This window comes from Astyanax mexicanus, chromosome 14, assembly GCF_023375975.1.
Source record: "Astyanax mexicanus isolate ESR-SI-001 chromosome 14, AstMex3_surface, whole genome shotgun sequence".
NCBI classification, from domain to species: domain Eukaryota; kingdom Metazoa; phylum Chordata; class Actinopteri; order Characiformes; family Acestrorhamphidae; genus Astyanax; species Astyanax mexicanus.
The window spans coordinates 13,241,049-13,313,137 of NC_064421.1; the positions used below are offsets into that span (position 1 = coordinate 13,241,049).

Here is a 72,089-nt window from a genome sequence, read left to right on the forward strand (position 1 = left end):
GACAAACCCAATCTAAATAAACAAATAACACACAAACAGCTCTACTCTTTTTATCTTTAATTGAACACTACTGTATTAGTAAACATACAAAATGCAGGCTAGAAAAAGTAAGTGAACCCTTAAATTTAACAACCTATACAGCCCAATTTAGCAGCAACCACACGCACCCAACCTTTCCTGTGACTAGAAATACATTTTTCAAAACATTGCGGAGGAAGATCAATTTTGGGCCATACTTCAACAGTATTTTTGAGATGCCTTATGATCACATGTTACTTCAGGCCATGCCACATCATTTCAATAGGGTTAAGATACAAACACAAACACAAAAAAGAACACAAATCTTCTTATTTGTCAACAATTTTTAAGTTGATTTACTTCAGTTAAAAAAAAACATGCTTTACAGTTAACATTGTCTGTTTTTGGATAGTAGCCAAGGACAGTAGCTTATTTCATAGTGTGCCTTAATTAACACAAAATCTGTTTAGTGAACACAAGTGAGCACATAGACAAAGCTTTTTTAATTTGACAGAATCTTCTGTAGGTCAACTTCTGTGTATCAGGATTTAGATTTTGCCTTCTGACGCGTATGCAAATATTTTTGAATAAGAAGTCAATAAAAAAGCGGAGCACTGGGAAAAAGGAAGCTGGAACTCATATCTTCATTGAAACCTCCCATACTTTGGTCAATATACCACACCTTGTCATCACATACTTTACACTTACAAATACTTGTAGAATATTCATGCTTTTTGTGCCTTTATTTAATGTAAGCACCTGAGAAACCCATACATCAAATCTTATTTTATCTTAATTAATTTAATCTCTATATCTTTACTTAACTTTTATCTCATTTAAATTTAAACACCCTTTGACAAACAGTTCTTGAAGAAGTCATTAACTCAGAGGTTCACTTACTTTTTCTAGCCTGCTCTGTGGGGGTTTACTTAGTGTGATGTGTTTAATATAAAATATAAGCAATACAACTGTTTGTATGTTATGAGTTTGGTTTGATTATATTTGTTTGTAATTGCAAGCATATTTTGTTAGTAACTGATGCTGAAATCTTGTGATTTTACCCATTGTTGTCTTACAACTGTAAACAATCCATTGTGAAATAAAACCAATATATTAGTCAATTTACAACACACCTGTTTGTCCACTTTAACGCTCAATTTATCCACTCAAATCGATAGTCAGCATTATTATCTTAGGTTATGTGTGGACACAATCCGCTACCCATATCAGGATCAGATTAATGTTAAAACCTCAGTTTATCATGTGTTGTTATTTTTAACCAATGTTTTAGTTTTGCCAGCTTTAGTGTGACGCCATGGGAATTCTCAACAGCTGAGAGGTATGCATATATACAAGCTTAACTGAAACCCTATGATGCATTTAATTACTGATTGTGTGTAGTTACTGAGTGTTATACCAGAGTTAGTTCAGACCCTGTGATTGGCTGAGAGGCGTTTTATGAGTGACATTATCAGCTGGTAATGCACTGTAACTGAAGCTCTCCATGTGTTCCTCCACCACATACAGGTAACCTAGCAATGATTCAGCGCTTACCAGCCAAACAACGCAGCTACAAACAGAGCAGTAATGGAACTATTTTAACATGCGGAGTGTTTATAACCAAACAGATCATATTTTTTCCTCTACTTTAACTTAAAATCTTTCAATAAACAGCGATAATGGAACTGTTAATTACACGTTATAGCACTCCCTCTTGTGTATTATTGCTTAATTATTGTCTCAGATTTAGTGTATCCTTCTAAATACTTTTGTCTCTCTTTCCTTTTTTATAATTATGAGCTTGTAATTCTATGTTTTGATTTTCTCACACTCCTCCAGCTAAATTCGCTTGCTCTAATCTTGATAAGTGGACTCCGGCTGGGTGGCAGATCTAATCACACCCATGCAGTGATTTAATCAGTGGTCACTTCTAACTGAAGCCCAGTGCAACGGTGACTAACAGATGACACAGGGTCTAGTTTATAATTCTTCTTTGAGTAATTTTGGCTAATAGGCCACAGCAGTTGTAATAAAATGACCACTGAATTATATACACCAGGGTTTATTGTAATACTGTTCCTCTTTAGCAGAGTCTGATCACATCCTGCCATTGTTTACTTTCTGAACAGCTGCTTAGGAAATACAGTATATTGTTTTTGGTTGTGTAAGTGTAGAAACAATTGCTCTTATAAGCTACTGTAAATACACAAACCTTTACTAAATGCACAAACACAGCATATCCTTACAAGTACACTGCTGAAAAATAAAATACAAATAAAATATTAACACCAACCTATCTTGATGCCTTTTGACCTGAAAAAAGGAAAAGATATACTGTATACAAAAACTAGATATGAACGGAGTCCTGCAGCGTTTTCTATTTCAATCATTGGAAAAATTACCTCACAAAGAGGACAGCAGTAAATTGTTTTAATTCATAACTTACCATTACCTCACCCAGAGTTTTAAATTAAGGTTAACTAACATTGTGATAAAATATGTAAATCTATAGCTTGTTTCACTGCATTAAGTTGTGTTAAGACAATTGCACACATTTTTGTTGGTTCATTATGACTATATATTATCATACAATCACAGCATTGCTTTGTCCTTCTCCAGCACTTTATTAGTGTTGTCTGAACACAGTGGTCACTGCTCACTGGGTATTTTTGGTTGGTGGGCTATTCTCAAAACATGTGTGACACAGAGGTGTTTAAACCCCCCAAATGTCCAAATCACTGTACCTGATACACTCATACACCCAGTCCAACAAACACTTACCACAACGTAAATGTTACTGTTGTGGTTTTAAATATGTAAGTTAAGCCTGAAGCAAAATGTTTCCAAGCTAAGAAAATATGTAACAGCCAGGCAAGTATAAAACCATTTCTAAATACATTCTAGAAAATATGAATTCTGGGAATCAGAATTAGAATCAAGTCTCAAAGATAGGTGGAATTAAATGGACTAAGATGGTCATATTTCCTTGCACTGAAACAAGGAAAGCCCAACACATAAAGCAGCTTTATAGGGCCATCTGCTGGACAACTGACACAGAATTGATTGCATTTGGTTTATTTTATGAAATGTAACTTTTAAACTATGTAAATAACTTTTAAATTGGCAAATAATCTGTACAATAGGTAAAGTATATACAATATACAATAATGAAGTATATAAATTTTATTCATTTTAATTCTGTTAGAAATGTCTTTTTCTAGCTGTAACGACACTTTCATTGTAATTTGGTTTTTACTTTTCCTTCTTTTAAATGTATTGTTTAATCATGTTTGAATCATGTTTTATTCATGCTTTATTCTTATTTTATTTGTATTTAAATTTTCATTTTTATAACCATAAATGGTTCTTTAAAGATGTATGTATGGACAGATATGTTTCTTTTTGCTCTGCTTAAATGTCTTTATCATACAACCCAAAATCAGAACTTTTGACAGAAATTGTTATTTGATTGCATACAGTATCATCCCAATAAATTTCATTTTGTCTGCTTATTGTTAATATACATCTTTTCCTGCATTTCAGGCCTGCAACACATCCCAAAAAATGTTGGATAGAGCAGTTATGGGGTAAAGAATTATGATGATTTCAAACAGGTGATGATAAGAGGTGATTATAATCATGATTTGGTACAAAAGCACTACCTGCAAGCCTTTGATTCGCAAAAATGTGCAGGGCATTACCAGCTTATAACAAATTTGTGAGAAAATAATTGTTTTACAATGACTTGCCCATTTATCTATCTGCAATGTATCCTATTTTTAAATCATTCAAAGAATTGGGAGGGTGCATAATGATTTCAGTGATTTTAGTATGTAAGGGCAAGGGCGCAAGCCTAAGCTTAACATCTGTGAATCTCGATCCCTCAGGCGGCACTGCATCTAAAAATCATTCAACATTAGCTGATTAAACCATACAGACAGGAGATTACTATAGGGAAATCTTTGCCAAACACTACAATCGAGAATTATATTTACAAATACTGCTTAAAACTCGTTAACCATGTTAACCATGTCCAGAAGCAGTGTCGAGTTTTCTGGGTTTAAAGGCATCTGGCATAGACCATTACCCAGTGAAAACTTGTACTGTGGTAAGATGATTGCTTTGAAAGAATTGGACGGCCTTGATTTTTGGACTAAACATTAAAAAAGGACAATACAGACTGTTATCAGTAACAAGTCCAAAAGCATCGATCTGTCATGGTATGGGGGTATATAAGTACACTTCTTTGATGCAGCAGAATACATTAAGATCTTAGAGCAATATATGCTGCCTTCAAGACCACATGGTTCATGCATTTTACTGTCTGCAATGAAATAAAAGTCAAGGTAAATGTAATTGATATTCTCATTAAGTCTGGGAATATTAAAAAGCTCAGCACACTGTTGTTGAGAGAGGCTAGTCATGAGGAACATCAAGACACGACTGTCCTCTTCACTGGACCCCCTGCAGTTTGCGTATCGTCCCAATCGCTCCACGGACGATGCCATCACCACTACTCTTCATCTCTCCCTCACCCACCTGGAGAAGAAGGACACTTACGTCAGAATGCTGTTTATAGACTTCAGTTCAGCATTCAACACCATCATCCCACAGAACCTCATCAGGAAGCTAAGCTCGCTCGGCCTCAACACCCCCCTCTGCAACTGGATCCTGGACTTTCTGATGGGGAGACCCCAGTCAGTCCGGTTCGGGGGCAGCACCTCCAGCACCATCACACTGAACACTGGGGCCCCCCAGGGCAGTGTCCTGAGTCCTCTGCTGTTCACCCTGCTGACTCATGACTGTGCTGCAAAACACAGTTCTAACAGCTTTATCAAGTTCGCCGATGATACAACCGTGCTGGGTCTCATCACCAAAGGCGACGAGTCAGCATACAGAGAGGAGGTGCAGCGGCTGAGAAGACTGGTGTACAGTCAACAACCTTCACCTCAATGTGGACAAGACAAAGGAAATGGTTGTTGACTTCAGGAGAGCACAACACACCCACTCTCCACTCAACATCGACGGGTCCTCTGTGGAGATTGTTAAGAGCACCAAGTTCCTTGGTGTCCACTTAGCAGATAACCTCACCTGGACCCTGAACACCAGCTCTACAGCCAAGAAAGCCCAGCAGCGTCTCTACTTCCTCCGGAAGCTGAGAAAGGCCCGTCTCCCTCCACCCATCCTCACACTCTTCTATAGAGGGACCATTGAGAGCATCCTGAGCAGCTGCATCACTGCCTGGTTTGGGACCTGCACCATCTCTGACCGCAAGACCCTCCAGCGTATTGTGAGGACAGCTGAGAGGATCATCGGCGTCTCTCTCCCCTCCATCACGGACATTTACACCACCTGCAGCATCCGCAAAGCAACCAGCATTGTGAATGACCCCACCCATCCCTCACACGAACTGTTCTCCCTCCTGCCTTCGGGAAGAAGGTACCGCAGCATCCGGTCCAGCACGACCAGATTCTGCAACAGCTTCTACCCCCAAGCCATCAGACTCCTCAACTGCAGAGACTGAACTGATGGTTTTTCTGTACATGCACACACACTCTTACCCCACTTACCCCAGAAAATGGAAAGCACTAAAAACCCTACTACCTCACTGGACTCTATTGCACACTGTGTAATAGAGGTAATTACTACCTCACTGGTCTTTTTTGCACACTTTTTGCACACTGCATAATTTGCACACTGTCTTGTTATTTATTATTCTTTGTCTGTATTGTGTTGTATTGTCTATCTGCACTTTTGTACTGTTGCACTATTGTTCTGTCTACACTGTGTTTATGTGCACCATGGTCCCTGGAGGAACGTTGTTTCTCTGTGTACTCTGTATATAGCTGAAATGACAATAAAAAACACTTTGACTTTGACTTTGACTTGACTTTGATCTGTAGCAACATGACTGTTGTTGTTCTAAACCTCCACAATGATTGAACTTTAACTTTAAACCACCAGAAGAACATAGTTGAGAAAGTTAAATGAGTTGCTAGACACGAAAGATCCCAGTTTCTCATGTCCTGAGCAGAATACTAAAATGAGGATTACATAGCCGACAAGCCTGTAATTATTAACTGTTAGCATCCTATCCTGAATTTAATCTGCATCATTAAAAAGCACCTCAACTGGAGATAAGCATCCAGTGCCATAGATGCAGCCATGGACAGCACACCTAAGAAGCTGCAGCTGAAGTCGCATGTGGGACTGATGGGAGGAGTGTCCCTCGTTGTTGGGATCATGATCGGATCAGGGATTTTCATATCCCCACAGACTGTTTTACTGAAAATCGGCAGTCCAGGTGCCGGCCTGGTGATCTGGGCCTGCTGCGGTCTTCTGACTGTGCTTGCGTCTCTCAGCTATGCAGAGCTGGGAACGGTCATCCGAGAGTCAGGAGGAACGTACATGTACATACTGCGGGCTTCAGGCAACCTGATGGCCTTCATGTTTGCCTTCACGTATGTTCTGGTTCTGAGGCCAGGTGGATCAGCTGCACAGGCTCTCATCTTCGCTAAGAACACTGTGGCACCATTCTATCAGGACTGTCCTCCTCCAGTGGTGGTGGTGAAGACGGTCGCTGCAGGTGGAATACTGCTAGTGGCAATAGTGAACTGCCTCAGTGTGCGCTGTGCCATGGGTGTCACAATGTGCTTATCCATATCTAAAGTTCTCACACTGGTGGTGATTGTGATTGGTGGTGTGTGGGTCCTTTCTCAAGGCTACACTGCCAGCCTCCAGAACACTTTTGAAGGGACGAATCTCAGCATTAGCATCATGGGAATGGCGTTCTATCAGTGTCTATGGTCTTACAGTGGCTGGAGCAACCTGAACTTTGTGACTGAAGAGCTCAAACGCCCGGAGGTAATAATTGCTAAGTCGACACACATACATTTTTTAAAGTATATTGTTTCTCCAAAATGCTTAGTTCACAAGAGAAGGAAATAAACCTTCTTTTATAACACTTTACAATATGGGTTTCAAACAACAGTACTTATGACAGTAATAAACATTGCTAAATGGTTACAAAATATCTCAACTAATTATTAATTGAAATTAGTTAAGACATTATTAAACATTACTTTATTGGAAAGCTTAATTTTTAATAAAAAATCATTAATTAAAACATTAGTTAAAAATGATGTGATGATTAATAATGTCTTAACTGTCAAATAATAAATAGTTGAGAATTCTGTCATAAGTACTGTTAACTAATGTACCCTTACTGTAAAGCACTTCTATTTGTCCATTCATCATGAAAGTCTGAAACAATAATTGTCACATTATTTCAAAAAGGCGAAATATGACAAATATAAAGATTTAAGCTTTTGTGGGGTAGCACAAAGTATACAATCATGGCCGAAAGTGTTGGAACCCCTGAAATTTTTTAATATATTGAAGCATTTCTCCCAGAAAATGACAGCAATTACACATATTTTGTTATATACGTACTTATTTCCTTTATGCATATTGGAACAACACAAAAAAACAGAGAAAAAAAATAAACAAAAGCCAAAAATAATAGAATTTAATGCAAAACTAAATTATTGGCACCCTCAACTTAATATTTGGTTGCAAATATTAACTGAAATCAGTTGCTTTCTATGACCATCAACAATCTTCTTCCACCTTTCAACTGGAATTTTTGCAAACTGCTCCAGGTCTCTCATATTTGAAGGGTATCTTCTCTCAACAGCCATTTTAGATCTCTCCACAGATGTTCAAAGGAATTTAGATCTGGACTCATTGTTGCACACTTTAGATCTCTTCAGTGCTTTGTTTCCATACATCTCTTGCTGCTTTTTGAAGTATGTTTGGGGTCATTGTCCTGCTGGAGGAACCATGACCTAGGACACAAACTCAGCTTTCTGGGTGACCCAAAATTCCTTGGTAATCTTAAGATTTTATGATGCCTTGTGCAAAGTCAAGGCACCTAGTGCCAAAGGCAGCAAACATTTTTGAAACTCCATCATATTTGACTGAGGGTAGTGTGTTATTTCCTTTGTAGGCCTCATTGCATTTTTCAGTAAACAGAGAAGGATGTGCTTTACCAAAAAGTTCTTTCTTGATCTTATCTGTCTACAAGACATTTTCCCAGAAGGATTTTGTCTTACTAATGTACATTTTGGCAAACTGTAGTCTAGCTTTTCTATGTCTCTGTGTCAGCAGTAAGCTCCTTCTTGGTCTCCTGGAATATTTAATTGAAATGTTGACGGATAGTTTGCGCTGACACTGATGCACCCTGAGCCTGCAGGACAGCTTATTTTTTGGGAAATTGATTGGCACTGCATATCCACCATCCAGACTATCCTGAATTGCAACTATTAATTGTGGTTCTCAAGTTCAGTTCTCTTCTTCTTTTTGCTTCTCTGTTCTCTACGCTTAGTGTGGCACACAGACACACAATGCAAAGACTGATTGAACTTCTTTCATTTTTATCTGGTTTAAGAAGTGATTTTTCTATTACCTGTTACTTGCTTTAGGTGTGTTTAATGAGCATCACAGTTTCTTTCCAAAATTTCCCAAAGTTAAAAATGTTGCTTACATATATTAAGGACAGTTGTTTTTTAGTCTTTTGAAGTCAAGTCTACCCTTGCAGACAGTGGAGAGAAAACCATCAAGTTACTGTTCAACCTAAAACTAAACTGTGCCACTGTGAGAGAATGTATTAATTTTTTAAGGACTCTCTATGAAAACAGGACATGCACACATCAATCAAAAACTGAACACATACATACCTATTAATGACTGACAGCTCTCTATAGCCAATAAAAGAAAACAAGGTTTTAAAAGTTTATGAATTATGTTCAATTACAGAACATTTATTAACATAACATTCAATAACATGGCATAACATTTCCCATCCCATAAGGTGCTACAAGTAATTAGCATTATTGTATTACACATTATGAACAAACAATACCTGTCAAATCAACATACCGTATATGTAATAGGTTTTCAGAATTATCATTTGCGTTTTTGTTCCCAGCGAGGGATCCAACAATACATCATCCCACTCAGTGGGCTGTGACATTGTCATTGCAAGTCTTGAAAAATCATGAACTGAAAAGTGGCCTGAGTAACACAGAAACTCTCTTTAAACCTGTCATTTATTATATGAACTGTGCAGAAATGTGAAATGTGCAGATTTAACTCAAACACATTTTAATCTTTTTCTCATCTATATCTTTTTTATCTAGTTAATTTTAGCTTACTGGTATGAAGATCTAATCACCATTGCAGACATCCCAAGTTACTGACTCATGAAATGGGTGTGAATTGGTGCCAGTATGGATTGACCATATTTCCTTGTTTTGAATACGCTACTGACAAATTAGATCACACGTGTCAAAAGCTCATAGAGTGTCCATGCATCTGATTACATAAAGCAGTTTTATGAGGACATCTGCTGGACTGGCAGGTTATTACAAGATACCAGCATGTAGTAGATTTTCTTCATGTTGATCTACAGCAGTTTACTGTACAATTACACCCAATGAACAGATGTGGAGCAAAGTATTAGGAAAGTCCTTTTAATCATTTAATTCTTATTGCTTTATCTGTATAACAGTGGGCACCTAGCGATGCAGTCTGCTGATACAACCGTTAGTGAAAGAATTGGTGATTGTAAAGAGCTCACGCCAACACTCCAGCATTGCATTGGAATAGGATGCACCGCTGATATCAGCCAGCTGGGGAAATTTCTTTCACCCTTAGCTGTGAGTGGTATTATTAAAAAGTGATTTAGGAACCATAGTGCCTATGGATTTGCTGTAGAATAGTATGTTATATAATCTCCTGTATTATGTACTGTGTAGATCTCCTGTTACCTTTGTCCATATAGTGAATGTAGATCTAAACATTTATTGTTGTGATATTTCTAAATATTAGTTTAGAAATATCACACTATTAATTTATGTCCATTAGAGGTGGGCGATATGGCTCTAAAATAATAACACAATATTTCATGGTATTTTCACGATAACGATACTTTTGGCAATATGACAAAACACTAAATTAGAATTATTTAAAATGTTATTAATGCATGCAATATGATATGGCTAACTGAGATATTTAAAAAAACTATTTTGTCAGATTTGTAACAGAATCTAGTATTATTAATACCCAGGATTAAAGTAAAATAAATGATACTGGGCACATAGAGTCTCTCTCTAGTAGATATTTAATGGGTAATTAGAGCAGTGTGAATTTTTCTTTTGCTAAAAACGGCAAAAAAGTAGTACCCTGATTTGATAATTAGGTAATTAGGAGTGAGTGATATGGCACGATATTCCAGGGTATAATATCGTTCACGATATTCAATATTTTCTGCGATATTATCACGTACGATACGATATGGCACACTCCTAATGTCATTCATGTTAAATGACACTATGTTGCCAAAAGTATGTGATTGCCTGCATTATGTTTGGTAATGGAAGGCTTGGATGGAGCTGCTCCATGAATCACTCTATGCTCTACACTTTTTAAGCTAGTCTAAAGGCCACATAAAGTTTGGATGTCTGTAGAGATTGCATTATGCTGCTCATCATCTGCTGACCCCACTCGTTATTTTACACTGCTTTCATTTCCATTTGCTTCCACTGTGTTATAATATCATTGACAGTTGGCTGTGGAATATTTGTTAGTGAGGAAATTTCATTAATGGCTGAGAGCTCCTAAGAGTGATGCATTCTTTCACTAATGTTTGTAGAAGCAGTCTGCAGCATGTCTAGGTGCTTGGTTTTGTACTCCTGTGACCATGGAACTGATTGGAACCTGAGTTTAATTATTTAGATAGAAGGATGCATGAATATAGTGTTGGTAATATAGTGCATGTTTAAAAAGACATGTCATGGAGTATCCTGATACGTGTATAATGAAATAATTGTGTGCCAAAAAAGCACTAAATGTGTTACCACTAACATGTTGTGTTTTTTTGTTCTATAAACACCATGTTTTATCCCATTTTACAAGGAATATTGATGTGGTCTACTGTTGTAAACCTCTATAATTTCATAACACTTTAACTAAAAGTCTCAACCACACAGATGAAGTGGAGCAGAAGAAGTTAAATGAGTTGCTAGACACAGAAATTCAGCTTTTCAAAAGCTGAACAGTAAGCCTTCACAGGCCCACAACGGTGAACAACAGGGCTTACGCACAGCCTACAAACCTGTAATTATTAACTGACATAAGTGAAGGAGTGACACAGCCTACTGTAGCATCCTATCCTGCATGTGAATTCAGTCATAGAAGATATTTACTCAAAAGAAGAAGCGTTTTCTGAAATGGGAACAGACATGGACAGCACACCTCAGAAGCTACATCTGAAATCTGAGGTCGGGCTGGTTGGCGGAGTGTCCCTCATCGCTGGGGTCATGATTGGATCAGGAATTTTCATATCACCTCAGACTGTGTTGGTGTATGTTGGTAGTCCAGGAGCTGGCTTACTGATCTGGGCTTTTTGTGGTGTGCTGTCCATGCTGGCGTCTCTCTGCTATGCTGAGCTGGGAACAGTCATCCGAGAGTCTGGAGGGGAGTACATCTACATACTGCGGACTTCAGGCAACCTTTTGGCCTTTGTTTTTGCGTTCACGACTATTGTGGTTACAAGGCCAGCTGGCATTACAGGACAGGCACTCGTTTTTGCCCAGAACGCTGTGGCAGCCTTCTATCAAGACTGTCCACCTCCGGCGGTGGTGGTAAAGGCTGTTGCTGCTATTGGAATTCTGTTTTTAGTGACTGTAAACAGCCTGAATGTCCGCTATGCCATGGCAGTCACAGTGTACCTAATGGCCACTAAATTGTTCGCACTGGTGGTGATTGTGATTGGTGGGATGCTGGTTCTTATTCAAGGCAACACTGCCAACTTCCAGAATACTTTTGAAGGAAACACTCCCAGTATCAGTGCCATTGGGATGGCTTTCTATCACTGCCTATATGCGTATGATGGCTGGAACAACCTGAACTCTGTTACTGAAGAGCTTAAACGTCCTGAGGTAATATAATATAATATAATTAATGCATTTTTAAATTATAAACTATGTTGGAACTGTTGTCTGTAATGAGTTTTTTGGTGTCAGTTTCTGACAATAGAACCTGACAACCAATATTCTTCATTGCAGGTTTACCCTAATTATTTTTTTATTTATTAGTGCCACCATGTGGAGTAATGAAGCAGTACTTTTTTCGTAAGTAAAATTTGAGGGGGCGAGTCTCAGGGAGTTTAGAGTGCCTATGTTTCAATAAAAAAAATATCCATATGTACATTTGCTATATATTGAAATTATACTTTATATTATGATATGGATATAGTGTCCCACCCCTATTGGCTAAGCTTTTTTATCATGAGTGAATATGTACTGTTTCTAACATTTCTTTTTTGGTTTTCTGCTTTATACTTGTCTACTTTACCGCCAATGGCATTTTTGTTGTTAATGTGCATAAACAAATACAGCAACCTAAGAAACAGCTGAGTAGTCAACTGTTTAAGTTTGGTCCCCAAACTGTTTAATGAGAGTACTATTATTATGGTGGCATACAGAGCAAAAACATCTACAGTAAATGTATCTATACTACTGCCCATTTATTGTGTACTGCATAATATCCATGTGTTACAGTGAACAGTGCCATCATTAGTGACACTGTCCTCCAGACTATCCCCCGTTCAGTCTATTCTAAGAGCCTGTTTTTCCATGTTTTCAGCAAACTCCCACCTGGAGGAGTCTTTGAGGTCGTTCTTAAGGCTGAGCAGTGGTTTGAATTTTGTGGCAAACCCACTGAGGTCATTCCTACTGGTGTGTATAATTTCTGACACACCTATGCTTACATCTTGGTCAGTTGTTCTCTGTGATGGATTGCCTGCTATTGCTGAATTAAGCTGGCCTTATTCCTTAACAATATACAAAACCTTTGATGTGATTCTGACAGTGTCTCACTGTATGTCTCTGGTTCATTTAGTCTTATTTTTCAGCCTCATGCAGACCAGTATTAGTGGCATTGACAATTCTTTGTTCTTCACTGGCAGCAACTGCTGATGTGTACCTCAGCTAAATGCTAAATCTAGACTCAGTAGCTTTTTTTAGTTTTTGCTTCTGCACAGAAACCAAGAAACAAGAAAACTGGACAAGAAAATAGTGTGTAGCCTGCTGAACCAATATTCAGGATCCCTTCATGATTATTTATGATGCCTATAATGAGATTAAATGTGTACAGGTTCTTATGCTTTCTTGATCACCATGTGGACAAAAGTATTGGGAGGGACACCTTCTCATTTGTTAGTTAAGGAGCTTTAGGTCAGCAATTCTCAAACATTTTCAGTTGGTGCCCCCATTTGTGGATAGTAGGTGCCACTGTGGCCCTAATCCCCCACCCTACTTGAGATAAAAACTCTGTGTTTTTTATATTTTTTATTAGGCACAAATAAAAATGACCAAATCCAATAATGATAAATAGACATAATATATAGAACATTATATATAGAAGAGATTCAACCTGTAATATTTTTCCCTCCCTCCCCCTAGCATCCCATTGCGGCCTTCCAGACCCGCTGCTTTAAACCTGTCTAGCCCATGCAAGGCCTTAGGCATGGTGCCAATAGATTAATGCTTATCTCTGTGTGCATTTGCATATCTGTCTCAGCAAAAGGTGCAACTTAAAGTAGTCACATTTATTTGATTTATTATTAGTGTCCACAAACATTTGGTTGTATAATGTCATATACTTCCAGCACTTTAACCTCATTATCAGTGTTTCAGTTTAAAATGGTGTTGTAACACACGGTGAAAAGCTTATTGTATCTGGAGCGCTTTGCGAACACCAAGGGAAGATTGGGAAGCCATAGAGCACAACAGAGCTTATTTTTACTAGTGTTGTAGTCAAGACCAAGACTTTTTTGTAGCCGAGTCCAAGTCAAGACTGAAACTGGGAAAAACCCAAGACCGAGATCAAGTTCAAAACCCAGACCAGATTAAGTTTTAAAAATTCAAATTCAAATTCATTCTAAAATGTAAAAAAAAAAAACAATCATAATTTGCCCTTAGGTATTAAGCTATTAATTGTAAACCAGAGGCTGTAATGGACTGTTGGTGACAGTTTGGCTTTTTGATGTAGGTTATCATATATTGTGGTATTCCACAGGGTTTTACTGTAGGACCAATGATAAATGACATGATTTTAAGAACCACTGGTGTAAAACATCTGGATTTCTCTACCTTTACTGCTTAAACCCTGCCTTCTTACTTTTTTGCTTACTTACTTATTTATTATTGTATTTGTGAGAAATAAATTAAAGTTGGGAATACTTGAAGCCTTTTGTACTGTTGAATTTATAAAACATGTTAAGGAATTGTGCTTTGTCGCTTCCATGTTCTCAAACTCATTAATTACTAACTATGAAGAAAAATATATAGATTATTTTATATATCATGTTGATCCATAGATGTTAAAAGGGAAAGGTGGACTCTATTTGTGTTTGGCCACACAAAAAATTGCATGAATCCTTTTTCTTTTTGTGTATCTGTCAATATTCCATTTCTTTATCATTTTATTACCAACACTGTAATTAGTAGTGTTGATTGAGTTAGATTGAGTTGAAGTTAAGTGTGAAGTTTAACCATAAGCACAAGTGTGTGCAGTGCTGCAGCAAATCCTGAAGGCTTTTGTACCACCCCTTTTATGGCCACCCACAGATTAGAGAACGGCTGAACGCACAAGATTAACCTTAAATAAGAAGCAACAAAGGGTTTCGGGCTGGGACTAAACGTGCTGAGGAAACCAGGAGCAGACCATTTTTCTTACGGAATGCCAGACATTTTTTAACTGATGCTAAACTTTTATGGAGGAATAAACCGGTTGCTGTGTGGCTTTTTGTGCTCTGGATGTCCCGTCTTCTGTGGGTCCAATTGAACTTGCTGCTGCTGTTGAAAACGTGGTATCTTTGTATTTTTGTCACGGTCTGTGCAGGAATACTTTGTAGCTTGTTGTAAATCAATATTAGTTGTCATGAGACATTTGTCTGTTAGTGCAGATTAAAATCATGCTGTTACTTATAAGTACTTTGTGAGACATTTATATCAAAGCAAATGAATGCCTTTAAGAGAGTTTAGATTAGTTTTTTTTTTTTTTCAGAAAAGAAATAAATATTGTGCTGTAAACTGAGCGTTCATAAAAAGTAGTTATTAAATAACGAGAGCTTGTCATAAAAAGCTTTTCAAAGTGTGAGTGTATTTGAACCTCTGCCCTTTTACAACATATTAACTTCATGTTTTAAAATAATGTGTGGAGAAAGTTAAATGAACAGCTGGAGAGCTAGAAACTGAGCTTCTCTTGTCCTCAGCAGAAAACTGAAGTGGAGTATTGAGTGGAAGTTCGGCCTACAAGCCTTTAAGCCTGCAAGTCTGTAATTACTGACTGTCCATTGCAGGAGGAGCTCAGTGTCCCCAGTAGCATCTTTTTGACACTGAAATCCAGTAGAGTCTGTAGAAAAAAGGCTAGATTTTTTGGAACTCGGAGACTAAGAGTTTTCTACAATGGGAGAAGACATGGACGGCAAACCTACAAAACTACACCTGAAATCCGAAGTAGGACTGGTTGGAGGAATATCCCTGATTGCTGGGGTCATGATCGGATCTGGGATTTTCATGTCTCCTCAGACCGTCCTGCTGAACATTGGGAGTCCTGGTGCTGGCTTGGTGATCTGGGCCTGCTGTGGCCTGTTGGCTATGCTAGCTTCTCTCAGCTATGCTGAGCTGGGTACAGTCATCCGAGAGTCTGGAGGGGAGTATATCTACATACTGCGGACCTCAGGCAACCTGATGGCCTTTGTCATGGCTTTCACATCTATAGTTGTTGTAAGGCCAACCAGCTTGACTGGAGTGGCTCTCAGCTTTGCCCAGAACGCTGTGGCACCCTTCTACTTGGAGTGCCAACCTCCAGTGGTGGTGGTGAAGTGGGTCGCTGCTATTGGGATCCTGTTTTTGACCATAGTGAACTGCCTAAATGTACGTTCCTCCGTGGCTCTCACAGTGTTCTTCATGGTGGTGAAATTCATTGCACTCGTGGTTATTGTGATTGGCGGTGTCGTGTTACTCGCTCAAGGTAACACTGCCAACTTCCAGAATTCTTTCGAAGGAACCAATCTCAACCTTAGTGCCATAGGAATGGCGTTCTATCAGTGTCTGTGGTCCTACGATGGCTGGAACAACCTGAACTATGTAACAGAAGAGCTCAAACGGCCTGAGGTAATCAATTTAAAACTTGTAATATAGAATATACTCTATATGTATTTATAAGTAACTGTGTATAAAAATTCTAAACTTTGGGTTTCCTAAATGGTTCAGCACTCTCTCCATATTAAGAGGTTTCCTAATGTTTAGATGCTCATGGGAAACTGGGCCCAGATGAATAGATGAATCAAATTCCATTTGAACAAAACACTATAATGTACAAATATCACCTTTCATTTGAAGCAAACTTCCTTATAGCACTCTAATCTATATTATTGAGACTATGGGTCAGTTTTCTGAAAAGGGATTAAGCCTTGTTGTAAACTATATTGCCCTGTCAATGGTAAATCTCCATTCAAAATGCTGTCCAAACCTAGGCTTAATTCCTGTCTGAGAAACTGCCCCTGTAAGTAACTGTATGATTTAGGGTCAGTGTTTCACAAATTTAATGCATGCACAAAAATATGGATGTAAAATATTGATGATTCAAATTTAAAAGGTTTTAAACTCTAATTGTTCGCAACATCAGGTTTGTTTGTGTTTAGTGTTTAACCTGGTAGAGCCTGTATTAAATATTACACTTAATTTCTTTACAGTTTTATAGGCCCCATAATTGAACCCTGTGGAACTCCATGATTCACAATAGCTTTTATATTAGTAATAAAAGGATTCTAGGGGTGCCATGTAGACTCTACTTACTCTACTCAGTACATTGTTTCATACTCCTGTTATTTCCTTCAGTTGCAACTTGTGTCAGTATGTATACTGCATTTACAAGAAACAATAATCAATAATTTGCAGATTGCAAAGTGGATAAGGCCCACATAGTAGCCCCCCCCCCAGTAGGTGGTACCTGAAAGTTTTGGTTTGATCATTGCTGGTACATTGCTTTAAAAATTTGAAAAACACGTATGTATGCTATCATTAGTATTTAGTTGCAATGACAAATGAACAGAACTACACTGAAATATATATTTCACCATGTATTTTACATATGATAATTGTACCTACAGTATTCCAAAACTGTGAAACATCTTCTCTGAATCACCATCCATTTATAATTTTTCATATTATCATATTATAATCCTTTAATTACAGGCTTACTTGTGTACTTAATAGGCTCTAGTACTTTTTTTAAATGAAGATTTTCTATGTTAATTCTACAGTGTCAGAAACATTGCTTACATAATTGCGTCCTCCTGAATGCTCTAGGTCATTATATGTGAGATTATTGATGTGGTGGAGACTGTTGCCATAGTGAGGTGCCTTTCTCTTACCCCAGTTACTATGCTTTCCACGTGGGCTTTGCTTTCAGCGTGTTTTTTAGAGCAAGGTATTTAAATGAAACTTGGTGGTGGTGGGTGGTGGGTTTCTTTTTCCAGCCAGGACACACTGGATCCACAAACGGGTCTGTAACCATTTAAGTGGAGAACAAAATGAATGGTCCTGGCAAAAACAAAGAGAGAAAATGTGCTGATTTATTTTCCACAAATGCATTACTCATTTACAAATGTAGGTGTTCCGAAGAGTTCGTTGACTGATGCAATGGAAGAAACATGTTTGGTTCCATGAAGAACGCTAATCCTTTATTAGTCCCATATTGAGGAGTTTACATTGTTACAGCAGCATAGGTATATTTAATGTTTACATTAAAATTTACAAGAAAAATCTGAATTGCAAATGCAGGTATATTTAAATATTAGATTCTGTATTTTGTAGGTGTGTGTTGGTTGTAGGTGTATAATGTAGGTGTGTGTATGGTCCACTGGGATCAGTGCTGGTAGTACTAGGAGCCAAGCTGTTTATACAGTCTGACAGCAGCAGGAATGATGGACCTGTGGTTTGTGTTCCATTACAGACTTTGAATAAAGCAGTAATAGAAATGTCTGAGTGTACCCTGCACAAGGCACATCACAATGCTCATTGCTATCTTAGACACAGACAACAGTCTATTTTCATGTTTCCTTGCACCTGTATTGTTTAATTAGCAACCGAGCTTGTAAATGGATCTACGATGATAGATGTGGTGGTCTTGAAATAAGGTGTGTTTATTTTTGGCGTGTTTGGCTAGGGCTTAAAGGGAATGGCAAGTGACATGCTGATTTATTTTACGTTTATTTATTTCAAGTTACGCCCAAAACACACCTATGATTAAGAAAATTAGTTTTTCACCCCTTCCTTCCAAAAAGAGATTCAGACAATTAAAAAAAAGGACCGATTGAAACATAGCTTTTTTCCTCAGGCTGTGAAAGCTATTAAACCTTCCCCATTCTGAAGAATATCCAGAGGAGCTAAAGACAATTGTCCATTTTGATGGACATTCTCAGGGAACTCCCCCTTCCCCCACCCCTTTGCACTCGCCACTTTAAACAATATTATTTATTATTTTCCTCAGTATTAATATATTGTCCTGAATTATTTTATTGATATGGTAATAATATATATATGTATATATATATATATATATATATATATATATATATATATATATATATATATATATATATATATATATAAATATGTAAATCATATTTTTATGATTTTTTATTAAGTTTGTTATTGTAAACGCTGCCTTAGAGAGAGGGCGCTAAAACTGCATTTCACTGTTTTAACATTGTTTTTTCAGCGACAATAAACTATTCTATTCTATTCTATATGTCTTTTTCATGTTTGAAGCCGCAAAAGGTGTACTTTTCCCATTGTTATGATAGATAAGAGACACCAACATGCCCTAAATCAAGCTGCAGTTAAAAAAAAAAGTGTTGGCTAACTTTTTGTGTTGAAGGAGGCATGTGCTAATAGTTACCTTCCCTGTGTTGTGGCATCACCATTAAATTATGAAAGAAACACCTCATAAATTATTAAATATGGGTGTCCCACATTGTTGGGGTTCCACATACCCCAACAATAAATGTTTTAGCAGGAATAGCAGTTTATATACTGCTATTCCATAACTTTTTGCATGTCAGTGTCCTTTAACAGCTATGTTCTCGTAGGTGTAAAATCATTTTTTTCACCTTTGGAACTTATCATCGCATGATTCTGCAGTGTGCTGTACATGTACAGCACTGAGGTGTTTTGTTGGCACCCTACTGTTCAGTTATTTTCCACAATAAAAAGCCATGTATTATAATGCCACAACTGATGCCTCATGCATTCATACAGTTTGCAGGTTTATCTTTTGAGCAGAGATAAAGAGGCATGACAAGTAATAAAGACCAACTGCGATAATGAACACCGACAGGCTGTAAAAGTTACTAATAAACAGAAAAGCTCTGTACTTAGCGTCCCAGCGTGCTCAGTTTGTATCATTTCTGTTGCTGGGGGGCTTGTAAAGTGTTTTAGCTTGTACATTTTTAGCTTGTAGCTCGGCACCATGAAAAAGCAAGAGTATGAAAAGTTAAACCTGAAGAGGGAGGTGGGCCTGATCGGCGCGGTTTCTCTGGTCGCTGGCACTATGATAGGGTCGGGGATTTTTATGTCCCCACAGTTTGTGCAGGCTAACATCGGGAGCCCGGGAGCGAGCTTGATCATCTGGTCTGTGTGCGGCCTGATAGCCTTGGGTGCTGCCTTATCCTATGCTGAGCTGGGCACCATCTACAAAGAATCTGGTGGTGACTTCATCTACATTCTGAGAATCTACGGACCCTTCCCAGCGTTCCTTGTGGCGTACACCTTCATGATCGTGGTGAGGCCATCAGGAATATCGGCCATCGCCCTGAGCTTTGCTGAGTATGCTGTGGCTCCTTTCTACCCGGGATGCACCCCACCTACGCTGGTAGTGAAGTGTATCGCTGTGGCTTGCATTTTGGTGGTGGCTATAGCCAACATCATGAACGTCCGCTTTACCATGGCCGTTCAGGTCGTGTTCCTGGTGGCTAAAGTTGTGGCTCTTATAGTGATTGTGATTGGAGGGATCGTGAAAATGGCTCAAGGTTCAATGGAAAGCCTAAGCAGTACAGATATTGCCTTTGAGGGCACAAATTTGGGGGTCAGTACAATTGGAATGGCGCTGTATCAGGGCCTGTGGTCTTATGCAGGGTGGTACAACTTAAACTTTGTGACAGAGGAGGTGAAAAAGCCAGAGGTGAGATATGGGTACCATTGTTTTGCACTCGTGATTTGAATATGATTTTGTTTTATCATCTGCTTAGTAGCACCAAATGATGGAAATTTCTACAAAATTTCTCCCGGGGTTCATGGGTGGTGGTGGGGATATATCTTGAAAAATATCTTATTTGAGTGATTTTTATAATCTAACCTGTAGTTCAGGAAATATTTGCACTTATCTTTTAATTCCATCTCTTCCTGAAAGGTAAACCTACCCAGGGCTTTGATGATTGCCATCCCAATGGTAACTGTCCTCTACCTGCTGGTCAATGTAAGTTATCTAGCTGTCATGACTCCCAGAGAGCTGGCAGTTTCCAGTGCTGTGGCTGTTACATGGGGGTAAGTGTCCATGCTTCTAAAAGGATTAATATCTAATACTCATCTGAGACAACACTGTAATACTATAGTTTATTTAAGTTCTGCACAATAATGCAATTTAAAAGTACATTTTATATTATGATTTTTACAATCTTTACATTTTTTTACAATCATGCAACATGAATACAACTATGCATGGGCACATTGCGATAAAAAGTCTAAAACAATATATTTTGCACACCTATCACTTTCCTTTATATTGTTGGTGAGCACCTCTGGTCCAGGAAGTCCAGATTCCTTTGTATTTTTTTTTACAAACACACCTAATTTAACTTACCTGCCAATTGTTAGGTTTAATAGCAGGTGCTATTTTCAATTGTTCGTAACAAAAGTAAAAAGCCCATATTCAGTAGTAAAAATAATAAACAAACATTAGCTGCTTTGATGGTGTCTAACCTGTTTCTGGTGTTTTTTTTATAACAGGAATAAGGTGCTGGGAGGCTGGGGCTGGGTGATGTCCGTTGCAGCAGCTCTGTCATCCTTTGGGTCTCTGAATGGATCGTTCTTCAGTGGAGGACGAGTCTGCTTCGTAGCTGCCAGAGAGGGACATATGGTAGGATACAAAACTATTTAAATAAAACAAATAGTTCAACAATTGTTGTATTTGGTTATTCAGTTATTTTAGGTGCCAGGCAAATATGAATACATAACGAATAGATAGCTAAATACCGTACAATTAACATAGATGGAATATATATATATATATATATATATATATATATATATATATATATATATATATATATATATATATATATATATATATATAGCTCTGAAAAATAAGTGACCACTTAAAAATGATGAGTTTATTTGATTTTCCCAAATTGAAATCCTCTGGAATACAAGAGGAAGATGGATGATCACAAGCCATCAAACCAAACTGAACTGCGTTCAACTGAGTTTTTACATCAGGAGTAAAGCAGCATAAAGTTATCCAAAAGCAGTGTGTAAGACTGGTGGAGGAGAACATGTCAACATGCATGAAAACTGTGCTTAAAAACCAGGGTTATTCCACCAAATAATATACTTTATGGATATGAACTTGTTTTTTCTTTGCATTATTTGAGGTCTGAAAGCTCTGCATCTTTTTTGTTATTTCAGCCATTTTTTTCATTTTCTGCAAATAAATGCTATAAATGACAATATTTTTTTGGAATTTGAGATAAATGTTTTCTGTAGTTTTTGGAATAAAACAGCAATGTTCATTTTACTTAAACATATACCTATAAATAGCAAAATCAGAGAAACTGATTCAGAAACTGAAGTGGTCTCTTATTTGTTTCCAGAGCTGTATATGTGGCACATGAAACCTTAACCTTATCTGGGATTAATCAGTGTAATGAACATTTAAATGAAAAGATTAATGTGTTCATAAAATGAATATATGTATGTTTATATTGTATAAATATTATCCTGAACAATTTCCTCCAGTAGTGACAATAAAATAGTATTACATGTATATAAATTAAGCTAAATAAATAGATATTTTGTTTATAAAGAAAAAAAATCTACTTTTGGAATGATTTTGTCATTTTGACTGGGTCTGACCACAAGGGTTAAGGATGTTAATAACAGGGTTGTGAATTTGATAGTGCAGTCCAACATGATGCTACTGTTGAGACCTTGAGCAGAACCCTTAAGGCAGGGGCCACATTTCATCCATGTGTCCAACACAACTCTTGTTCAGCAATTTTTTTCTTTTCTGCATTTTCAGCCTGATATCTTGGCCATGGCTCATGTTCGACGCCTCACTCCATCTCCAGCTCTCATCTTCACCACTGTTATCTCCCTCATTGTGCTCATCCCTGGAGACTTCGAGGGAATAGTGAACTTCTTCAGGTAAACACAAAACACACAGCATGTGCTTCCTCCTAAAATGCAGGGTCAATACATTCTTTATACATTTAGATTTGCTTAGGGGCTACACTGATGTGCCAAAAGTCATGGGAGAAACATGTAAATTGATCATGAAATATTAATGGAAAGGGACAGGTTGCGAAGTTGTGAGGTGTTATCTTGTTGGATGAAGGTCTTCTAGTGAGTGCCATATCGATGGGATATTTAATTTCTTAAGTTGTGTGGGCATTTAACATTCCTCTATTCACAGAGTCAGTTGTTTGAACAGGAAATGTTATAGCATTGTTGTAGGTTTATCGTTTCAGTCCTTTTTTAGACAGAACAGGGCTCAAGTTGAACTTCATCACCAACAATGCAGCTGTTTTAATGATGTGATCTTTTCTCCAACCAATGAAATCATCCCGCATCACGTAAATCACTTTATGGAGTAATTTAGCTTCATAAAACTTAATGGCTGTTGTGTAAATGAAAGAGGAGACTGAAAGTATGGGAGAATGCATGCCAAAATCGATGATAGGGGTTGTTATTATAAAGGATCAATGGTGCAATAAAAACCAGCCAATCATTAGGCTGAACTTTAAATTTTATTGACAGACCAGCAGTGTAAATGCATTACACATTATATGGACAAAAGTCTTGGGAAACCTCTTTATTCATTGTTTCTTCTTAAATCAAGGGTATTAAAATGGTTTATTCTGCTTTTGTTGGAGTAACTCTCTCTACTGTCCAGGAAAGATATTCCAATAGATTGTGGAGCACTGCTGTGAAGATTTGATTGCATTCAGTCACAAAAACATTAGTATGGTCAGGATGTTGAATGATCACATCCCCATCTCTTTCCCAACTTCCCAACTTATTCCAAAAGTATTGGATGGTGCTCCATCATTTCAAAGAACACAGTTGCTTCACAGCTCAATGTTAGATGTTTTTATAGCCCTTAAACCCTTGCCTAATATTTTGTATGGTGACAACATGTTCATGTTTATCTGCTACATATAGAGTTCTATTCTATTGGCATGTTTGTGTTTTAGCAACAGCTGCAACCTAAAGGAGCTGAATGCGTTCATTAGAACAGCATTTTGGATGTATAATGTATTTTTAATAGACTTTTCTGTGGTACAAATCATGTTGAATGTTTAATCCTACATATTACTACTGACTACTGATTCAATAATAAACAACAGGGTTAAATTCTCAGTTTAGTATGATGTTATAATCCTGTATGTCCTTTAAAATAGTTGGAACTTGCTGTTCTAAACCCACTTTATCTTTCCGCCAGTTTCACAGCCTGGTTCTTCTATGGCGTCACATTATCAGGACTTCTTTACCTAAAAATCAAGAAACGTGATCTTCCTCGTTCATACACGGTAAGAGATATCATTTTAAATATAGCAAAAAGCCTGTTTAGACCGGGTCACTTCATGTGAATAGTATCTGGACTGTTTTTTAAAGATTTTTAACCACACTTTTTTGCACTTAGCAGTCAGGTGCATTTCCATGCATTTTAAACTGTGATTTTATGTACACTATGTAACTACACAAATGTTAGTTTACAAATTATAATAGTGAAAATACAAGTACAGATTTTATTTTATAAGTTCTCAAATTAAACACAAAAGTACAGATTTTATTTAATAACATCTTGCATTACAAGATATAAGTACAGATTTTATTTTATTTTTAATGTAAGTTTTTACATTAAAAAACACAATATCTTTAAGTTATCAGATCAGGTCTTACAAGTTTGCCAGTTTTCCAACATAATTATCCAGCATAATATATAAATACATCTTGGGTGAATTTACACTTGTATTTTACACTTGTATACTCAAAAAAGTGAGAAGATATAAATGGATTTAAAGATATGGTCTCAAAGATGTAATAAAAGTTGTTTCGCTCTATAATTACATTACATATTATAACAAATAACAGATAATAGAGAAGCAATAGCCAACTGCCTCTTTTTACAACTATCTCAGGTCCCCATTATTATCCCCTTCCTGGTCCTGCTGGCAGCAGTGTTCCTCGTTCTTGCTCCCATCATCGACAACCCTCAGATCGAGTACCTGTACGTGACCCTCTTCATCCTCAGCGGAGTTCTGATTTATGTTCCATTCATTCACTACAAACTGTGTCCCGGATTCCTGAACAAACTCACAGTCTTCCTCCAGCTCTTCCTGGAGGTGGCGCCAGCTGATAAAAACCTGTGAGGTTCCAGGACCTTCTGGTTTGGGAGACATTTCTTGTCCCAACTTTGTAGTAACACTGAACACTGTAGCAGTTAAAAAAAGCTCCATTTTTGCTGTTTTTAATTTTGTTTACATAATATGAATCTGAACGTAGTTCTTTATGTTGTATTAAAATTGTATAATGAATGCAATCCAATTGAAATGCTCCAAAATTTGGAATAACTTGGAATAAAATCTTTTTCCATTGACTTTTATTTCAAGAAGGTTTTGTCCTTTAACTACCATTTAGTTGCCATTTAGGAAATATAGTGTTTTTGCAAGAAGGTGGAGATATATTGAAGTTGAGTTCATAGCAATGAACCTTGATCTAGAAACATTTTGGGGTCATTTAGTTGAGTAGCACTGTTGACCGACTGTAGCAGTAGAAACATTGTGGCACTAGTGAAACTACACATGTCAGATTACACAATGTTTTCTGTTTTCTATTGATAAAATTTGAACTGTTTTTTGATGTCTGCATTTGTGTGTCTCCTTAAATAATCACATTTTAAATAATCACATTTTCACTTAAACATATTAAAAATAACAATGGTGCTCATTATCCAGCACTTAAAATCAAGAATGGCTGGGATGTAAACATATTAAACATCTAAATACTAAAAAACTGGTGCTTGCCATCAGCAGCCGGAGTCCGAGACAAAGAGCACAACTGGCCCTGCTTTTTCTGGGTGGGGAGATGGTGCTCTGTCCCCATATCATTGTCCAGCGGGGTGCTGGCTAGCACAGGTGTCTGATGTAGCTGACGTATCGGAGCTGGGTTGCTTCAATTTCCATGTCCTGGTGTTTGGGACTCACTGGTAATGGGGCAGCACTAGTGATGAGACTGGCTAATTGGCCTTCCAAAAATGGAAAACAATTGGATATAATTTGAAAAATTTAATCATAAAAAATAACTTGTTGCTCAGAAGCAAGAAACACAGATTTACAAATATAAAAGGTGTCTGTTCCATATCTTTGACCTTCTACATTGTTCTATTGTGTGTCCTTCATATACATTTAAATCTACAGTAACTAGTATTGAGCAATGTTTCTCAGCCCTGGTTGTGGAGGCACCCATGCTGTACACGTGCCTGCATCTCTGAAATGACTTGTTAATAAACTTGTCATTTTTATTCTGGTGTGTTGGGAGAAGAGGAAGATTGCATTATTGCATTATCACACATTTGGCCCTCAATTTTTTTTGTTATGTAATGTTATCTAAGAGTTTATGACTATCAGAGATAATAATGATTATGAGCAGCATTTTGCAGTGTCATTTAAAGACAGTGCTGTACTTAAAATCATGTCATCTGCTCTTGAGACTAAGTAGTGGTCTGATTCTTATCTGAGTCTCATTAAATATGCAACACACAATGAATAATAGATTCATTTATTGATTATTTGATTTACATGACATTCTAAGGGGCCATTTGGAATTAGAAGTGTGGATGGAGGCAGACACTTAATGCTCATGCTCTTAATGATTTTAATGTAAGTAAATATGGGATTAGCAGTGGGTGAACATATGGTCAAAACTCTTATTAGTGTGCTTACAGGCATTTATTTAAAAGGCAGAGGTAAATCATTACAAACATTACACTCCAACATATAGGTTTAACTTTTTTATTCCGTATTCTTGGGCAAGACGTATATGATAAAATAATATATCATGATATGGCTTGTTATTATCTCATTAAAACCCTCTTTATCTCTTTAAAACATTAAGATCTAGTCAATGGTGTCTTTGAAGGCAATATATATTTTGGTTAGATCATAAACTTGCCTATAAAAGCATGGCAATACAATACAATTCAGGGTAAATATCTGTGATTTAGGATAACAAAAATAATGGTGTGGTCTTACAGCTAATACTTTTATAGTAGAGGAAAAGCTGACCTGTTGTGGTGTTTGTTTTTTAGCTTTTTAAGAAGACAACTGGGCAATGTCTTTGTAACTAATTTAGTGTAACCTTAATGAGTTAATAACAAAACAAAACTAAAGTGTAAAATAAGGTCATTAGCATAGGTTTTACAGACACAGGTTATATGTATACTCTGCAAATTTAACTTACCAGTATAGGGAATGTTTTCACCTGGATGAACAGCTTTTTGACCATCCTCTAACCATTTGAAACCAGTTTACAGTGGGTTTTTCAACAGGGTTGACTGTAAAAGCAGAAAAATACAGGATAATATCAGAGAAAATACATGTTGTTCCAGATTCCAAAATAAAGGACAATATCTTTTGTATGGCTTTGATTCATTCGGAAGGGAAATGGGCAATGCCCTTATGGCTACGCTAAAGTAACCCTACTATGACAAGAACAGTGTAAAATTAGTCTAAAATAATCAAATTAAAATACATTTTACAGAAGCCAGTAATATTTGTAGTGTTCTAGTATATAACAGCTAGTCTGGTAAACATAGTGTGATAACAGGAAAAAGTATGGGATGAAACATCTCTATTTTACATATAAAACATTTTAGTCTTATTATTTTATTAAATATAGATACTTTGTGGTTTAAAACGACTAGACTACAAAAAACATTTAATCTTAATACATACACTACACATCCCAGCATTCCCACGAACACAGCTGGCGCCTTCCATATCCGTCCACATCCGCATTTATGTGACCCCTGTAGCCAATCGTAACGCAGGAGGGCGGGGTCTGTCGGAAAACGCGTGGAAAACAGTCTATGATAATAAAAGGTGGCTATATTATGTGTAATATTGTGTAGCTGGCTGCTTATTATGTTTAACGAATATGTTATGTATAATAAAGTATTTATGTTTATTTACACTGATCTAAAAGGGCATTATAATATGTATAAAAATAAAATGTGATAGAAGTAAACTTCCAATCCCAGTTTAACTATTATGTTATTTGTACTTGTGTATATCATTTATACACAATATTTCACAGATTTATTTTAGTAAGTAAATCTGGAGCTACATATTTATTTAAATTAGTGTATTATAATTCTGGGTAAAAATTATATTCAGAAAGGTAAATTGAAAAATGCAGTTTTTTTTTGTTTATTTGTGATGTTACTAAATTCCTTCAAAGTATATCTTATATGTAGGAACCCTAACAAATATACTCATATATAAATATTTTCTTTATAATCAGAATTTAATTTTAAATTAATTTGAAGTGGCCATCTAAATCAGCACAGCATAGACTTATTGTTAAATACCAATAATAGTTTACTTTATTAGGAGTATTTTTTTACTTTTGATTATACTTGTTTTTTCCCATTTGTTATACTGCGATTTGTGTCAATATAAATTAAAATTAGGGAAAAATCAAAGTATTTTCATTTATTTAAAAAAAAAAAAAACGTTTCCCAGGTCCTCGTGGTGAGCGAGAACAGTCACACCCCTGATCACGAGGGTGCCAATCAGAGCCGGAGAGAAAAACCATGAGGTAATCCCTCGGCCTGCCATTGGAGGGCTATATTAAGAAAGCGGCGAGGCGCTTTATAAGGAACTCTGTGCTCTGAAATCCTGAGAACTGAACAGTGAGAGGCTGAGGTGGTGAGCTGCTGTGTCTGAAGTGAGAGGAGCTACTTTATAAGCTGGAGATCCTGAATAAGCTACACAGTCTCAGCTGGAGATACTGAAGAAGCAACACAGCCTCAGCCTGGACACTTTTCTAACTGTGTATTTCATTTGATCCTGTTTTAATAAGGATTTTCAGAGTTTTAATCCGTGCGTAAAAGCAGCGAGGACACACCGAGCACATGGCTGCTATCCGTAAGAAGCTGGTGGTGGTGGGGGACGGGGCGTGCGGTAAGACGTGTCTGCTCATCGTCTTCAGCAAGGATGAGTTCCCTGAGGTCTACGTGCCCACCGTCTTCGAGAACTACGTGGCTGACATCGAGGTGGACAGCAAGCAGGTGGAGCTGGCGCTGTGGGACACGGCCGGCCAGGAGGACTACGACCGCCTGCGCCCCCTTTCCTATCCGGACACGGACGTGATCCTCATGTGCTTCTCCGTGGACAGCCCGGACTCTCTGGAGAACATCCCGGAGAAGTGGGTGCCTGAGGTCAAGCACTTCTGTCCCAACGTGCCCATCATCTTGGTGGCCAACAAGAAGGATCTGCGCAACGACGAGAGCGTGCGCGGCGAGCTGGCGCGCATGAAGCAGGAGCCGGTGCGCGCTGAGGACGGCCGCGCCATGGCCGTGCGCATCGGTGCCTACGACTACCTGGAGTGCTCGGCTAAGACCAAGGACGGCGTACGGGAGGTGTTTGAGACTGCCACGCGTGCTGCGCTCCAGAAGAGGTCCAGGCCGGCTGGTGGCTGCGCGAACTGCTGCAAGCTCTTGTGAACTCATGTAAACTTCTGTGAAATCATGTGAGCTCCTGTACGAACTCCTACGAGAAGAGGACATGGTTCCCCAGACAAGAAACGAAACATGCTAATGTGGGGCTCACTTAGGTGGAACATGGTCTAGGTGGGTTCCAATTGAGTTCCAGTTGGGTTCCAGGTCGGTTCTAAATGGGCATGGGCTCTGAGTGGGTTTGTACTTGTGTTCTAACGACTAGTTGGGCTTCCCATCTAGGGGTTCCATCTAGGCCCTATATTTGTGTGTGTGTGCAAGGTACAAACCAGGTGGGGCCTATGTTGACTCCCATGTTTAAACTCCTCCTGGTCCCATCAGTGACACTGACTGACTCCATGCCTTGTGGAGCCAACATGGACAAACCCATGGACAGAACTTTCTAAAAGGACCCAGTTGACTTGTTGACCCAGCCTGGAGTCTAGTTCTTTACTCATGGACAAGTTGGGTGGGGGGGGTGTTTGGAGAGATGAGGGGGGAGGGGTTTGAAGTGTCCCTTGATGCCCTCCCTGCACCAACACTAAAAAGTAGAGAAAGAAGGAAAAGAATGGACACAGAACAGTGAGAGAGAGAGAGAGAGAGAGAGGGGATGGTAGGGGGCTTGTGAACCCTCAACTTTGTATCTCTCTCTGTGTTTGTGTGTCTCTCTATCTTGCTCTCTTTTTTTCTCTCTTTTGCTTTGTTGTTTTGGTGCTGTGTGGCAGCCGAAAAAGACACAGGCACTATACTATTCACACTGCAAGTACTACTACCACCACCACCAACAACAACAACAGCATGCTCTGGATAATGCATGCATGGGTGGGTCTGGGTGGTTGGGTAGCTTGGGCACAATATCTGCTGCTGCTGCTGCCACACAGAACAAAGTACAGAACAATGTAACTTATAGGCTTAACACTGTATACAGCCTTGCCTTGTTTATATGACACATGCATAGGGCTCTGTATTTTGTTTTTTGGGGATTTTTTTAAATGAGAGAAATGAGAAGAAAAAGAATATGCCTTGCCACTGCATTGAGGTGGTCTTTGGGATGTACACTGGGATGACCCTCAAAAAAAAAGAACAGGAGGAGACTTGTACAAAATGCTAGCTTTCTAGTCAGCTGCCAGCTGTGGTGAGACTGCAGTGCGAGCAGGGCAGCTGTGCTTTTGTTGCACAGTGAGAGACTTGATGCAGCACTAAGAAGGGGGATGGAGGGGTGGGGGATGGGTGCAAGTGGTCAGTCAGTGTGTTCCGGGACTGTGTATTGTGCTGTTGCAAAAGTCACCTCGATTCATTGTATGCACACACATTTACAACACACATACATACGTACATACATGCCCACACCATGAAATGTTAAAGTGTGGGCCCATGCTGGTGAATCTGCATGCTTAAATAGCCCAGCATTGTCTGAATCTCCGTTTGTTGTTTCCATTCTTGTTGCACTGGGTGCCCGTGCAGTCTGCTACCCCACCCTAGCGCTCGGTAAACTCGTACGCAGCCCCTCTGCTCGAGCACCAACAATGAAGTTTGTCACGATTGCACTGATGGGATTATGGGAGCTGCTTTTGTTGATTTGGGGTGTATAGGGCTCGGCTGGGATTGGCTGGGTTGGGGTGTGGGCCCTTTTCTGCTTTGGCTCAGCTCTGGGTTAGCGTGACACACTACGCACACCCTCTGTTACAGAGGCGGCCTATGAAGTTCAGCTCTGAAGCTCTGTACATTTTCTGTTTTGTTGTTTTTAGGACTTTTATATGTCTTTAAGCCTGTGGTACCACTGCATTAACTTCAGACTGACCTGGGTCAGCTCTGAGGCGTTGGCTGTCATGTTTACAGTAACCCAGCAATGAACAGAAAAAATAAAATAAATATTCAATTGCAATACAAGTATGTGTCTTGTGTTTATGTACAAGTGTCAAATATGTGCCTTTAAGCAATATTGCACTGGTTCTGGTACTGGTTTAGCTGTGGTTTCATGTGTATTACACTAGTAGATAATGAAAGGGATTGAAAAGGGCAGTACGGGTGGGGTCTGCTCACACTCAGCTCCGCTGCCTCATGGTCCTACTGCCTCCAGCACAACAGCAGGCTTTGTTCATCTCCACTAGTATCTTTTCTACTCTTTAAAGTAAATTTATTTTGTTGTGTTGTATATATTATGAAAAAGATTACTTGGCTTTTGACGATATACATAATAATTTAAATATGGTTTGTAAGGAACAATACACAATATGTTTTATTTATATGTATTTTAAGAATAATTTAGGTAAACCAGGTAAAATATACTAATATACTAATACTAATTTAATTGTTACTTTGAGTGTCCACAAAATCATTATCTCTACCAAAGAACCCATTGAAGAATAAATATAGGAGTATAAATATATATAGACTGTCCAGCAAACACTTCATATCTCCAAATAGCAACTTTACAGGTGAAGAAAAATCCTTAACTTTAAGTAGAGGTCAATGTAAAGCTTTTTTATTTATTTATTTGTTTATTTATTTTTTTTACATATTTTGGAAAGATTGGGAGATATATATGGGAGGTATAAAATGTACCCCAATTCTTGAAAGACCAATATAATAATACCAATACCATTTTAAAGGACAAAGAATCATGGATCTTTGCTCTTTAAATAATATATAACAGACACTAGTATTAAATAAAAATAATATCTGAGTAAAAGAGCTATGTAAACTCTAAAAACTGTTATTTATATTGCAGAATAATGGCTATTTGACTTAAAACAATAGAGTAATGTTTGTGGTGGCATATTTATTTATTTTCAATCAATTTTGTTTGTTTGTTTCAAAGTTTTTTTTATAATCTCAAACCCCAAATCATAGTTTATTATTGTGGTCAAGGCAAAATATAGTGTTTCTGATGTGAGACCAGTAATTTTAGCAAAAACATCCTGATGAAGTTCTTTAGACAGCACACATTTGTTAGGTCTATGGTGAGGATAATCCTTCTGCATAATGCATATAGAGGTCGATCTCCAGACAGGGACTAAGACTAGTCCTGACCTAAACAGCATTTTGAATGGAGAATTCTCTTTGTAAGTAAAATATAGTCTACGACTAGGCTTAATCCCTGTCCAGGAAACTGACCCTTATTAGAATTTTCACAGCTGAAGGTGATACATTTCCATTGTTATTTTAGTGAGTGGAATCTCTCTGTACCCTCATTATCACATCAAAGTTCAGTGGTCTGCCATGGGCTAACATGTCCAGACAAGTTTGAGTCAGGTTTGGGGGCAAATCTTCAAATATGTGGGGAAGCAAAAAGAGTTTATTAAGATAGCTGTCCCAAAGATATGTTGCTTATGCTTAGGTAGACATGAAATGATTACTTCATTACTTTTAAATAATGCATTGGAGATTATTATTATATTAGAATATGACAAAGCCATGATCTATATGAGTTTATGATCACCGAAGAACCTCCAAGTACCTAATTGTTCTTCAATGCTCTGTAAAAAGAGTTCCTGAAAAATCTTTTTTTTTTCTGGTTCCTTGAAGAGCTTTTACGTATTTTTAAATTTGAAACCATGGAAGAACCAATTAAGTTGCTTTGAGCAACATTAAGCAATTTAAGTGGATTCCTACACATTTTCAAACTGAAGAAACCTTAAAAGGTACTTGAAAAACTAAAAGAAAAATACTCATTTAACCCTTTCAGACCTGGATTATATTTTACTGATGGAACAATATGCTGTTTTCTGCCTGTAATGCTCACAAAGGAAAAAAATATAATACTCTAATTTAAAGTCCAGCTAAATCCATTTTTTTATGTCCATTTTATTGGAAGCCTGTGTGAACATTTTTATCTTATATTTGATATTGACCTTTTATGTCACAAACCATTCCTACAAAGTAAAACAGTAAAATCTAAATAATAATAAAATGAGCAAAAATTAGCTCTTATTGCTTTGCCTCGTTGGCTTTAGGGTTCTGCCTTACTCTAATGCTCTATAGCTGCCATTTTTTTTCCAGTGAAGTAAGCGGGGCTAAGCTACTGTTTCATTGGCTGGCTCTAGCTCTATTCTGATGGACACAAGTTAGTCTTAATTAGTGTTATGTGCAACAAAGCATTAAAAAAGAAAATAAGTGATGTCCATTGTAATGGATACAGGGTTTGAAGGGGTTAAATTATAATTCCTAAAGGATCTTTAGGCCACTATATAATGACATGCCACATGTCATGTGACAGACTTTTGCCATTTCCCATGGAAGCTAAAGAATGCTGCAATGACCTGCAGTATATGCATGTCGGGCTGCCAGCATTGAAAATGGATGATTTAGTCATTTTTGCCAGAATCACTTGCCTGTTTATGTGGACAATTCTTGACAGACGCCACCGGTCACAATAATTTTTAATGACTGCACCCACTGTCCCCACTGTTTGGATGGTAATGAATTCTTTAATGTATTCCTGATGCACATGTGACACTGTGGATAGAGGAATGATAGATTACCGCATTTTAAACTTCAGAAATGGAATGTCCCATCTATCTGGTACCCACTATCAGACCTTGCTCAAACTTAGATCAGAGGTGTCCAAACCTATTTTGTTTGGGACCAGAAGGAGAAATATATTTGAAGTCACGGGCCACAGACTCTGTAATAAAACAAATAATGAAATATATCACTTTAAATAATATTTTTTCCTGATTATTTTGTTTACACAACATTTTACTTGACTTACTATCTTTATCTTTGACAGTGTTGTGTAAACTAAGATTATTTAAATTGATTTTTAATTTTATGATGTCTCTTAACTCCTTTATCACTGCAACTTTTAGACTCTTTGGCCCGTTTTTCTGCGCTAGAAATGCGCACTCTCTCCGCTTTTAGACTCTTTGCCCCGTTTTTCTGCGCTAGAAATGCGCACCCTCTCCGCTTTTAGACTCTTTTTCACGTTTTTCTGCGCTAGAAATGCGCACCCTCTCTGCTTTTAGACTCTTTGGCCCATTTTTCTGCGCTAGAAATGCGCACCCACTCTGCTTTTAGACTCTTTGGCCTGTTTTTCTGCGCTAGAAATGCGCACCCTCTCTGCTTTTAGACTCTTTGGCCCGTTTTTCTGCGCTAGAAATGCACACTCTCTCCGCTTTTAGACTCTTTGGCCCGTTCTTCTGCTCTAGAAATGCGCACTCTCTCTGCTTTTAGACTCTTTGGCCTGTTTTTCTGCGCTAGAAATGCGCACCCTCTCTGCTTTTAGACTCTTTGGCCCGTTTTTCTGCGCTAGAAATGCACACTCTCTCCGCTTTTAGACTCTTTGGCCCGTTTTTCTGCTCTAGAAATGCGCACTCTCTCCGCTTTTAGACTCTTTGCCCTGTTTTTCTGAGCAAGAAATGCGCACTCTCGCCGCTTTTAGACTCTTTGCCCCGTTTTTCTGCTCTAGAAATACACACTCTCTCCGCTTTTAGACTCTTTGGCCCCGATTTTCTGCACTAGGAATGCGCACTCTCTCCGCTTTTAGACTCTTTTGGCCCGTTTTTCTGCGCTAGAAATGCGCACCCTCTCTGCTTTTAGACTCTTTGGCCCGTTTCTGACACCTAAGGTTCAAACTTTGAATCTCACATTATAAAAACCTGCTTAACAGCGGGCCAAATTTCATTCTATTTCTAAAATACCTCGCGGGCTGCTCCAAAAAAGGAAACGGGCCACAAATGGCCCGCGGGCCGTAGTTTGGACACCCCTGAATTAGATAATTCACATTGCCATGCCATGAACATGCAAGCTACTCACAGGATAACACCTCACAACTTACAAACAATACTAATATGGGCATTCATGAGCCATTCTCTGAGGTAACATGCCATAATCAACTTATATACTGATATTCCATGACTTTTGGCATGTCAGTGTATTTTGATCTAAATATGAGAAATTTCTTACGGTTATCTCATGATATATCAACTTTATCTAACTGAAAAGGTTTGCTTTTGGGAGGAACATTTTCTTAAAGGATCCTTAAAACACCTTAAGCAGTTACGCCACAGTTCCCAATGACAGTGTGTTTTTGAACCTATTGTCCCATGATCATATGAGTGTTGCTACTTTTTCCAACAGCAATTACTGAAACTTAAACAATGGGACAAGCATAACAGGAGACCAGCTGTATGAAAAGGCCTGACCTTGAGCTTATGTAACCACACAATTATACAATAAACTTAATAACTGGACACACATTAGATATTTTCCATAGCAAATGATGTATGTTGAATACAGTCAGTTGAAGAACGTCAATACATTTAAAACAATAGGCTGCATTCACCAGTACAGTATCTTCTCAGAAATCGTCTTAAATGTGTTCTTGAAAAAAGTCTATGTCAGATTTATGATGTGTTTTTAAAGCACAAAATCGTTTGTACTGATGGATCCCTCTGTCTTCTCAAATAAAAGAATACCAAATAAGAAGACAGAGTAAGTGGGTTTTACAAAGATATTTCTTTTAAAGAACAGTTAGTAAATAATACTGTTCCATTTGCTTTTTGGAACTTTATCTGGAATGCCTCCACCACCTGGAAAGCCAAAAGAGCATAACCAACTCTAAGTTCAGAATCCAAGATGGCTGCAAAACACATCAATTTGTGTCTCATAATATCAGTTGTACACTCAGTACTGTCCAACTTCTATCTGTGGATGTGCTTTTATGATGTTTGTATGCACAAAATGCTGAGCAACCGTTAAGAACTAAAATCTAAGAAAATGCTAACCTGGGACACGGCTAACAATGACAACCTGGGACATAAACAGTGGAACATATTTTGTATGGATTTCAAGCTACAAAATTGTGGTAAGTCTTTAGCTAACTTTTTCTGTAAATGTTATGGGATGAGTGTAAAATTATCTGAATGTTTAACTGGAACACCACCCCAGTCATGTTTCTGACTCAGAAAAATGGGAAAGTCTCACTAAGCCTGACTTCAGAATCCAAGATGGCTGCACCATACATAGTGTTATTAAACAGTTTATTAGCACTTCTATCTATGTTTGTGTCATTAGAACTGTCATAAACATATTTTGGGTTCCATTTACCTCTGATTTTAGATGTTGGAGTTTCTGTATAATGCTACTGCTTTTACTACTGTTGAGGTGAGGGGCAGCCATCTTGGATTCTGAACTCATGGTTTTCCAGACCCCCCTCTTTTCTTATTAGGAAATTCAATGTGTCTATGGTGTTTAAATCTGCAAAATACTGTACAATGCATTGTTTACAATGCTAATTGGGGCAATGCTAGCAATGCTAACCTGGGGCATAAAAAGCGGGACACATTTTGGTTTGATTTTTCATGAAACCTCAGGGAAGGATTGTTAAAACGGTGTACAATTATCAGAATGCATACACTGTATGTTGTCAGCTCAGGTGTAGCAGTCAATCTGAAATACAACTTCTGAGGTAAACAGAGCGAAACATAAGACCCACTGCTATTTATTTTGCTTGTTGCTGTAGAAAGAAAAATATGTATCTTAATTTTTGTTCATTTTTAGTGTTCAATATTTGTATTTCAATATTAGTGTTGAAATATTTTTTCAAAATGTGCAATGAACAGATCAATAGAAATGCGCAAAAGTACTTGGAATAAACATTTTACGTTGACTTCTATAAATAGTTAGGAAGGTAAGTTACTTTTTTGGGGATACATGGTTTTCTTTTTAAATCAATGAAATACTCTTTATTAATCCTAGTCAGGTAGGCACTCTTGATTTGGTTACCTAAACTTTAGGTGACATTTAACAGTAAATCATGAACTCTATAATAAAGAATAATAACCCGCTAAAAGATTGACTATATTAAAAAAACAAGGACATTGATACATCATTAAATCATGCTCAGATTCACTGGTTTAATCACAAGTCAATACAAAACAGCCTCAATGATTTGTTACAAGGCTAAAAGCTATTAAAGCCTGCAAGAAACATTTCCTACATCGAGCTATTCCTTCTCATACACAGCAGTTGGACAGCAAATTTCATACACAAATTCACTGACACTCTTCAGTCTGTATCATGGTGTAAAACGGCTTGTTGCTGGGCAAAATCTTCGGGGTTGAAGGAAAAAAAAAGAAATAATAATAGTTGACCTACTTAACGTTGCAGAGTGCCAGTTGACTGATCTATTATGCATCCTCCTATCTATATTCTGCTAAGGCTTTTAGAAACACAGAACTGCATGCTTTCTATCTTCAGCTTGATGATAGGGGCATTCACCTGAACAGGAAAGAGGGTGGTGTTTTCCTGTCTATACCTCTCCTTTTCCTGAATGAACGGGACATGAAATTTAGGCCATTGAAGAGCACTCAGCTGCTGAATGATGGGCTGGCTCAAGGGAGACATGCATGGAGAAATATGTAGGTTGTCCAGTAAAGTCAAGGGGTAGCAAAAAAAAAAATTATTTTGCTTAACTTTATTTGTGTGTATATATATGTATATATATATATATATATATATATATATATATATATATATATATATTTGCAAATAACAAGCCTTCTCATTTACCATATTAGGGTAATACATTGATAAGCTTTGTCAGATGCAGTTACAGAGTTTTACATGGTACAGATTTGCTTGATGTTTTCCTTCTTAATGCACAATAAAATAGGCCTTGATTTTCTGTCAGGCTATTTTGCCATTACTTAGGAAAATTAGTTCAGAACAGCGTTACTACACAGGAGTTCTCAGAGTTCTCATAAAGTCAAACAGAGTTTTGGAGCAATTCAGCTACTATGTGTGTTTTTTTTTTGGGAAGCTAGAAGAAATCCTTTACACAGAGGAACACCAAACACCAATGACTGAAGCCATGAGTGAACTTGCAGTGACCACCTTAAAAAATGTTGAGTTTCTTTAATTTTACCAAATTGAAAACCTCTGGAATATAATCAAGAGGAGGATGGATGATCACAAACCATCAAACCAAGCTGAACTGCTTGAATTTTTACACCAGGAGTGGCATAAAGTTATCCAAAAGCAGTGTGTAAGACTGGTGGAGGAGAACATGCCAAGATGCATAAAAAACTGTAAAAAAGACCAGGGTTATTCCACTAAATATTGATTTCTGAACTCTTAAAACTTTATGAATAAGAATTTTTCTTTGCATTATTTAAGGTCTGAAAGCTCTGCATCTTGGAATTTGGGAGAAATGTTGTCCGTAGTTTATAAAATAAAACAACAATGTTCACTTTACTCAAACATAAACCTATAAATAGCAAAATCAGAGATACTGATTTAGAAACTGAAGCGGTCTCGTCATTTTTTCCAGAGCTGTATGTGTACAACTGGACGTATGGTGTAATGTCACACCAAAAAAGTATCATTGCATCAGATAACCTACCAAAACCTTGGGGAACTCCTTTCATATGTACTTTTCCTGGGCTGCACCATTGCAGTCAGCAGTATAAATGGAGAGGCTGTATGTTTTTTCCAAAGGGGAAAATGCCGACTTCACACAAAGCCAGGATGTGAGCAATTCACAAACAGCAGCTTCACCCACAAAGCCCAGCTTCAGTCATCGCCTAATACCGGACAGGAAATCTGCAGCACAAAAAATGGAACCTCCCAAAAAAAATCTGCCAAATGTATATTGTTATTCATCAGCTGGACTATACAGGAAGTATGACCGCTTGATACATATCACAGATGTGGTGATTTGTTTTTTTCCAAAGTGTGGATATAATTTTTACTATCATAAATATTCACACAAATATGAAGGACAATGTCAGATTTATATAGCATGTATGTATTTCAGGCATTCATTTATCCACAGCAGAAAATATCCAGTTTGGCAACAAATGTGTTTCTTAAAGAAAGATTGAAAGACATTTCTTAATTTCTCCACTTCCTACAGTGCAGAATTTCAGTGCTTATAGGGCAAGGGCACAAGCCTAAGCTGAACATCTGTGATCTCCACTCCCCCAGACATCACTGTATCAAGAACCATCATTCAACAATAGCTAGAACCACACAGCAAGCATAAGTACTTTAGGCAAACCTTAGTCAAACACTATGTAACAGTTACAGCTATGCTGCCCCTTTAAGAGATGGTTGCTCTTTTTATGTGTGTATGTATACAGGGTTTTTTTCCCATGAGAGGGGAGGAGGGTGATCTCGGAAAGCAACTTTAGGCTGCCTCTCCATTTTGATAAGACTCTCTACTACTCCAAGTGACGCTAATAAAAGGCTTCATGCTGTTTTTTTTCTTTTGTGTACAAATAGATTGAGTAGCAGCCATGTGACCTGGCTTCATATGGCCTGTAGTGCTAATAAATTAGCCCGTGTGTAGCCCACTCTTGTGTATGTGTATTGTATGCTAACAGCTAACTAGTTACCCACCACACAGTCTCCAGGCCCGGAGCTTCTAATTCCTGCACAGAAGATAAGGTTAGTGGGAATCCAGTATTACAACTATAATACATTCACAAATATCCCTTAAAATATTACAATGCAAAACAAAAGCCTTTTGTTAACCCTTTCCAAAAGCTGTGTTGACTTGTGTATTTCAAAGTATTCTTTCTTAGAGAAAATGCACACCATGTGCTTTGGACGAAGGTAAAAAGGACCATCCAGACTATTATCAGCGAAAAGTTAAGGTCTTGTTAAGGTCTGTTATGGTATAGTAGTGTGTCTGTACATTTCTGTAACAGCAGTATTAATGCATAAAAATACTTTGAGATCTCAGAGCAACATTTGCTGCTCTCAGAAGAATATCTTTTTATCATGGGTTTCCACAAAAACATTCATACATTTCAAACTTGTCTTCCAGTGTTCCAGAGTGGCACAATAGTCTGAGCATCTGTTCATTTATCTGAGTTCAGGTTCTGGTAATGCTAGACCTGTTAATTCCACAGAGACTCTGTTGTTTTGTTGTCTTTTCAGTGGCAACATTTGGAGGTACTTTCAGTTTCCTTTTTTAAACATAATAAAGTGCAGATGTTCGTGATTTCAACACTGATTCTTTGGCTAAACATTCACTGGACACATACTTGAACTAAAACATTCACATTTACTGGATGAGAGAGTTAAGTGTTAGAGTAACTCGCTGACGCTGTATGAAACTAAACTTTCTAGATTTATTGTCATATATTGAACTGAAACAATTATTCCATTTTATACACCGACATGCCAGAGGTAATTGAATAGAAACTAGTTTTACCTCCTGTGTTTTTTTTGCAGTGTCCATTGCAAGCTAAACAATGTTGCACCTCCAGGATATGCATGTTGGGCCTCCTGCATAAAATGTGGATTCTTATTTGTCTGTTCACATAGACAGTTCTAACCAGATACCAATGGTCACGCTTATTACCAGCCATTGTGCTGTCCACTGTGGGAGGTAATATTAGCCTTCTATGATGTATTCCTGGTAAATCTGATATCGTGGATTGAGGAATGTTAAAACACAACTTGAGCATCCCATTTATTTGAGATCCACTACTAGGCCTTGCTCCAAGTCTGATCATTTGCATTGCCTTGCCATGAGCATGCTGACCAGTGTTCAAACCCATTCACAAGAAAACAAAACCTCACAGTCTGCCATAAGTAACTTATGTAAGTTATCTAGGTTAATATTATAATATTAATTAAAAATAGGAATCCATCATTGAGGTCAAGTGATGACTCAACACAGAGGAAGCAATTATTATTGAATAATGATTTCTCCAGCCTCCTCTGGCATGTTCATTAAAAAAGGAGGCTGTTAATGAGGTGGATCAGCTTTTTGTGCTGAAACTGTGTGAGTTTGGCGGTTTGTTGATTAGGACAAACACACTCCCAGAACTCCCAGAGTTCCAGAGAGAGAACAGAGATAAACTGCACCATCCTACGCAGCTTATCAAACTCTACAAAACAGTAAACCTTTAAACCAGTGTCAGTCCAAGCCAGATCCAACTGGAATATCCCATTAGTCACGGGTGTACACATCATTTAGCACTGATAACACTGAGACACATTAAGCACATCGAGATTCAGAGGCGATTGCAACATGGTTTAGACAGAGCTGAGTGTGAGCTGGAAATTCTGAAGGGTCTCTTCAGCTCAGGCCCCTCCTCCATGCTGTGGTGGTTGGTAGTTCAGGGCAGTGGTCTTCTCGGCTCGGCTCTGCTCTGCTCTGCTCTGTCAGCCTGCGGTGGATAAACACTTCCCCCAGCCAAGTCCTCACACTGAGGTCATCAGTCTAATGAGTGACTCACAAGGGAAGAGCTTCAGGCCTGTTTGTTTTCAGACCAGTAAGAACAGAGCAATGCCACCACTGTGTACTCTTCTGTCTACTAGTCCAGTGTGTGTGTGTGTGTGTGTGTGTGTACTGTATATCTCTTAAGAAAGAGGATGAAAGAAACAACAGAGTACACCAAATCCTTGCTACATTCTTTAGTGAAGTGTTTATAGCACTTAAAATAGAACAGTTCCATTTCAGCCCGGCCAGAGTGACATCCTACATTCCTTACAAAAAAGCTTCTTCAGGGGTGCTTTAGTAAAGGTAATGGCTTTATGCTGAACAATAATAACTACCAGAACCTTTTGAAGGCTTAAACATTCTGGGTCAGCTTCCCAGACAGGGATTAAGCCTAGTCGTAGACAATATGTATATATATATATTTTTTTCTTTTTTCGCCGAAAAAAAAAAAAAAAAACTATGCTGATTAGTTCCAGACTAGGACTACTTAATCCCTGTCTGGATAACTTCCACTCTTTGTACAGTTAAAGGTGCAAAAAAAAGACATTTATTCAGCTTTTAAAGTCTATTTGATGTATAAATAGTAAGTATGTGACTTTGTTTGGTGTAAAATATGCTCAGATGTGGCTTATTTACCACCCTGTTATTTTTCTTATAATGCACAATGCAGCATGCTCATTTTGAATGTACAGGGCTCAAGAGAAAAATACTATTATCTCAGCTATTATTAGCTGTGTTACAGCACCAGAGACAGGCTCACAGACACATATAACAACACTACAATAAAACATAGTCAAGCCTCAAGCTGGTTAAATATCTTGGTTATGTTGGTGGACCTGCTGTAAAAAGGGTTGTCCTTATGGTAGTGCAGGTGAGTATAAGGTAGTGGAAAGCAGGATTCATCACAGGAAGGGGAGTCAAAATACCTCCAGGTTAATTCAAACACCAAAGTGATTTTATTCAATAATCAAAAATGACAAAAAAATAGAAAAAGAAAAACTGTACAAAAAGAAATAAAAAGGGTCAAATCTGCCAAAAACACAGGACTCTAAACTAGCAAATACTAGCCCTTTAAATCCCTTTAATAGAACACTTTGAAATGCCAGCAACATGACTGACTCAAAATGGCTTTTTTTTTTTTTTTTTTTTAAACCACCCACACAGGTTTCTCTACCTGCCCTTTAATACCTGTAGCTCCGCCTTTTTCTCAATTGGGCCATACCGTTGCTACAGGGTAGGGGTACCTTAAAGGTACACACATACACTTATATATACAAACACACACAAATGCATACATTATTGCCGACATTATTTACACCACATATACATACAGATTTTTGGACACATTTTTGTTCTAACTTTTCTCGTCCCCAGGTGTTTCAGTAAGGAGTCCCCCGCAGCTTGTAGCACATCCGGCGCCCCAAGGATACTACAAAAAGGGGAGTTAACATGGCTGGCATTCCCCAGGAAGCCCCCCACGGACAACAACCAGGTAAGTATATTTAGTCTTATTTAGTCATATAGTTTATATATCTAAAATGTTTAATAAATGTCCCCAGCAGTACTGGTGATGTGCTGCAAGACACATGTATTGTGGATTTCAATACCACATTCTGAAGTGAGCAAAATCTCAATTAAAATTTTGCAGTTGACACTGCCACACAAACGATTTGGGCTACTTTCATCTGCTGTTTAAATGTAGCTCAAATCAAAATAACAGGAAAAAGGTTAAAAGAGGAATCATGCTCAGGACTTGTCAACAGCTTGTCAACAAAAACATGTGTACACTAGTTAAACTAAAAACTATATGCAACATCTCATGTATAAGGGATCGTTATTAACACTCTGTGAAATGCTTCAGAGCAAATCACTTACATAGTGCAGTATAATCAGTAAAGAATGTACAGTGTTTATTGTCAGTGAAAGAGCATGACTTGTACTCTAAACATTGTCTTACTATGTTGCTTTTAAAGCCAGTTTATGACCCAACCCCCAATCTCTGTACATCTCTCGCTCTTTGTCAGTACCTTTAATAGCTAACGTATGTCTATTTCACAAAGTATTAATCAAAGAGTATTAATTGTATCCTCAGGGAAAAGCCTTGGGAAACTCTTGGGTGTGGATGTAACCACAGAGCTGAGGACAACCAACCAGTAAAGACAGGTTTATGGGATTGACTTATAGAGAGCTCAACATTCCACTGATCTATACATGGCAACTCAACAGTGGAGAAATCAAACCTCCCTGCCTCAGACTGAGTGCCCAGGCACAGCACTGCTGATACAGACTTACATAACCCTGCAATCGCATGACTAGACCCCATGTTTCCATGGCTAAAAACCTTCTTGTTCTTTAATAGCCTCTGTCTGAGTGAAGGTGACATAAGCTTTATCTGATCCTGGGAAAAGACCCAGATTGCTCTCGCTCTAGGACTGAAAGAGAGGCTATTGTGGATTAGATGCTGAAAATTAATAAATCTCCTGCAAATTTTGTCTTTTTTTTTTTTAAACAAGTCACATGAAATTCTAGGAATGAATGAGAGCATTACTTGTGCGGAGAGAGTTTAGTAATTACATTTCCTTTTTTAATGTAAACTCGAGCACAAATCCAAGCCATTGTGTTGTTCATGCAGCCGCTGACTTTTGTGAAGCATCACTTATGAGAATAGGGTTTAAAAAGAATGCTGAGCATCTAGCAGGAATGCTAGAAGTGTTTCTGCTTAGTCTTATTGTGTGGAATCATTTAACTTGGAACAGCTTTAGGCATTGTTATATTCACTGAAAAAAAAAATGTGTATGCATTTTTACCAGTCTGTTCATTTCTACCAACAGGACAAGCCTAGCTTTCTATCCCAAAGATTTGTCTACAAAAACAGCAAATATATGTAATTTATACATGCAATGATGTAGAAGATTAAATAATAAGGCTAAAAATAATAATTAAAGGTCTCATTTAATTGTTTTTTTTTTTATTAATGTTGCGGTGTTTTCTGGCATGAATAAATGCCCTCTGATATGTTTTTTGTGAAAAAGAGTGGCCCGGGAAGAAGGACAGGATTTTAGCTCTTACTCATAAATGTTCATGACATGCAAATGTATCTTCTCTGATTGGCTAACAGTACTGTGATGCACATGAATCCTAATTTACGGGTTCATGTCAGTCCGGGGGCTTTTCCTGGTTCACTAGTTTTTCTGTCGCTTTCTATTTATTGGCTAATGCAGGCAATGGAGGTAGAAGAATAGCTTCACATGCAGCATGCATGCACAACTCAGCGTGACCTACTGTTTTTTAGAAAGAGCAAGTATTAAATGCTTTCTAGAGAAATTACACCTTTAATGTATTGATAATTCTTGAAATTTTGTGGGTGATTTTTTTTGTGTTTTGTTTGCAGGCATTCTGAAAATGGAATAGTTGGATGTAGGCTGTAGCTGCAATGTTTGAAGGTTAAAACAGCAGCTTTACAGCAGAGAGATACAATCTTGTTGCCTTTAAATGGAAGTCAATGTAAAAAGAGTTTACTTAAGGTGATTTTTATTTGTCCAGTCTTTTAAAGGTCTCCTTTCGAAGTTTAAGGGTTAACTTTCCCTAGCACTCAGTGCTATATCTTTACAACTAAGACTGAAAACACTTTGTCCTTTGAATTTTAGAGGCAAATGCAGGTCGCATTCTCTGCTGCAGTGCTGTTAGCCAATCAATGGTGATGTTTGCATGTATGAATATTCATGAGCAAGAGCCAAAACCTGTCTTTCACTAATTCAGTTAACTAAAGCAGGGCTATACCGAAATACTGGAGCACTTTTTTTTTCACACAAAAAAAAAAAAACGGCTCACATGGCATTCACTCATACTAGAGACCACAACTAGACATTTTAAAACGATAATGGAAAAAAAAAACAATTGAATGAGACATTTAAACAATTTATTGGACGATTTTTGTGTTCAAATTATGCAGTAAACTAAAAAACAGCCCTGATATATACTGTTTGCAGCCTATAAAGGCACTGTATATAAAATGAATGCTGTCCAGTGGTTTGTAACTATTACTTCCTACTACTGTCCTCAATTATCTTTGAATACAATTACTGCCTCACATACTCAACAGTGCTTTCAAAGGAAATACGTAGACAGGGCTGACATAAATAGAAAAGTAACACTGACAAGACTAGACACACCTGGTACAATAGGGTGGATAAGCTAGACAGATGTATGGAAAATAGGGTAGGTGTGAACAGGAGCGGAGACAGAAACCACAACAAAACAGCAGCATGTGAATGAAAGAGAACCTATTGCGTTTACATACAGGTTTACAGCCTCAGCTCAGAATGATACAAATTAAAGCTGCTGTAGATATACAGTCATGTGAAGACCTATAAAACTGAAGAACTATCTTTTAAACATCATTTGATGAATGCAATTTATTGTTTAATGTTAATGTTGTGTGCAAAATTAGAATCAGATGCACCACATCAGATGTATCAGCAAATGATTAGACATGTTGGAGAAACCTGTCTAAATTAAACCTCAGATATATTTTATTTTGGTTTGCTCTTGATTGGTGAAGTGGTTTCAAATCAATATATACAATAAAATATTCTATAAATATAAATGTAAAAAATCACATTGTCCCGATCACACAAACGATTCACATTAGAGAACACAACATTAAGTTTAAAAGGCTGAAATTTTCCTCTTTGCCATTATACATTTTGTATTTAGCTGTGTTTTTTAAGGCAGAATATCTGAAGAACAGATGAGCAGTGAGAGCACTCTGTTTTGTAATTAAAAATACATGAAAGCAGACATTTTGTGTGCTTAGGCAAAACTTCTGACAGCCCTATTCAATCTTAAACCAGCATAACTAACTGAAATTATAATTTTTTTTAATGGAACCAATAATTTGACTGATCGTTTAGTGAAATTGCTAAGATGATTGGAATACTAAATACTACATACTGAATCTATATTACAATCTATATAATGTTTAACCCTTGTGTGGTGTTCATTTTTCATCAAATGATACTAAAGAAATATTTTTTCTAACTCAAACTCATTGGCATTGGCTCATTTTTTGTGAGAAACATATATCAAAACACATTTTCGATAAACACACACTGTACACCCCCCCCCCCCTTCTACACATTTATATTACATACAGTCTGTTTGGCCAAGGGCTAATAAACATTGCTTCATTTGTAAATTTGAAACTAAACAATTTTTCTACTCATATCTTGAGTTTAATTCATTTTCCTTTACATTTTATTAAAAAACAAAAAAAAAGAGTAGCACTTTTTAAAAGAAAAGTAACATAAGAAAGGTAAAGGGCAAATATTAACCATGTAAGCTGTTTATATTGCTTGCAATTTAGGTGAAGCGAGCATGTGTAAAGCATTTTAATGTAGAATTGCTTAATTTTGCTGAATTAAATACAAGTAACAAAGTAAACGAGTAACAAAAATATGAACACCACACAAGGGTTAATGTAAGTTGATATACTATTTAACTATACACTTGTATTTCTGCGTAATAATAAACATGTCAGCAATCAGAAATATGTGAGAAATGCAGTGATTCTGATGGAGAGGTTAAACTGGGAGTGGAAGCTCCCCAGGCATGCCAGAGTCTGTCTCAGCTGGTGCAGGCTTGGCCTACATTTGCCCATTACTCATGGATGAGCTTGCTCCCATGCTTCATGGCTTATTTGTCACGCAGCCATTCAGATCCATTCACATCTCAGCCGCTGCTTCTCTAGAATACAAAAAAGCCCATTACAAAACCCTCAGTGAGCTTTTGGGGCCAGTTCTCCACTTTTTGTTTGGCGGTTTAAATGTGATTACAATGTCTTTTTTGTGTCGGGCGAATGTCTAATTCATCAAATTTCTCCCGTTTTATACAGTTCAACTTCTTTCACATAACCAGAAATAGGGGGAAAGTGGAACACTCTAAACCTAAAGCTGTAAAGTGTTTGTGTCAGAGGAAAGAATGCAATGCCCACAGTATACTGCAAGCTCTTTACATAAAACACTCACTGTATAAACTATTGACTGTATTAAGAATTGGGACACCTGCTCATTCATTGATTCTTCATAATCCTGGTGAAAAGTATATATACTTAACTGCACTTAAAACATATTGAGAAAGTATGCTGTAAATATACTAACAGATTTATTTTAATATATTAAAAGTATATTAATATTATGCTTTCATCAAATGTTTGAAAGCAAAATTTATATATATATATATATATATATATATATATATATATATATATATATATATATATATATATATATATATATATATATAGGTATTACATTAATACAACAGTTTAAATGTATTCAAGACTTGAACCCAAGACCCCAGTGCTGGAAGGGCAAACATGTTAACCACTGAGACACTTTGTAAAAATGGGACTGGGGCTAATTAATATTTACTAAATAACTAACAGTAACCTATATATAATAAAACAAGACCGTGCAGTTTAAAAAAGAAGTTGAATGATGTATTAATAGACTTTTATACTATTTTTTGATACTAAACTAAACATTACTGTATTGACTGAAATTAAGAAACATATCTCGACATTAGTGTTTAAATGTCAAATATCAGAGCGTATAGATGGTAAAGGTCTCAGTGCAGTAAGTGCAGTGAAGATGACTGGTCGTTTTGTTCCAGTGGTTAAGAACAGAGTCTTATGCTTGTCCCAGCCTACTGCTCTGACCCACATCTGTCAGTCACTAATTAAGCATGCTGGTTATAGACCTAAGGGCTATCAAACTGTGTCTGGCAAAAGAGGGTGGCACCCGGGTGTACATGAGTGTGGGTCTGTGAGTCATGCAGGGACATGGAGCCAGAGGGTATCTGTATATGTCTGTGTTGACTGGTGTTTACCAAGCAGTGTGAGATACAAGATTATTCATGCCGACAGAAAAATAAATATTCTTACCAAGGGTAATGTTACTAGGTCAGTTTTTGTTGTTATTAATTGTGCAGAACTGAAGAGCAAATGAAAGCATTATCTGAGATTAACTGTTAGAAGATAGTATAAGCTATGGTCATGAAGGGATGCACATGGTCAGCAATGATAAAATCAATAACAGACCATGGAGTTTAAGTGATGATTAGATTTAATAGCCTAAAGCGTGCCAATACTTTATGTATATCAAGATTTTTTTTTATTGTAAATCCTCTGAAAGCTCTTTTTGGAGCTGTGTTAGCTCTAGTCCACATGTCCAAACTAGCAAGACTCTAGGTAAGCCGCAGTTGATTAACACAAGGGTTCACATACTTTTCCACAAGTTCTATAAGGTTTTTATGCTTGTTCCCAATGGACAAAGGAATGATCATAATTTTTTTGGCATTATATTTGTCAATACATTGTCTTTAAAAAAGAAGGAAAAAAAACATTTTATGCAAAAAAACTGTATATTATTATTGCCACTGTATAATGTTCCTATAACCTTAACACATTATTTTTTAGGATATTCTCATATAGGCCAAATAGAGAAAGTTTATATTGCAATATAAGCATATATATTTTATTATTTAGAATTACAGCCAATACCAGGTAGATATTAGTAGAAATGATCTACTTCCTTTTTCCTCAGCTTCATGTTAGAATGACAGAAGGTAAATGTTGCCATTCACGTTAATAAGAGCAGGTGAACAATGGGGAAATTTCAAAAGCTTTTGCTCTTGTAACTCATGAGAACTCACAATGGCCTCCTGCTGAGTAGAAAGCTTTCACAAAAGTCTTTCAGAGACGTGTGTTGCGTAAGCAGAGGAAGCTGTGGGAGAAGAACACTCAAGTGTTAGGAAATGGTAAGTGCATGGGAAAATAGGCGGAGTGCCCACCTGCACCAAGAGCCTTCACCTGCTCGTCTGACTCAGCCTGCATTACATTCAGCTCCCGCTGGGATAGAAGGCCATTTCTACCATTGTGAGAAGGTGTGAACCAGTATCAACATATACTGTAGAACTCAGACTCCTGTGTGAAATAGAAATAGGAAATATGTTACTTACAGTTACAGTTCATTTCAATGCATTATATTATATATATATATATATATATATATATATATATATATATATATATATATATATATATATATATTATATAACTTGTAATGTTCTAATATGGTTAATCCTTACTGTTAAAGTGGCCTTTGCAATATTATATGTAAGGTTATGTAATGTCTCTGAGCATATCAATTACAGGCAGAATGATCCTTTATCCAATCCCACTGCACTTCTTTTATAATCCCTCATAGTGAGGTGTGAAGTTACAGCTTAACAAACGGGGCAAGAAACTGGTTAAACAGATTACAAATACCAAATTATTACTTAAAACTAAACACAGGAACTTAAATTAGATCCCATTACTTTTGCCATGTCCAATTAAATTTATAGACTACTGCACTGGCCTGTGGGATATGCAAATGGGGTCTCCTACTTGATAGCGCTTGAACTTGAACTTAGATTGAGCCCAAAAATCCAGTCCAACCCTACCCCTAGCCCGTGCATGTTCTGTTAGAGCCTGACCTGATCCATCCAATAAATTGTCATTATTATCCCAAGCCCAGTTTGAACCGCACATTTTTTGGTAAATAAACTGTAGTTTAAACTAAGCTTTTTAACTACAATTATAAGTTGTCTGAATGAGCAAAATGTGTTTAGAAAGATGTTAATGAACAGTGCAGCAAGGCGGAAGCATGGGCCTATTATTTAAGAAACTGTTTATTAAGAATGGAGGTACTGAACAATAGCTGCTGCTTTTCCTTTGTGCTGTAAAGCTCCAGCTCATGCCAAATCACCATCTCAGTTGCTCAGGTTTAGATCAGGTGATTGCGGAGGACAAGCAGAGTTACTACATAACCCCATATATGTGTCCCTTAATTGTTTTCTTGTCTTTACTATTAATCTACAATGTAGAAAATACATTAAATAAAGAAAAACATTGAATGAGAAAGTGTATCCAAATTCTGAAATTCTGACAGGTACAGTATATTTAATGCATGCTAATTAACTCTTACTTCCCAGATATTGAGCTTTTTTTTAAAGTAAAAATCTCACAGATGCCTAAAGGTTTTGCACAGTACTGCATGTTCTCAACACTGTTCACATGGCAAGTCAGAAACTACTGCAATTATTACTGAAACAAAAACCTGGGCTTCTTGGTTTAGGTGTGGTGTGTTGGTCTATTATTATGTGTTACATAATCAGTGCAAGCCCTGCCTGTGCCAACGTTCTAATGAAAGCATTGGCCATCCTTTTGGGTCTTATTTATCACATCTGTGTATTCTTTAGAAGTGTATGGCACAGATGGGTTCCATTGTTCAGTGTACTGTACTGCAGGAGTCAGGCCCAGGCCCTGGCACCTTGAGTACCATTTATTTCCCTTTTGAGTTTCTACCCAACCCAGCATTAGAACATACCGTGCACCATGCCATGCCAGTAATGAAAAAGTTGTCATCACAATAAATCAGGTACAAAAACAAAAGTAGTTGGGTTTGCCCAGTTAAAAATGGAGGTGAATGCATTTTTGCAAATATCAGTAACATACATGATGATATAAAACTATGAAGCAGAAAGGGCATGGGAGGTTAAACCTATTTCTGATGTTTACCATACACTGACATGCCACATGTCATGCGACAGAGAGGTAAAGAATGCTGAACTGATATAGTGAGGGAACTCCTGCACTGATTGTGAATATTATTTACACCAGAGTCACTTTTCTGCTCACATGGACAATTCTAGCCAGACATAGTTAATCACGAAAATTACCACCCACTGCACTGTCCACTGTGGGTGGTAATGCCCCTTTTTAAATGTATTTCATGTATTCCTTGCCCTGAGTACACTGGCCAGTGTTCCACCTCAATAACAAGATAACACCCCACAACTCATGTAGGTGTGGGCATTCCCAAACTGTCCCCTGAAGAAACACTTATGATTAAATCAATTTACATACTGATGTCAGTACCATGAATTTTGGCAAGTTAGTGTACATTTTTATCCATTGCAACTCAGTTTTATTAGTTACACCATGATTTGTACAAGAACACCAAAAATCTGTAGGTTTACTGAATGAACACTATTAGTATGTTGTTGAAGATAAACTTAGTGTGTGAGTAGCATGTGTGTGTGTGTGTGTGTGTGTGTGTAAGTGTGTCTGTGTGCATGTGTGTGTATGCATTCCTGGTGCCGTCTGCAGTGCTATCTCTCAGTTTAGGTCCAGCAGACAGACGTCTTATTGTAAAAGGGGAGTGTGTGTGTGTGTGTGTTTGTGTGTAGCTGGAGGGGGTGTCTGTGTAGTACTACGTCTGGTGGTGGGCAGCAAAGGAGTGAAAGAAGAGCCTGACCTCCTGTTCCAGCCACCCACCCACACACACAGTCTGCTTTTATAAAGTACCAGAACCAGTATATTGTATCAAATCATTGTGCCTCACTTGAACACAGAATATATTATACGATAAATACAAACACTTAAAAATCAATGTTATGATCAGGAGATCGCCGGTTCAAATCCTGTTCATATACCTTGCCATCAGCTGCCGGAGCCCTGAGAGAGCACAATTGGCCTTGCTCTCTCGCTGGGTGGGTAGATGGCATCCCAAATTACTCCAAAGGGTGATGTCAATCAACACGAGATGTCTGTAAGCTGATGTATCAGAACCGAGTCGCTGTGCTTTCCTCCGAGTGCGCTGTGATGCTTCTCGAAAATGGTGCACCAGCAGCAGTTCGAAAAGAGGCGGTGGCTGAATTCACATGTATTGGAGGAGGCATGTGCTAGTCTTCACCCTCCTGGTGTTGGGGCATAGTGGGCACTAGTGATAGGGGGAGTCCTAATGAGTGGGTTGGGTAATTGGTTTAGTAAATTGGACAGAAAATGGGATAAAAAAAAAAGAAAAAATAAACGGAATAAATACTCTATATATTGACTTGATTAAAGTGATATAAAGTATTTATCTATATGTTTACTAACTTTAAATGCTAATCACTGTTGTGCATTTTCCTGTAAAACTCTAATTTCTTTATTTAGACAGAATCTCTTTATTTAGACAGCTACAAAATACATGGATGCATAAATACAGTCAGCACCAAAAGTATTTGGACAGTGACACATTTTTGCCTCTGTTAACCACCTCAGTGGATTTTAAAGCTGTTAATATATTGGAATAACAGAGCCATTTTTTCATGCTAATTTAGTATCTTTTGACTAACTGAAGACAGATCTGAAGGTATTTCTGATTTCAAACCCTTTTTACCTTCAAGTGTTAAAATATTCTTGATACTAGTTATATCATTTTGTCCATTTACTTGCCTTTAAAAAAATTAATTACTAAAAATACAAAAAACCCTTAAATAAAAAAAAGCAATCACATTGAATTGTTTTTATTTCAAGCTTATTCAGGTGGTGTATAGGTGTAGTGAGTATTTAACATCCTGACCTCACTAACACTATGATCACTTAATGTAATCAAATCCTTACAGCAATGGTAGAAAGTATTCCCTGAACAGTAAAGACAGTTACTCAAACAGAAGCAAGATAAACTCTTTTTAATACCCTTGATTTTAGAATAAACCATGAATAAGCAGGTGTTTCAATACTTTTGTCCACACAGCATAGATTCCTATTTGTTCTCATGTTTCCCAGCAAAGGCAGGAAATATGTCCTGAAGATGAATTAAAACATACACAATACACCTACACACACACTCTTACTCTGTCGTTGACCCCTCTGGAGATTTCCTTATATGGGCCACAGCGCAGCCACATGGCATGTTTCCTGTTCTTACACACACTTATCTCCACTGAACTACACAAGCACACACTCCTCTGCACAGGCAGGTGCTGGGAAAACATCCAAAAGTCCAGTCTTCCATTCAAAGAGAGATAACCTCTTAAAAGGCAGCTGCTTTTATTTATTTTTTATTTTTTTTAGCTTGGGATAACACTGCTAGAGTTGACCTAAATTGCAGTAGATTAGGTGTCTCATGAACATTTCTTCTAATTTCCCTCCTTTAATGTCAAACAAATACTTAAAACATCCCTTGTGCTTCTTTATTTTTTCAGAGAGCATAAACTGTTTCATTTCCATCAACAATATTTAAATCGATTACAAACACACCTCATTTTTGAGGTCTCCTAAACAAAACGAAGCAATCCAGACAGCTGTGGACATACGTCAAAAAATAGTTTCAATCTAAAGCCTAAATTTACTCTAAAGACATTAAGTGATAAAGTTGATAAAGTTAGTTGAGTAGTGCTGTTGTGACGCATGGGCCAGGCCACAGACAAGGCCACCAATATTTACAGTACAAGACGTGCTCAAAAAGATGTTCAGTGCACAGGACAGAAGAAAAGCTGCTTACTATAAACTGTAAGCTTAAAAGTATTCAGAATATACTGAACCTTGGATAATCCAGACAGAATGATCACCACGCCAATACAATCTTCTTCTGCTGTTATATATCATTATGTCATAACATTTTGAAGGAGAAATGTTGTTGCCACAGGTCTGGTATTGTCTGATGTTTGTCATCGTCTGTTGTACTTGTGCATTTGAGTCTTTTTGTCTACTGCCAGGCTTCCATTGTTAATAGGAAGGTGTTCTAAATGACTTGCCTGGTTAAATTAATAATACATAATAAATAACACCTTATCAGAAAAAAAAACTGGGACACGATGGAATATGCAAAAAACAAACAAACAAATAAAAGACGCAAAGTTTCTACCATTTACTTTGACTTTTTTTTTTACTACAGATAGTATGAACCTAAGATATTACTTTTTTTTTGTTCTGGTCAACTTCATTTCATTTATTAATATACAGTACCAGCCACTAGTTTGAACACACCTCTTTTTATTAAACATGTTTTCTTTCTTTTTTTGATGTTTGAGCTCCAGCTCATCCCAAATCACAATCTCAGATGGGTTTAAGTCAGGGGGTTGTGCACCTTAATTATTTTTATGTCGAATATTAATCAAACTTTTGACCGGTACTGTACTTCTATTACTGCGTTCCTAAATGACCTTAAAAAAAGGTTTTGGCACTGATGATACCAAGCGAGTGTTTCAGGAGTTCCTCTGTTCCAGTCTACATGCCAAAAGTCATGGGACAGCAGAATGTAAACTGACCATGAGGTGTTTCTTCAGGAGGCGGCGTGGGAACACCCACAGCTGTGTAAGTTAGTGACATAAAACACTGGCCAGCGTGCGTACAGGAAGAAATGAACTCTTGGAGTTTAATTTAGTCCTGATAGTGAGTGCCAGATGGATGGGACATTTCTGAAGCTGTGAGGGCATTTAACATTCCTCAATTCACAGTGTCATGTGTGCACCAGGAATGTGTCATAGAAATGTATCTATTACCACCCACAGTGGACAGCGCAGTGAGTGAAAATGATCATGACCAATACTGCAGCAAACTTTAGCTTCCACGGGAGATGATACCAATTCTTATTCCACAATATGTGGAATGTCAGTGGATTATTATAATCAAGCACATGATTTTTGTAAAAAGATTGTAAAAAGCTTGAATTTAATGAATAAACATAGCCCCTCATTGGTAAATTTGAGTTATTTTCATGAATAATCATCTTTTTATGAATAATGATCAATTTCTCTCCTTTGAGAGTTAATGTAGACATTTAAAATAAAATAACTTTCAATAGTAAAGAAAAAAAATATTTCTCCCAAAAATAAGAATTGGTTCCTCTTTGTGGTTCTTTCTAGGAAGGGCTCCAATAATGCTTCATTACAACATAAAAACAACAAATCTGTATGATGTAGTATTTATATATCTTACAGTATACTTCAGGGTTTCAAAGGGTATAATATAACAGTTCTGAGTTTCTGCAGTTCAGGTGTACAACTCTGTTTCTTCCTGATTAAAGCAAAAATGATTCCTGCAGAGTTCTGAAGGAGTGGAAAAGATAATGCACAGCCCTGCATATTTTGCATGGGGAGCTTTTAATCTGCCACATTAGCACTCTTTCATCTCTCTAAATGTGCGAGTGGCATGAAATCTTTGTGTTTTCAGCTAAAAGCCTCGGAAAGAATCAGAATGTTCTCCTGATTTTCTGCAGCAGTGTTTTGCAAACGGCACAGAAAGATCAGAGACAATGCATTTGTCAATGCGTGTGTCAGAAACAGCAGGGACCCACAGTGCTGCAATCAATATTCAATTAATGTGTCCGCTGCTCAGCTCCCAGTAACTCTGTAGCCACCCAGTGGAGGAGAGGGCTGATCTACAATTTGGAAAATTTACACCAACATTAAGACAAACGCTAAAGTAGAAACCAACATGCACATATCTATATTCAACTGTTGTTTGTTTGAGTATTGTATTTTCTTTATGTAATATCCAGGCTAAATTCACACAGCAGGTAAAATTGGCCCAAATCAGGTGTGTATTTAACATGGGGAAATAGAGGACAGCAGTGGAAATGGAGGACAGCAGTGAGTAAGGGTTTCAGTGGTGGGATAGTGAGGTAAACCAACTCGAAAATATGAGGTAAAACTCTGTTCAAACCAAATTAGAATGCCTATATTGCAACCATGTCCTGTTTTTTAATTTGATGTTTGAAAACAGTCAAAGGACATGACTGCAGCATCTAAGGAAAATAAAGATTTTTTATTTCAAAAAAGTTTTAACAAACCAAGAATGCAAACAAGAAAAGTAGGCATGGTCGAGCTGACACTAATTCTTGTTGTCAAGTCCAGCTTCTGTGATGCTTCCAAAGTTGAAACCGAAACTTCATATGAAGCATTTCTCTTTACACATGTGCATCACTCCTAAAAATCCAACAATCACTTTAAAAAGATAATGTGAAAAGGCCTAGAAATACATTGTGTTTGTTGAGAAAATCAGATTTTAGCTGATTTTACTTGCTGTGTGAATGTAGCATAGCCTTAGTGATATTTTTAGGCCTCAGACATTCAGATCCTTGTTGATAATGTTCTTTTCGTGCTCCAGAGAAGTTTCTTGGGAGGAAGAAAAAGTGTTTTAAATCCAGGCCAGAGCGGAAGTGCCCCTCGGACCATTTGTGGCGGTGACAGCTGTGCAGCCCAGTAAAAAAGCCTGGGTCAGCCAGTTCCCAGCTTTGTAATCAAACAGTGACAAGCCAGAGCCGTGAGGACTGGAGCAGATAGACACTCGGCAGCTGTGTAGGAGGATCCCACAGAGACATTCTGAAAGCCTTTATAAGCCATTGATTTATACATGAATTAAAAGTTTGACACAGCTCTTTCTTTATAGCTGGATCTATTAATAAGACTCCATATGGACGGATAATAACATGACTAATATATAATGGATGTTGAGCGAGGCTAAGTACCATTAGTTTGATTACATTTATGTAAGAGATGTCTGACAGGATGTGCAGTGTATACCTTGATATTACAGTGAACTGTAATATTGTGAAACTAAAGTGGGGATGGGTGTCGGTTACTTGTTTTTCTGTGAGGATTTGATTGCATTCAGTGACAAGAACATCTCAATCAATCACCCAAAAATATAAGATGGGGCACCTCATTCCAGAGAACACAGATTTTAATTAAAAGCTTCAATTTTGATAGTATTAACAATATATTAGACCGCCGTCGGCCCAGGTATGCAGCATCTGGACCCTAGCAGATCCTGCCCTATGTAGGAGGCAGAGGCGGAGCCAACGACCAAACTGGATGTAGTGGGGAAGAAGGAGGAGAAACGAAACAGCACCTGCTGTAAGGGGAAGTCTTATAAACACAGGTGGAAGCTAGTGATTGGTTGAGATACAAATGACGAGCACAGGAGTTTCCTGCTAGAACTAACGCTGAAGCTAATAGTTTCTCTGCTCCACAGATCAGTGTTGGGGGGTTATACCCCTCTAACCCACGTCTGCCATTAGGCATAATGCCAGTATGTTGTATGTAAGTATGTTTATCTGCTTCCTATTGGGTTAGACAAGCTGTGTGTGTGCATTTGCACATCTGTGTCAGCAATGGTGTGCTTAAAAAAAAGCTAAAAGTGTTTATTAAAAGAAACATCCACATACTTTTTGACCGTATACTGTATATTAACAGCATATTATCACAGTTCTGACAAAACCACCTGAAATGCCCAAACAATATACTACAGCTGGCATTTTAAAATGTTATAAAAACAAAGCTGGTTATGAAATACTGTTATGGCATCAGCAATATATCTAGTGGTGCTTACTTAACCCCCAGAACTTCAATATAAGACCCCACGGCAGAGACAGAGGAAATGAAAGCTTGTGCTCAGAGTGGTAGTGCTACAGGCCCTAAATAATTTAATAAATAAATCTCACTTTTAACTGCCAACAGTGTAATCAGAGAACAGTTCAGCAGTGTTTCATCTTTGGACCATCGGTACATTTCGCCCCTGTTCTTTCAGCTCTGCAGCTCTGAGAAAGTAGGAAATCTCGAGAACAAAGAACTGATCCATTATACATGTCTGTTTATTGCCCCCCTCCTGTAGACCCTCAACTAAATGGAAAACACACAGCTATTCCCAGGACGCCCCACTGCTCTACAGTAGCTAACGCTGAGCCAGTAAGGATGATTTAAAGACACACGTGAGCTCAGTGAGAGGAGCTGTGCTCTTCCTGTAGATGTGGAGCAGTAAATGAATGTTGAGAGCAAACCAATCATAATAAAGGAGACAACAGTGCAGCCACACTGACTCCACATTGTGTGACAGTTTAATGATTGATTACAATACAAGCCATCCCAGTATTATTTGTGAATAGGATGCCAAACATCTGACTCCCTTCAAAACTTATAACACCCAACCATTAACATTGGATACCAAACCAACCACTCAGCTAACAGAGAACATTTTAAAATGTTCCAGGAAGTTTAGCCTGTAACATTACAGAATTAATGTTTCAGGAACTAAAGACATTCCCAGCTAGACAAATACCAACATTATGGGAATAAAAAAAATGTTAAACTAAAAATTAAAACATTGATACATACGATGTTTCAGCAACATTACCAAAAGATAAATAATACAAAAAACTGTTAAATAAAAATGCTTTAAGAAAATTTTTAAAATGTGACAGATTGAATGTTCCAAGAACATTTTATTAACCAAAAATTGTTAGCTCAGTACTTTATAATATCTACCATCTAAGCTACCATCCAAATAACCACTTTAGTTGTGCAACCATTCTTTTTCTAATTTGCTTGTATTCATATATTATTTATATTTATTTAGTTAGGGATATAAAACATAATCGAATAATTCCATTGAACCTAGCACATTCTAGTCAGAATTATATGAAAAAGTACCATATAATTAATTTATTGAGTATTTAAGTTTTTGATGGAAGTATGTGACTTTAGTTGGGGTAAAAATGATCAGATGCAGTTTACAACTCTATTCACAACAACTTTTTTCCTTTTTAAGAAGGTCTTCCTAGAAGCAACATCGAATAGACGAGCAGAGCCTAGCCTAGCTTAGCACTGTAGCAAGAACATTTATTTACCAGATTTTGCTGTCCTCTCTGTAGCAACCAGCTAACTATCTTTTTGGCACAGTGTGCAGGTAGCTAGCAAAAGAGACTTTAGCCAGTTGGTTGGATTAGCTTTTAGCCTAGTATCAGCTCTATTCCTCTGCCAGAGGGGGCTCTGCCAGCTTCCATTGGAAAACATGCAGTGGATCTTCTGCTGGTCTGTACTTTTCACTTCTGCAGTTGGCCTAGCATCTAGCATTATCTGTTAGCATTTTTAGCCTCACAATTATATTGTTGCTAGTGAAAAACAGCTCTGTTTTATTTATGCTGTATTGTTTTTTTTTTCTTTTCAGTGAAGAGACATTATATGCAAATTCTATGAACTCTCAATTGTCAACTACAACAAGGTAAATACAGTTTTTCATTCTAAGGACACTTTTTAAAATATTACTGACCATTAAAAGAAATTAACAGTTAATCGACTGAGAAAATGTTTAGCATCCTGCTAATGCTTCTCTAGCTTTGTACTGGAGCTTCAAGATTAACACTGCCACCAAACACTTAAAGGTATAGGCAACAGGTGTTGTGCTGAATTCTGACACCCCCTATCTGACTCACGCCACATGCACACGTGTTACACAGGCATACTCTTAAAAACAACTCTCAGATTCTTTGAATGGTGCTCGGTTAGGTGCTGTTCTGCTGTTTGCTGTGAAGTAACTTTTACAGTAAGCCACACTGAGCCATTAACCACACCAACAAGTCTGCACAACATCAATGAGTTTGAGTGCTTTGTGGGAATCGTGTAGGCATGTATGGAAAAGATTTTGGGTGATTACTCATTTCTTCTGTTTGTTAGCAACATGAAAAGTTTGTAAGTAGTTTAATCAGTCTGCATTCCTGTATGTTGTCATGTCCAACTCAAGACCAGTTTGTGTATGGAGCTGGTTACAGATGGCCTAAGCTGATTTTTGATGGTCAAGGTGGTTGAAAATCTGGTCATCTAGGCTTAAACATATATTGTGTGAGTAAGCTAGATGATTAACCCCTTAAAATGCCTTGTCCTGTATACAGGCTACAGCTGTAGGTGATACAAAGGTGATACCCTTTTTTCTGCAGTAAATTAAGTTATTTACATTTTGAAAATTTGAGGGCTTTGAAATCTCCTACAAAACCAAAATCTGCATGTTTGAAAATAGATGTTAAAAACTAGACAAACATAATAAACTAAAGGTTTGGAGGACATGAACTGGTTGATTTGTATTCAGGAATATATTAATTTTAGAATGAAGTTCAGAAAAAGAGCCAATTTTACTCATTATATTTTGACATTAGCAGATTTACTTAAATTTGTTTTCTTTTTTCTCTTATAATTACAATTATGATTTGCAGTAATGTTCCTTATCAAACATGAACATTTTTGATCTTATGCTTAAATAGAAATCCTCGAGATTTAGAGGTGTAATGTCAGGCAGACAATTGGCAAAAAAATTTAACTAGCTGTTGACCAGTACAGTTTATGTTTCATTTGATTTTGAACATGTTTGGTCATTCTGGTTGACTAGTTTGGTCATGTTGATTGATCAAGCTTGTTGTTTAGCTTGGTCAGGTTAATCACGCTTTAAGACAGGCTAATCTATTAAAATAAAACTCAAACAAAAACCAGAGACGTTATTAATGAGGAGATCAGCCACTGATTCAAAGATGAATAGGAGTTCTCATAATGCTTAACCCAGTGTTCATTCAAGGATAAAACCTTGCACTCCAACATCAAGAGCCAATAAGTGAGTTAAGGAGGGTCAGCATGCTGGTGGGGAAGTCCTTCCTTTGATGAGGTTTTAATCATATCTGATTAGAGAATTAAAGTATGTTGTTGAAATAAATGGTAATTAGTCCAGTGGTTTACAGTATTTTGTTCTTCCTATTCAAAGAGACTCGTATGAGTGGATATAACTGCATTTTAAATATGGCCACAGAGTGAGCTGACAATAATGACATTAACAAATACATACCCGATGCTGGTCAAGAATTAATAGCTAAATAAGCTTGTCCAACTTGAGCCAGCATTACCAAGGTTGATGAATAGCAAATCCAGCATGACAAAGTTCATGGCCACACTAGCTGACCAACTTGCTAAGCCCGACCATGCTCATCCAGCAGCTTGATGAGCATTACCAAACTAATACAACTGGCCTAAAAGGTTAATGATCAGCCTGGTCAAGTTGGTCATGGTTATAACCTAGATATTCTATCAAACACAAATGAAAACATATGCTGTTTTGTTTCAGAGCTAAGCTGCCTAAGAGTCTTATCCAGCAGCTTACGACCATAAGTTATGTTTTTTTTTCAACCATCAAAGGCCAGCTTAGACCATCTACCATCAAAAAGCTGGTCCTGAGTTTAATTTTCAGCAGTTTGAAGTGATTAAAGCTCAAAAAGCACAAAGCTGCATGGGTATTATTGTATTAGATGCACACCATCTGTATCCCACTTAGAATCTGCACAAAGGGTCTGCATTCTTTACATTGCAGTCTTCAGCTGGACCCCTTTCCTGCCCTGGAAGAGGAAATGCTCTCAGTGGCTCAGTTTACAAATGGACAAATAAACACTATGCCAAAACCAGCCCAGATTAAACTGCTGCTGGAAGGCACTCTCAAGATAAAGTGACCTCTCAATAATTGCATGACAATCTAGGTTTATTGACTTAGGCTTTAGTTGGAGGGTTATTCAACAATAAACCATAACAAAGCATCTACTTTCAACAAATACTCTATGGCTTTTACAGCAGGAGGAAATTCAGTCAGACTGGATCAGCATATTAGATTACAGAAGCTTTCCACTGATATGTTACAGCACTGTTTTCAAGAGAAATATAGATTTAATATCAACAAAATAGCTGAAGCCAGAAGGAATCAACTGACAGGAATGAAGCTTGTTACAAACTGTCATGGAGTGATTCAGAATGGCAGTGGGTCATTTTCAGGAAGTGATCAATTTGTGGATAGCAGATACGTAATTAATGATGTTCTCCAACCAGCACCCTACTTTTTCTAATCAAAGTCTCCAGTGTGTAGTCCATAAGGACAATGTTAGTCCATACACTGCTACCTATTCCTGATTGTTAATGTGATGCTGTTAAAAGCACTATCAACAATCTATTAAAAGTCTGCAGAAACTGTGTAAAAAAATCGAACTATATAAGATGGATAATCATAAGACACCATTAAGAACCTCTACATCCAGGAACATTTTACATGTTATGTTCCACATGCTTCTGTAGGTGCAGCTCAATAAATATGATCAAGATTGGCACATATAATTCTCAATTTGTAATAATTTATTGTTCCTGGTAACTTTAATCCTCCCTCCAAATAGTATTGAATTCCCACACTTGCTTCTAGAGACAGCTATTTTTGCAGCTATCTTTGAGGATGAGTGTATGTTATAAATAAATTCATTATAATATGTCTTTTTGCCATCTGCACTCAGTTTTTCTTTCCACTCCAGTCTTCATACCTGTGTGTTCTGGTCTCTTCATTAAAGCTCTCGGATGAGGCAATGTCAGACGTGTCAAAATGAGTGGAAAAACAGGAAAACAGACTTAAAAGTTCAAAAACACGACTTACGCCACAACAGGATGAGTCCTGCTATGCTTTACTTTCCTAGATCCTGTTTTTCTCTGGGTTCTTTGTTCAGTTGTCTGCAGTCTTATGAGCTCATTTGACATCACTGTGGCTTCAAATGCTCTGGGAAGATTCCTTACAAATTCCTTCTTGTCCTCTATCCGTGTCAGACACATTCCTCCTGCTGGAAAGGAATTATTGATAAAAGGTCTGGAGGTGCACTCAAGCACACATAATATAATAATAATAATGCACATACCAGCTCCCAGAACTTTCTTTTTAAGACCTGTAGCAACTCATGAACCTGGTCTCCAACTGACTAACAACTTAATAGCAAGCTAACTAATTTACTCAAATAAGTACTCAAAACGTTCAGTGCTTGATATCAATTAAACTGAGTGTATTTATATTCACTGAATAATCCATTAAGGGCAGAATCAGATTGTGTCAGTAATCTAATCCATAAATTTACTTTTTGGGAACATTTTGGGTTCATAAGAATTAAACATCAATTTGATTTCTGTGATGTCTTTGTTAAAGTGGAAACCAAAAGAAGAGAAATTCATTTACTCAATTAAATTCTCTTTTGATCAGATTTCTTAATCTAGCCCTTAGTCCAATCTAAAACATTGGAGTTTGATGTTTACATGACGATTTGAATAATCAGATAACTGCAGAAATCAGATTATGATTGGATTATTGAGTACAATAATCCAATCATACCCAAGATGGCGGCGCAAGATGGCGGCGCGTTAACACGCAGCGGCCGCTCCAGGTCCGTTAAATGGTGCTTTTGTGTTACTATTTGTCGTTTTTTCAGTTTATTTCCTGCAAATATGTGCATCGGAACACCCGTGCACATGTTCTACCACCGCCAGACCCTGCTACAGTGGAGAAATCAGCCAGAAAACACGCTACCGGACGAGGTTCTGCAGACGCTACTTGAGCTTAGCCTGCTAAGAGACCCAGGCCGCCAGCCCGCGGTGTTTCCTGACGCCGGAGCCCAGCGGAAGTGCCATCGCAAGCGGTGCGAGCGTAAGCGGAAGCGCGGAAAGAGACCCGGGATCAGCGCGAGGCTAAAAGCTAGTCCTAGCCGGCCGGCTATACCATCGCTCTTTCTGGCAAACGTCTGTTCCCTTGACAATAAACTGGACTACATCCGACTCCAGCGAACTACCCAGCGTGAGTTCAGAGACTGCTGTGTTTTGGTTTTTGTGGAATCGTGGCTGAACGACAACATTCCGGACAGCGCCATTCAGCTAGCCGGGCTAACCGCGTTCAGAGAGGTTAGGAGCGCGGCTCTATCCGGGAAGACCCGCGGTGGAGGCGTGTGTATTTACATCAACACGGAATGGTGTAACAACGCTGTGACTGTCGCCAAACACTGCTCTCCGCTGGTGGAGTTCCTGATAATCAAGTGCAGACCTTTTTATTTAGTATGGGAGTTCTCCTCCGTGCTAATAGATGCTGTCTACATCCCACCCAGCGCTAGCATTGGTGCTAATGCTAAAGAGGCTCTGTGTGAACTCTATCGGACTATCAGCGATCTGCAGAACAAACACCCAGACGGACTGTTTATTATCGCCGGAGATTTCAACCACGCAAATCTCAAGTCAGTGCTCCCTAAATTCCATCAACATGTGGACTTTGCAACGAGAGGAGCGAGCGCGCTGGATCTTGTTTACACAAACATCCCCAGCGTGTACCGGGCGGAGCCCCGCCCCCACCTCGCTTTCTCGGACCACATGTGTGTTTGGCTGACTCCAACATACACACCACTCATCAGACGCTCCAGACCAGTTCAGAAGCAGGTGAAAACCTGGCCGGCAGGCTCCATCTCTGCCCTTCAGGACTGTTTTGAGTGCACTGCATGGGACATGTTTAGGGAGGCTGCTACTGAAGGCGATTCTGTTGATCTGGAGGAGTATGCAGCATCAGTCACTGGCTACATCAGCAAGTGTATTGATGATGTCACTGTCTCCAAGACCATCACCACACGCCCAAACCAGAAGCCTTGGATGACTGCTTAGGTACGTGCGCTGCTGAGGACCCGCGACTCCGCCTTCAGAGTGGGTGACAAGGTGGCCCTGAGGAAAGCGAGAGCCGACCTGTCACGAGCCATCAGAGAGGCAAAGCGCGCACACGCCCAGAGAATCCACAGCCACTTCAAGGACACGGGTGATGCGCAGCGCATGTGGCAGGGCATCCAGGCAATCACCAACTACAGGACAATGCCACCGTCCTGTGAACGTGATGCCTCCCTCCCTGATGCCCTGAACAACTTTTATGCACGGTTTGAGGCACAAAACAACACGATGGTGAGAAAGACCATGCCCAAGCCGGACGAGCAGGTGTTGTGCCTGACTGCAGTGGACGTGAGGAACACTCTGCGCAGAGTCAACCCACAGAAAGCTGCAGGACCAGACAACATCCCCGGCAGAGTGCTCAGGGAGTGCGCAGACCAGCTGACAGATGTTCTCACGGACATCTTCAACATCTCCCTGTGCAGCGCCACTGTCCCAACGTGCCTCAAGTCCACCACCATCGTCCCCGTGCCGAAGAAGTCCACAGTGTCCTGCCTCAATGACTACCGTCCCGTTGCACCCATCATCATGAAGTGCTTTGAAAGGCTAGTTATGAGGAACATCAAGACACAACTGCCCTCTTCACTGGACCCCCTGCAGTTTGCGTATCGTCCCAATCGCTCCACGGACGATGCCATCACCACTACTCTTCATCTCTCCCTCACCCACCTGGAGAAGAAGGACACTTACGTCAGAATGCTGTTCATAGACTTCAGTTCAGCATTCAACACCATCATCCCACAGAACCTCATCAGGAAGCTAAGCTCGCTCGGCCTCAACACCCCCCTCTGCAACTGGATCCTGGACTTTCTGATGGGGAGACCCCAGTCAGTCCGGTTCGGGGGCAGCACCTCCAGCGCCATCACACTGAACACTGGGGCCCCCCAGGGCAGTGTCCTGAGTCCTCTGCTGTTCACCCTGCTGACTCATGACTGTGCTGCAAAACACAGTTCTAACAGCTTTATCAAGTTCGCCGATGATACAACCGTGCTGGGTCTCATCACCAAAGGTGACGAGTCAGCATACAGAGAGGAGGTGCAGCGGCTGACAGACTGGTGTACAGTCAAAAACCTTCACCTCAATGTGCACAAGACAAAGGAAATGGTTGTTGACTTCAGGAGAGCACAACACACCCACTCTCCACTCAACATCGACGGGTCCTCTGTGGAGATTGTTAAGAGCACCAAGTTCCTTGGTGTCCACTTAGCAGATAACCTCACCTGGACCCTGAACACCAGCTCTACAGCCAAGAAAGCCCAGCAGCGTCTCTACTTCCTCCGGAAGCTGAGAAAGGCCCGTCTCCCTCCACCCATCCTCACACTCTTCTATAGAGGGACCATTGAGAGCATCCTGAGCAGCTGCATCACTGCCTGGTTTGGGACCTGCACCGTCTCTGACCGCAAGACCCTCCAGCGTATTGTGAGGACAGCTGAGAGGATCATCGGCGTCTCTCTCCCCTCCATCACGGACATTTACACCACCCGCAGCATCCGCAAAGCAACCAGCATTGTGAATGACCCCACCCATCCCTCACACGAACTGTTCTCCCTCCTGCCTTCGGGAAGAAGGTACCGCAGCATCCGGTCCAGCACGACCAGATTCTGCAACAGCTTCTACCCCCAAGCCATCAGACTCCTCAACTGCAGAGACTGAACTGATGGTTTTTTGTACATGCGCACACACTCTTACCCCACTTAGCCCAGAAAATGGAAGCACCAAAAACCCTACTACCTCACTGGACTCTATTGCACACTGTGTAATAGAGGTAATTACTACCTCACTGGTCTTTTTTGCACACTGCATAATTTGCACACTGTCTTGTTATTTATTATTCTTTGTCTGTATTGTGTTGTATTGTCTGTCTGCACTTTTGTACTGTTGCACTTATTGTTCTGTCTACACTGTGTTTATGTGCACCATGGTCCCTGGAGGAACGTTGTTTCGTTTCACTGTGTACTCTGTATATAGCTGAAATGACAATAAAAACCACTTTGACTTTGACTTTGACATGTGAACACATTCACTGTGTGTTCTTGTTATCTATATATATATATATAGTTCAGTTCAGTTCCATTTTTTTCTCTCTTGTTTTTTCTTCACTTTTCATCAACTCCCTGAAATCAACTTTTGCAACTTGGGATGTCTGTAAACAGACAGAAAATAGGACTCTGTCCCATGACTTTTGCCATGTTTCATGGAAGCTGAAGAACACTGATCAGCAGGATACAGTATGTGTGTGGAGCATCCTGCATTAAGTGTGTTGAGTGTGTGTTCTTGTGTCTAAATAAAGCACTAACTGAACTCTTGAGGTGAAGAAAGCAGAGATCCCTTAGGCACATATTTAAGTGGGGAGCATGACTTTAACAACAACGGTTAATCTTCAGATCGGGAAGCCTGTCCTGATATTGTATTATGCAACAGGCCTGTTCTGAAATAAAGAATGATTTTACTGAGGGGAGTCCTGTGATTCAGCTCTCTGAGGCTTTTAAGCTTTCTGAGGACGGGGTTTTCAGCAGCCTGTGTTTTTCTCAGTGATTGAGGAGTCTATTTTTCTTACAGTTTCCCGATATTTAGTCTGGTTTTAACTGGTGTGCGCTTCCTATGTTTTTGTTATGTGACTGGCCTTACGCGAACTAGCTGATTCAGATTTATAATGTTGTATATTATGTCGGTCGGGCCTTACTTGCCTTAAAACAATTGCCAATTATGTTGTTTCCATACATGTTTTCTTGGCATTCTTTCACTGATCTTCATCTATAGAATGAAAGAAAGGAGGTGCAATGTTTTTTCAGACCTGAGAGTCAGACATAATTGCTAAATCTTTCATGCCTCATATGGGGCTGTGCTTTAGGAAGTGTCTGTGCTCTCTCCAGGGTCACAAACAGGAGACTGGCAGAGTCAGTAGCGTGAAAGACAGTCTGGGCACCATGCCAACGCTGTTGCCAAGGGAGCCCAGCCTCTCCTCCTCTTCCTCCATCTCCTCCTCCGCCCGCTGCCACCGAATAAGGCCTGCTCTTGTTTGTGCACTCTGGTGCAGCGCAGAGATTAGACCCGGGCTGAAGAATGTTCTAAGTGGAAGTATAACAAAGTGGATACCACTGGTGTACCCACTTAGCGTAGTTTACACATGCCCTCATAATTCCTTTCTTGCTCTGCATGCCGTCATTTCACTCTTATTTGTTTTCGAAACATACTAAATATAAAAAATATTTACATTTGTTTCATATTTCAACTCATATTCCTGGATTTGAGAACATTACATATTGTTTTCCCCACTTTTCCTCATTGATAAATGCTCCTCGACATCACCCATGTAATAATGCATAATACATGACCCAAATCAGACCACCAGACCATCAAATGGTTAACCTTTGTTTACCTCAGGTGACCAATGAAAGCGCTTGATGTTGCTGTTTCCAAGCAACTGGACATCCCCAAAGGGAAGGGCATTGGCTAGCAATCAGCAAAGTCAAAACTGTGCCAACTCACATTGGTCAATTGCTTGTATAGCACTGAAGACACAATAGCCTAGATTCAGCATCTCTAGGGGATCAGGGGGAACCAGCACAGTGTTTTGTTTTGGCAGAAGTAGGCTAAGCATCTAGCTGTATGTGATGACATACTTAAAACTGCAATAATCACTAGTGTGAATGTGTTCACTGTCACAAATAGGTTACATGTGGAGGATAAATTCTATACTGTACTGTACTGCTGTGGAATGGTGGTAAAATTAGCTTTTCCTTTTTAATGGTTGAATAAAGACGAAAACTTACACTTATCTGTTAATGAGGCCTGCACTTTCTTAGATTTTTATCTGGGTTCTTTTTATTTTATTTTATGGCATGTAGGGCTACTTATTTTTTTGAGCCAAAACCCCAATTCAGAAAAAGTTAAGACACTATAGGAAATAAAAGTGCTTGATCTTGCTGTTTCCAAGCAACTGGACATCCCCAAATCAAAGGACATTGGCTAGCCATCAGTATGCTCAAAACCCATGCCAACTCACATTGGTCAATTGCTTGTAGCACTAAAGACACAATAACCTAGATTTAGCTTCTCCAGGAGCTCTGGGGGAACCAGGGTTGTGTTTTGTTCTGGCAGGAGTATGCATTTATCTGTGTGCTGTGCCACGACTTAAAAATTCAGTTTCGTAAACATGCATCACTAAAGACGTGACTAAATACAGTAACCACTAGGGCTGCATGATAATGGAAAAAAACTGCCATTGTAATTTTATGTTATTCTGTGATAAATATTGTGGTTTAAAAAAAATACAGGATTTTTTACGCCAGATTTCATCAGAACTTTCATCGGCAACAAAGTGCTCGCTATTGCCCCTTTTTATAATAAATTATGATAATGTGCCCTCTTGATGATCATTTTTTTTAGATATAGAAATTCAGATCTGTCTACCAGATGTCAGCTCTGGCCTTAACTCATAACCTTGCAAGATCAACACACACAAAAATAATAAATGTATAAATGATGCCATTGTACATTTCAAGTATTCAGTGCCACGGATGGCTTAAATGCAGATGATTTTTTTTTGTACTGTGGACTGGCAGTAAAAGGTGCCTTCTTTTCCTTTTTAATGGTGGAATCAAGAACACTGAACGTATCTGATGGGAACAAGTTCCTGCAGTTTCTTAGATGTACATCTGGGTCATTTTGTGACTTCCTGGGTGAGCTTTCATTTTGCTCTTTGAGGAATTTTGATTGGCTGGCCACTTATTTTTCCGTTTGAAGATATTGGCTCTCACTGTGGAGAGTCTGGACCTTAGAAATTGCATTTCAAAACTAGTACATTTCAGTGGCTTCTCATTTCTTTGAGATATTTTGTTTATTATGTGGCATGTATGCTACTCATTGTTTTTTAGCTACAAACACAAATCACAAAATATCTCAGCATTTCTTACATTTATTTTGACCTCTATTTCAGTGCAGAAGCCAGGGTCTGTCATTATATGGGGTTGTGTACACTTGTGTACTCTTTTGCAATGACTGCATTATTGCAGAAATGAACATTGAGATCTTAAAACAACATACTGCATGCTTCTCCCAAGATAACATATTTTTCACTTTTGTTTGTGCTTTTTTTAACAAGACCATGCAAAACCATATGCTGCACACATTTGCATGCTTACAGTCCTGACCAATGATCCCTAATGGAGAATTTTAAGTGTGGTCAGAAGGAATGGCAACACTACAAATGCGGTAAATACGCTTTAGTATTCCAAATTCTTTTGGATGTATTGAAGGTGTTGCAGGCCTGAAATGCAGGAATGGATGTATTTTAAAGAAATGAACTGAAGTTGAGCAGATAAATCATGTAATATCATGAAATATGTCGGGTTGATTGTGTTTGCAGTGAAATAAAAGTCAAAGTAAATGTAAGAAACAATTTATAAATCATAATTTACAATATCCAAAAGAAGGGTAATCAACATCAAAATGTGCATTTGAGTATATTTTTAAAAGTATACTTAACATGGGAAAGTACATACTTTTAGCATTAAAATTAACACATACTTAAATACATAATAAATTTACTATTTTGGAACAAATTATGGCAACATATATTTCAATTAAGCCATTAAGCTATATTTAAATACAACATAAAAGCATTAGGTTGTACTTTATATTTAAGTATGTGTATTTCAAACATAATTTTTAACACCATTGAAATATGTTCTACTTTGCATATTTGCACATATTGTGTGAACTTTAATGCTTCTGGGGAAAAAACTACACTAAAGTGCACTTTAAGCAGTATTTAATGCCACTATATATTTTTTTCTGTCAACACAACGTATAATTAAAAGCATATTGCTTAAAAATACAAATATTGCCAAAAAACATTTTATGGAAATACAGAGAAAGTATATTTAATGTGTATTTTCATAAAGTATATTAAATAGAAAATGTACTTTTGGTATTCTTTACCTAATTTGAACATAGTTTTAATGCTCTTAAGTATACTTCCTTTCCACAAGAGCACGCCTGAATGTGTCAGGTTAAATTGACCCCAATTCTAAGCCAAATTTGGCTAATTGGTTGATGATGTAGTTAAGGAGGCAATTAGCCTCCATAAGTATTTCACAGCACTGTAATCAGCATGTTGAGCTCATTACTGAACATCAGCACCCCCACAGTAAGACCCCTGAGCAACACACAGCGTTTACTGTATTGTGTTAGCAACAGTCAGCACAATTTATAATACAAGGTTATTATTGCTAATGTCTATGTTATCCAATTGTAGGAGTAAGACAGCAAATATGCAGTTTCTAGCTATCGACTCAGACTGGATGGCGACGTGTCAGGACAGCTGGCTCCTGGTCCTTAAAGCTGTTGCTGTCAGCAAGATACATGCTCAAACAGCTGCTGCAGTGTACTGGAGTGAAGAAGCAGGCCTTCAGCCAGGACAGCAGAGCATGGATCTCATTAATAAACCTAATCTGAACACTGCTCCTCCAACACGAGGCGTCCAATAAACCTAATCTAACTACTCATACAACAAGATACGTGCGGCTCGAGAGTGCTAGGACACAAAGTAGTTTAAACCGAGTCAAACAAAGCCAATGACACAAAGGCTTTAGTCGTGTTGCCTCCTCCAACACGAGGCGTCCAATAAACCTAATCTAACTACTCATACAACAAGATACGTGCGGCTCGAGAGTGCTAGGACACAAAGTAGTTTAAACCGAGTCAAACAAAGCCAATGACACAAAGGCTTTAGTTCATCAGCACTGGAGAATCACTGATGAGAGAAACGCATCCCAGGCGGATATGCGATGCATGAGAAACTGACGAGACGCTACCGGATGTTCTAAACAAGTCTGGGCAGCGGGCCAGGGTGCCTCGGCATGACCTGATGTCTGACAAAAGCCACACCAACGCAGCATTAATCACAACTTAGCAGTGGGCCTCGCTCTCACTGCTGCTGCCAAAGGCTAAATGCTTCAACACAACACAGTGAGCCTCTGTGCTCAGACAGAATGAATACTGAGCGGATTTCATGGGAAAACCTCTACTGTATATGTGAAGGACATATACATAAAAAATGCCCTACTGTCTGGAATGTATATACAGTACAGTTCAAAAGCTTTAGTTCAATAGTTTTGATTAACCCTTGTGTGGTGTTCGGGTCTGTGGGACCCGTTTTCATTTTTCATCAAATTATACTAAAAAATATTTTTTCTAACTCAAACTGATTGGCATTGGCTCATTTTTTGTGAAAAACATATATCAAAACATATTTTCGATAAACACACACTGTACCCCCCCCCCCCCCAAGCATTTATATTACATACAGTATGTTTGGCCAAGAGCTAATAAACATTGTTTCATTTACAAATTTGAAACTAAACAAATTTTCTACTCTTATCTTGAGTTTAATTCATTTTCTTTTACATTTTATTAAAAAACTAATAAAAAAAGAGTAGCACTTTTTGAAAGAAATGTAACATAAGAAAGGTAAAGGGCAAATATTAACCATGTAAGCTGTTTATATTGCTTGCAATTTAGGTGGAGCAAGCATGTGTAAAGCATTTTAATGTAAAATTGCTTAATTTTGCTGAATTAAATACAA

The 72,089-nt window shown here is 38.2% G+C and overlaps 2 protein-coding genes across 5 annotated transcripts; both read left to right on the forward strand.

Annotated features, from left to right (window-relative positions):
• The first annotated feature begins 6,160 nt into the window (after positions 1–6,160).
• Positions 6,161–25,029, forward strand: zmp:0000001267 (b(0,+)-type amino acid transporter 1). Of its 4 annotated transcripts, none has more exons than XM_022673137.2 (6): positions 6,161–6,882; positions 20,563–20,696; positions 21,159–21,288; positions 22,450–22,574; positions 23,872–23,959; positions 24,572–25,029. In XM_022673137.2, exons 1-6 carry the CDS (start codon positions 6,184–6,186, stop codon positions 24,800–24,802), a joined length of 1,407 nt encoding a protein of 468 aa, XP_022528858.2. In that variant the 5' UTR covers positions 6,161–6,183; the 3' UTR covers positions 24,803–25,029. The 4 variants fall into 4 exon arrangements, with proteins under 4 accessions (XP_022528858.2, XP_022528857.2, XP_022528856.1 ...); XM_022673136.2 differs by lacking the exon at positions 6,161–6,882 and adding an exon at positions 11,272–12,020; XM_022673135.2 differs by lacking the exon at positions 6,161–6,882 and adding an exon at positions 14,747–16,262.
• Positions 25,030–28,307: 3,278 nt separating this feature from the next.
• LOC103025336 (rho-related GTP-binding protein RhoB) lies at positions 28,308–31,038 on the forward strand. The gene has a single exon (XM_015607907.3). The coding sequence runs from the start codon at positions 28,567–28,569 to the stop codon at positions 29,155–29,157; it is 591 nt and encodes a 196-aa protein (XP_015463393.1). The 5' UTR covers positions 28,308–28,566; the 3' UTR covers positions 29,158–31,038.
• Positions 31,039–72,089: the final 41,051 nt, after the last annotated feature.

Bases quoted from the DNA above. Each gene is read 5' to 3' on its own strand.
- zmp:0000001267 (XM_022673136.2), top strand. From the start codon at position 11,310: ATGGGAACAGACATGGACAGCACACCTCAGAAGCTACATCTGAAATCT. The intron at 20,697-21,158 runs GTAAGTGTCCAT...TTTTTATAACAG, and splicing joins GCTGTGGCTGTTACATGGGG to GAATAAGGTGCTGGGAGGCT. The intron at 21,289-22,449 runs GTAGGATACAAA...CTGCATTTTCAG, and splicing joins CTGCCAGAGAGGGACATATG to CCTGATATCTTGGCCATGGC.
- LOC103025336 (XM_015607907.3), top strand. From the start codon at position 28,567: ATGGCTGCTATCCGTAAGAAGCTGGTGGTGGTGGGGGACGGGGCGTGC.